General features: G+C 38.3%; 1 protein-coding gene across 1 annotated transcript; it reads right to left on the bottom strand.

The window, feature by feature from the left end:
* Positions 1-8,453: 8,453 nt before the first annotated feature.
* LOC135216359 (crooked neck-like protein 1) lies at positions 8,454-36,015 on the bottom strand. Its single transcript, XM_064251599.1, is given in 10 exon segments — positions 8,454-13,639; positions 16,143-16,412; positions 17,487-17,699; positions 19,834-20,415; positions 20,722-20,841; positions 20,957-21,044; positions 21,171-21,364; positions 21,366-21,422; positions 28,542-28,632; positions 35,778-36,015. Coding segments are annotated over 9 exon segments (2,580 nt in total). The 5' UTR covers positions 28,581-28,632; positions 35,778-36,015; the 3' UTR covers positions 8,454-12,622.
* Positions 36,016-68,978: the final 32,963 nt, after the last annotated feature.

Below are 68,978 nucleotides of genomic sequence, written 5' to 3'. Positions count from 1 at the left end.
CAACCATATATTACATACATATTTTATATATGCATATATATAATATATGTAGGTATTTGCATTTCAAGTGAGAGGAAGCAATTAATTTAAGTCAAGCAAAGAATGTAGGTATGTATATTATCTAGAATGATAGCTAAATGAAACATTTAGAAAGTAAGGTAGTACGCATAAAAATTACTATACTGCATAACAGGCAGACATCGCCCACCCGTCCTGGGACCTGCAGCGTGTCCGGCCCACCCGCCCCAGGACACGTGGCAAACATCGCCCGCCCATCCCAGGACCCGTATGTATATATGATATAATGTTCCAAAGCCTTTTCACCTTTTGGACATACTGTCTACGCACGGGAAACGCCAAAGGACAGGAATGAATCAAAAGTATACTGAAGCAGAAATACGCACACCTAAAAGGGACTCATGGCAATAACGGCAGCCCTTAGGAAAGCATAACGCGCGTGTTTATGTGTATGTGTGTGTGTGGGCGTAATATATGTGATGTTGCAACATTACCAAGAGAGAGAGAGAGAGAGAAAGAGAAATGGCTACACTTGTTAATGATGTTTTCCAGGATCACAAACCGTGACCAGGTAGTGTTTGTCGTCTTCTTCCTCTTCTTCTTCTTTCGACATTGCGTATTCAGGAACCTAACCTTTTTTCTCCTTAAAGGAAATAGTTATGGACACAGCTATGAGTAAAAATTGATCAACGTGAAATGACTGTTAACAGTGTGTTTTTTATAATTTCCTTATATTTTGCGAGTATCCGTTTATACATTCATTTATTTGCTCATTTTTTTTTCTTTTCCAATAACTGATTTCTGCTGTCTGTTTATCTGTTACTTTCTGTTATTTCTTTTTCTAATGAGCACCATAATATTCTTTGGAAGCTTGAATTTCAAATCAATGCCCCCTTTGGTGGGCTAGTTCCATATGAATAAGGTTTATAAAATCCCCTTTCCTTTCTACTTTTTCCTTATTTTTTGGGTCTGGTCAAGAACAGGACCTCTGGTTGCCCGTCCCAAATGCCCGTAACAATTCGCACGTCCGTCAACGATCATTAATGAGTAACGAGAATTATTGGCTAATAATAATTCACTAACACAATACTCGTGCGTAACGTTGGTCGCTTGTTTCTTCAGGATATGTAGACACCGGATGTCTGATACCATTAAGAAGTTTTCTGTTTCCTGATTTCGTGAACTAGTTTATCGTCCGTTCTATTTTAACCTTTTTAGCCTTTCTAGGTGCCGTTGTGGTCTCCAAGTTATATTTATTATTATTATTATTATTATTATTATTATTATTATTATTATTATTATTATTATTATATTATTATTATTATATTTGGTCTATCACAGTCCTCCAATTCGACTGGGTGGTATTTACAGTGTGGGTTCCGGGTTGCATCCTGCCTCCTTAGGAGTCCATCACTTTTCTTACTATGTGTGGCCGTTCTTTATAGGATCACCACCTTTTCTGCATGCTGAGTCCTGAAGCTACTTCTGCTCTAGTTTTTCTATAGATTCCTTTTCAAGGATCTTGGGATCGTGTCTAGTGTTCCTATGATTATGGGTACGATTTCCACTGGCATATCCATATCCTTCGTATTTCTATGTTCAGGTCTTGAAACTTATCCATTTTTTCCTCTCTTTCTACTTCAACACTCTGGTGTCCCATGGTATTGCGACATCAATGAGCGATACTTGATTTTGTCAATCAGCGTCACGTCTGGTCTATTTGCTCGTATCACCCTATCTGTTCTGATACCATAGTCCCAGAGGATCTTTGCCTGATCGTTTTCTATCACTCCTTCAGGTTGGTGACGTAGACCACGTTATTACTGCAAGGTAGCTGATGTTTCTTGCACAGGCTCCAGTGGAGGGTTTTTGCCACTGAATCATGCCTCTTTTTGTACTGGTCCTGTACAAGTGCCGGACCTTCGCTTGCTTTGTGGTTTATGGTTTCATTTTTCGTATTGCACTTCTTACGTATAGGAGAGATGTTATTTCCATCTATCGTTCTTTGAATATATCTGGTTCTTAGGGTCTGATCTTGTGCCGCTGTTATCATTCCTTCAGTTTCCTTCTTGAGCTCTCCCCTCTGTGTAGCCCATTGCCATGTGTCATTGCTGACATAGTTCTTTAGTCTGTCTCAGTATTGTCCGTGCATTGGTTTGCTGTGCCAGTCCTCTGTTTTATTTGTCATTCTCCTGTCTGTATATTTCTAGGTCTTCGTCTACTTTTATTAGTCCTTCTTCCCATGCACTCTTGAGCTACTCGTCTTCACTGGTTTTCAGATATTGCCCCAGTGCTCTGTTCTCGATGTTGACGCAGTCCTCTATACTTAGTAGTCCTCTCCCTCCTTCCTTTCGTGTTATGTATAGTCTGTCCGTATTTGCTCTTAGGTGTAGTGCTTTGTGTATTGTCATAACTGTTTCCTAGTTTTTTCTGGTACTATGGCTGTGCGGTGTTCTGCCTTCGTACATTCCACTATTCCTGCGCTGTATCTGATTACTGGCACTGCCCATGTGTTTATGGCTTTTATCATATTTCCGACGTTGAGTTTTGACTTGAGTATCGCCTTGAGTCTCTGCATATATTCTTTCCTGATCGTGTCCTTCATCACTTGGTGTTTTATATCCCCTCCTTCCATTATTCCCAAGTATTTGTATCCCGTCTCATCTATGTGTTTGATGTTGCTCCCATCTGGTAGCTTTATCCCTTCAGTCCTTGTTACTTTGCCATTTTGTATGTTGACTAAGGCACATTTTTCTATTCCAAACTACATCCTGATGTCCCCAGATACAGTCCTTACAGTCTGGATTAGGGTATCTATTTCCTTGATGCCCTTACCATACAGCTTGATGTCGACCATGAACATTAGATGATTAATTCTGTTGCCTCTTTTCTTGAGTTGGTACCCAGCATCTCTTTTCTGCAGTACTTTTGTCATGGGAATCATGGCTACTACGAAGAGTAGTGGGGACAGTGAGTTGCCCTGGAAGATCCCTCTCCTGATATTAACCTCTGCTAGTCTTATTCCAGAGCTTGTAAGTATTGTATTCCAGTTGCGCATTGTATTTTTGAGGAAGCTGATGGTGTTTTCCTCTGCCCCATATATTTTCAGGCATTCTATTAGCCATGTATGTGGTATCATGTCGAGGGCTTTCTTATAGTCTATCCGTGCCATGCTTAGGTTGGTTTTCCTTCTCCTACTGTACTTCATTACCATTTTGTCTATCAGGAGCTGGTCTTTTGTGCCCCTACACTTCCTTCTGCAGCCTTTCTGTTGGTGGGGGATGGTGTTTGTTATTATTATTATTATTATTATTATTATTATTATTATTATTATTATTATTATTATTATTATTATTATTATTATTATTATTATTATTATTATTATTATTCTAAAGATGAGCCTCATTCATTTGGAACAAGCTCCCCACCACAGGGTCCATTAACTTGAAATTCAAGCTTCCAAAAAAATATTCTGCCGTTCATTGGAAAGAAGTAATAACAGAAGGTAACGGAAAATACAGAATGAAAAGATCGCTAATCAGAGAGAGAGAGAGAGAGAGAGAGAGAGAGAGAGAGAGAGAGAGAGAGAGAGAGAGAGAGAGATTCTATTAGCGACTTGTGTTTGTGATGGTTAATTTTTCAAAATCACTTTCACAAGCAATTTACGATGGTTAACAAATGTCCCTCTACTCAAATCATTCTTCAATAGAATTCTTCAGTTCAACTGAACGTTTGCAACAAGTACTCACACAAAAATACAAACACACACGCACGCATACACACAAGTTAATCCTTATAGTACCACCATTCTATACCATCTTTCTTCGTAACTAGACAGAGTGGATGTCACTTTCACATTATCACAGGAAATAGCAACGCCGTCAGCTCATACAGAAACAACGAAATGAAATTGAAAACAAAGTTTTCATTAGGCCGACATCTTACTTACCTTCCAGATTTCTGTTCAAGGTAGATACGATGGTGACTAGACTCTGCTTGGAGGAAAATTAGACGGTTAAGCGTACGATGACTAGAACTATTACCCTAAAGGCTGAAGCACGAAAAAGGGGTCCAACAGACATATAGCCTGCTCTGCCTTATTAGGAAATTATCGTCAGCAGTAGTCGTCAGCTTTTTTTTTTCTTTTTTTCTATCGCTATTTTCTGGTTCGGTAACTACCACACACACAAAATGAATCTTGTTTAGTACTACCAGCCTCTTGGAGAGAGGCTTCGGTAGCATTCTATAGTTTTACTATCCTTTTATATATATATATATCTATACTATATATATATATAGTATAAATATATATATATATATATATAATATATATAAACAAACTTATATATGTATGCATGTGTGTGTGTAATAGGAAAAGTGTTATCTTTTATTTAGGTGAGAAGGAAATTATGTCTGGGGGATAGTAGGACCAAGAAGTTGTGTTTTCAGAAACCGTTGTGTTGCGTTGCAAGCATTTTTTTTTTTTTTTTCAGTTTTTAGTTTCAGATTTTTATAAAAAAATCTATTGAAATGGCTTTGTCTGGCCGTCCGCACTTTTTCTGTCCGTCCCAGATCTTCAAAACTACTAAGGCTAGATGGTTTTTTTTTTTTTTAACTTGTTAGCTATAATTCAAAACTTGCGTGTTAGCTGACCAATGGTTAAATTGAACATAAAGATATGTGACGTAATTAGCTGATTAACTTTGAGTCATAAGCTCATCTGTTGTTATAAATAGATATTAGGATTTTTTAGGCAGTTATGCCAAGCACACCTGGGGCAACTAAGGCCATTCAGCGTTGAAACGGAAAGAGAAATTAAAAGGTTTGAAAGGTGTAACAGGAGGAAAACCTCAAAGCAGTTGCACTATGAAACAATTGTTAGGAGATGGTGGACAGTAAGATGGAAGGAAGAGAATGTGAACGGAGGTACAGTAAAGGGAATGAAAGGGGTTGCAGCTAGGGGCCAAGGGGACCCTGCAAAGAACCTTAAAATAATGCCTACATTGCACCGAATGAGGTGCACTGAAGGCACTAACCCCCTACGGAGAATAACTTTGAGAGCTACCAAAGAACAATATTGAAAGTCGGTTTCGTCAGTTAACACTCAGAGGAACGAATATTATAACAACAATAATTACAAAAAAATTACTAATGACGTCACATATCTTCGTGTTCATTTTATCCTTTGTTCAAATGGCAAGCAAGTTTAAACCAAAAACAAAATTATAGGCCTACGCTTGCAACACGACTTTCCTGAGAACAACTTTCTTCTTCGCCCTACTATGCGTGTGGTGCAATTTCCTGCTCACATAAATGAAAGAAGAAAAAACTTTCCTCGTCACATTTTCGTAGCAATATTTCTAAACGATGATATAAGTATTTTCGTCAATTGGTCTGGTCACAGAAATGAAATAGGAAAATGGGCCTAGGTTTAGTTCTGAGTTCTAAGTAGTAAATACTTTCACTTGTGGGTATTTCCAGATCGAAGAGTGAAGGGGGCTTAATGTTACCCGCAACCATTCGACGAGAAACCAGCTAACTTTCGCTTTCAATCGTCTATTGTTTGGAGAGAGAGAGAGAGAGAGAGAGAGAGAGAGAGAGAGAGAGAGAGAGAGAGAGAGATTGGCGGCAAATCTTACGAATAGAACAGGTTATTTAGATCTGTGGTATCAGTGACCCACTGACCTTACCATAATCATAAATTTACCTTATCCTTCACTCTAATTTTAAATAGAAATATTTTCATTCCCACCCGATCATATCGGGTGAATTATTCCTCAAAATGAGTCTGGTAGATGTCTCTCATAAGCAACCCATAACTGTATGAACTGCGTCTGTAAGTTCGAGAACGATCACTTGAAACTAAATAAATTATTTCAAGGCAAGAGCGTGCAAAGGATAATTCGAGATATCAAGATGTTTAAAAAATGACGAGTTAAAACTAAAGTATCTAATTATGAAAGACTTCCGTGGCCCTACTGGCCTTTAATATTTGCCATGTCTGGGGTATTTAAACACCTTACAGAAACCAAAGTAATCTGTATTAAACTTATTAAAGTAGGTTTACACCTACGCACTTTTGTGTTGCGGGCTGTTATGGTGTGGGACCGCAAGAAACCGCCAGAAAATTGACGCGGTGGGGAGAAAAAATGACCGTTATTGGGCGGCGTTGCGCGGACCCGTGCAGTGTGTTACGGATATGTCACGGCGTGTTGTTGCGGTGTCTAGCAGAGTGTTACGGCGTTGGTGCGGTTTTATGGTTGTTGGTGCTATGCCAGGGCACGCACTCTTGCGGCTTTGTTACTCCGTGTAGCGGTGTGTTGCGGGTGGCTTGTGGTGTTGTTGCAGAGTAATAATAACATAATTCATAATAATGAGACAAATGAGAAGCAAATGATGTAGATAAAAAAATATTTATACTAAACAAACATGTAAAGCATAGAAAGTAAGAAAATGAACATGAAAACCATAGAATTAAGAAAATGAACATGAAAACCATACAAAGTAAGAAAATGAACATGAAAAGCATAGAAAGTAAGAAAATGAACATGAAAACCATACAAGTAAGAAATGAACATGAAAAACATAGAAAGTAAGAAAATGAACATGAAAAGCATAGAATGTAAGAAAATGAACATGAAAAGCATACAAAGTAAGAAAATGAACATGAAAAGTATAGAATGTAAGAAAATGAAATTGGAACTTGGTTTATCCATAACATTTTCAAGTGCAAATATCATACATTATCAACTGAGGTCAATATGTCTTTAGTCTGTTGCTAATTTTTCATTGTTCCCCTGTTAATAACTATGTCCAGTCAATGTTAATTATTGTTTCATTATCATATTTTTACGTGTTCATGTTCATTTGATCATGTTCTCAATATTATATTATTGTTCTTTACCTTCTATGTTATTATATCATTTAATGGCCATATTTATTTCATGTAACATTTCATTTTATAGTTCAAGTTATTTTCAGAGTTCTATTTATTTCATACTTCATGTGAGATTTCCTGTTATATTTCTTCATGTTATTATTCTTTATGGCCATTCTTTTTCATTTTTCAATTTCATTTCACCCAATCATATCATCATATATATTGTCATGACATATAAATTAAGCATCAATAAGGAAAATGTAAATGCAAGTCAGTATTTCAACATATTTATTACAAAAAGAAACATCATGAATGATATAAAATGTACATCATTTAATATTAAGAAAATAACTAAAAAAATCATTTATTATTAAAAAAATCAAATTCTATTTATTTATACACTGTCGACAGGCTGTCAGAGCGCGAATGATGCCCCCGTGGTCTAGAATGCGCGGCAACCTTCCATCCGATCGACCTATTTTTTTTTTTTTTTTTTCAAAATTAAGAGGTGGTTGTGGAATCGTTGATATTCAGTGTAAAGCGAAGTCAATCATGTTTAGTACATTTCTAAAATGTTTAAAAGATCGTTGTTTAGTACATTTCTAAAATGTTTAAAAGATCGTTGTTTTGGTTACCAAATTATTATTTATTATTGTAAAGTCAGAGTAACCAACCTTATAGAAAATGAACGCCAACATCAGGAATGCACTATTTTTACACCTAGTTTTTATGAAAGTATGATAAATATATTACGAAGTGCTAATAACATGACCTCTTATCCACAGATAAAAACGAAAGTGGTATATGAACATTTAATGAAAAACAGTGAATATGTTCCAAATATTGAAAAATTGTATCCACTATTCAACTAAAAACTAATTTGGGAACATGTAAATAATAAGTATATAGAAAGTAAAAGTAGAAATTTTTTTGTTTAAGTATGTTCATGAAGTTTTAAGTACAAATGATAGGCTAGCCATGATGAAAATAAAAGATGTTAAGGAATGCGGTTGTGGATGCATAGAAACTAATATGCATATGGTATATTTTTGTCCTTTGGTTAAGAATTTGTTGTCCTGGGTATTCGCATTGCTTAGAAAATTTTGTAAATTAAAAACTAATAGCAGGTTAAGGATTTTAAAACTAGATTTTGAAGCAAACTCAAAAAGGGATGAAAATACAGCAATGGTAATAATAGTTGATTTTATTTCAAGTATATGGATGGCAAGATATTTGGGAATAAGTACTGACCAGCAAATTATTAAATGTATAAAGAATAGACTGTTAAATACATTTAATGTAAGTATTATAGGATTTAAGTCTAATGTTAACAAAATTTTCACAAATCAGTATGTTTCTAATTTAAAAACAAATTTAGAAAAATAATAAATTGTAATATTTTTGTTATACATAGATCTTATAATGTATATACAAAATTGTAAAATATAATTTGGTAAAGTAATATTTCTTAGTAAAAAAAAAATATATTGAGATTCACCTGAAAAAAAAAAAAAAAAAAAAAAAAAAAAAAAATCTACCTAGGGAGACTAGTAACAGTACGCCACACGCCCCACAACATGTGTGTGCCATTTATTAATCATGTATGAAGGCGCCGTAAGGGCACCTCAGGGGCACCGCACAGCACCGTAACATAACACTCCCTCGCCGGTGGTATGACGTCGCACCACATCACACCACGTGGGGTGTGGTGCGGTGTGGCATGGCACCGTGCGGGTTCTTACCTCTTTTGTTGTGGGGCCGCACTACACCGCTTACAGCTTTGTGCGACTTCATCAACCCGCCAGACGCTGGCAGAAATTTGAAAGTATGGCCTTCCTAAGTAAGGTACACAAGGAAGGTGTTCCTTTAAGACCGATTCTACCATCTTATGACGCCCCTAATTACAAGTTGGCTAAATATTTAGTACCGCTATTAACAGAATTCTCTCATAATAATTATACCATTAAAAACGCTGAACAATTTAAAGAAAGAATATTGTCTCAAGATTCGGATCTTTTTATGGTTAGCCTTGATGTAGAGTCTTTGTTCACCAATATCCCTGTGGAAGAAACAATTCAAATTATTTTAAACAAGATTTTTACTAATAATGATGTTCTGTTTCATGGTTTTAATTATAACAATTTTAAGAAGCTTCTAATTTCTAACTTTGGCAGTGCAGGACACCGCCTTTATTTTTAATGGGAAGTCCTATGTACAAAGTGATGGTATGGCAATGGGCAGTCCTTTAGGCCACATCTTTGCAAATAATTTTATGTGTGAACTGGAGGAGCAGTTGGACAATTGCCCTCTAGCTAATCATCCTCTCTTTTACTGCCATTACGTTGATGATACATTTATTCTTTTTTGAGACAGAGACAGGGCTGATTCCTTCTTAGAATTTGCCAATTCAGCCCACCCTAATATCAAGTTTACAATTGATTATGAAAATAATAATTTTTAGAAAAAGACTTTTACTGGACTAGGGACAAATGTTTACAGCTTTTGTAGTTTTAACTTTAAAGTAAACGCTTTACATACCCTCTTCCACAGGGCATATTCTCTCTCCTCTGGCTGGTCTGAATTTCACAATGAGATTACTGTTTTACAACATTACTTCACCGATAACTGCTATCCAGCTAAGGTTTTCTTCAAATACCTAACCAAGTTTTTAAAAAATAAATTAATAGAGAAAAATAACAGACCAACTGCTCCTAGATTGCCTTTCTTTGCTAGTGTCCTGTTTATCAGTGATACAATGTTTTATACCAAAGTTAAACGTTTAGTACGTGAACACTGTCCGGCCATAAAAAAGACAACTTATCGTAAGAAACCCATTAACTATTGGGTCTTTATTTAGATATAAAGAAAAGCTGAGCCCACTTCTGACTTCCAATGCCATCTATTTATTTTCGTGTCCCAAATGTAGTTTGGGAAATTATGTCAGGGCCTCACGTAGGCTTCTTAAAGTCCGCATTGATTGCCACAGGGGGGTGAGTTATGGAACAGGTGTCCGGTTGTCTTCACCAGAATTCTCGAACATTAGAGAACATTAAAAAAAATGCAAATTCAATATAGAATACAAACACTTCAAAATAATTAAACGGGCTTCTTCTCCTCAAGAGCTTGCTGTCTTCAAATCGCTTTCCATAAAAACAATAGTTCCAAAATTAAACAATAAAACTAATGCTACCCCTCTTTACCTGGCATAACTATGTTTACTTGGAACCTTTCCTTCTTCTTCTGGTCACTCGTCTTCTTCCTTTCACTAGAGATGGTAATTTTCTTAGCATTGTAGTAGGTTTTCTATGAATTTTAAATGTATGTTAGTTATTAGGACGAGTCTTTTTATTATATCACTGTGTATTAATCCTTTTTACAGCCGTGATGGTGGGGCTATGAAATCTGAGATGTGTGTTGCTAAAAAACGTACATATCTTATGAAATAGTTGTTGGTAAGTGATGACATATAGTATAGTATTTTAGTTATCACTTACCATCTTACAAAATTCCATTAAAAGACCGAAGGTTATGAAGACTTATTCAGATTACAACCAATATCTTACTGTCATCAATATTTTCTCAGTAACAGATTGCAGCATTAATGTAAAAACCCTTGGGGGAAGAAAAAATTATAAGCATAATTCTACTTTTTTTAATTGCTTCCTTGCACAATCAGTGTCTATCGTAAATTCTTATTATATTCTTATAAAACAGTTACCACTTAATAAACTAGATGTAAAGAATCTTCCACAGAATTACAAAGAAAAGTCTACAGTTATTTACAGAACACTAGAACAGAATGAATAAACTCTCTCATCACAATGATATGCACAATCATCGAACTACATACGATATGTTAAGTATCTCTGCAATTCCCAATTCAAAATTTAACAGTGACTGCTCACTCAATTTGGAAAAAAAAACAGTTTTTTGTCAACTTCACATCATCATATTATACTGTAAATGAGTCCTTTTCTATTTTCGTGTACTGTACATATTCTTAATTTTGATAGTTTTAATTTCCTCGATAACCAGGTAATATACCAAATATAGCAAAACTACTAGCCTTCACTGTATTGTAAAACCAACAACAATTTTGGTTATGTGGCTTAAATTTGAGCTTGTAACTTTCAAATTACACAAATAGCACTCCAGTTCACTACATTGCCATTGCTCAGTATGCAGAGAGGTTGTAAGTTTCACACTGCACACAGGATATATCTATTTTTCCAATGTAATGTTGCAATGTATAAGGAATATGCAGTTAAGGTCCCTAAAAATGCACTTATGCTGCTACAATGAAATGCAACCAAACAACATTACCCTAAGCTAACAATAATTTGGAAGACCCGATGAGTTTATTGCATTTACTCCCAATGAGAAGAATCAAACTATAAGAAACAAAAAATTTCTTATAATAAAGAACATGCGCATTGTAGTAAAACTGTATAATGAAATCTGCTAAGGAATAGCCTTTCCCAAATAATAATGATAAAACAGGTTTTGAAGTAGGAAAAACCTATATACAGTACCCACTGTGAGTCTTCGGAGGAGTTACATTCTCATAGGCGACCCCCCAGGACTCCATAAGACAGCTATATAATAATAATAATAATAATAATAATAATAATAATAATAATAATAATAATAACTAGTTTGCAGTAGTAAGTGGTATGAACACCAACCTGAGGGAGTAATAGAAAACAATCGGGCAAAGATCCTCTAGGACTATGGTATCAGAACAGATAGGGTGGTACTTGCCAATAGACCAGATGTGATGCTGATTGACAAAATCAAGAAGAAAGGATTGCTTATTGATGTCGCAATACTATGGGACACAAGAGTAGATGAGAAAGAAAGAGAAAAAATTAATAAGTATCAAGACCTGAAAATAGAAATAAGAAGGATATGGGATATGCCAATTTTCCTTTTCAGGGATATGCCAATGGAAACTGTATCCATAATCATAGAGCACTAGGCACAATCCCCAGATCCCTGAAAAGGAACCTGGAAAAACTACAGGCTGAAGTAGCTCGAGGATTCAAGCAGAAGAGTGTGCTATTAGAAACAGCGTACACAGTGAGAAAAGTGATGGACTCCTAAGGAGGTAGGATGCAACCTGGAACCCCACACTATAAAAACCACAGAGTAAAATACGATGACTGAGATAAAAAAAAAATGATAATAATAATACAACCACACCTACAGTCCTAGGCAAAAGTTTAATAATAATAATATAATAATAATAATATTAATATGAGCAAATGGATACATCCCTACAGTCCTTGGTAAAGTTGATTCATAGATTTACAGTGAACATTCTGCTGAGTTTTATGACAGGATACTTATCATGCTGTATTTGTTCATGAACATCAATGATACCTCCAATGTCTAGTATATTTGCTGCACATCTATCTATACACTCAAATTCATTATGGCATTCAAAAATAAATATGCGTCAAGTGTTTCACAAAACCCTGTTTCTCTGCTTATGGGCTCTGGTACCAGTGGAAAGAGCAATGCCTATTGAAGGTATATCATTACTGACATGAGAGAGAGAGAGAGAGAGAGAGAGAGAGAGAGGAGAGAGAGAGAGAGAGAGAGAGAGAGAGAGAGAGAGAGAGAGAATTACCATTCAATATTGTACAAACATTTGTTAAAACACAGTAAAATTAAAAGTTCACCATATATCAGTGCTTTTTAAATTCTATTATGCCCCTTTTATCAACTATCACTATCACTAGATGACCTTTTCCCTTTTGAAGCTTTATCACGATTTCTACTGCTTTCCCTACTACGTGACCGTTTCTTGTGGTTACTACTTGCTCTATCGTCACTGCTACTGTCACTCTCACTACTTGACCTCTTTCTTTTTTTTCTTTCATCATCATCACTGTCACTGCTGTCACTGCTATCTGAAGATCTTCTCCCTTGCCTTTCTTTGTCACTATCGGAGGAATAACTTTTCCCTTTATCCTTTCTTCTTACGGGCTGCTTTTTCCTTTCTTTAGCAACTTTTTCATTGTCTTCGTCACTGCTACTGCTGCTAGATGTATCAGAACTTTCTCTTCTTTGTGCTCTTTGCATTCTTTCATCTCTCCCAAGATTTCCCCTTGACTTTCTTTTATGTGTTTTCTCTTTTCTTGCATCCTTCCCTTTCTCATCACTTTCACTAGAGGATTCACTGCTTGTTGTTCCAATTTCTACCTCACTGTCATCACGGTCAATATTTGGGTCAAGTGGAGCAGTTTCTTCATAACCTTCTTTGTCGCCTTTAACATCTTGAGTTTCATCATTATCTTTTTCCACCTGTTGTTTCTTAGCCCATTCTTTAGCTTTAGCTAAAAGAAGGAGAGATGGTTTGGCAGCTTCATCATCTGGGAAAATATAATCTACAAATTCCTCCCAACGGCTTTGTGACCCATCTTCTGTTGTGACCTGTCGTCTGCGGGTCACCTTCCTTGGCATCAGCTGTTTAACTTTGCTTTCACTCTCTTTATCACCAAATTCATCCTCAAAGTCTTTCCAAGCTTCTAAAAGCATCAGTCTTTGCTCTTTTTCTTGACAGGTTCGTAAAGCACGGTTGGCTCTTGTAAACACGGCCCGTGTACGCTGAATGTTATCCTCTGCAGGCATAGAATGCTCACATTTAGCATAACTAATCCAAACTTTCACATGATGTGTACGTTCAAGAAGTCGTTCATACAGACCTCTTACTCTGTCCCATTCTTCCTGTTCAACCTGAAATAACAAAAGAGTAAAAATATCTGTAATATCACAATTATGTCTGCCTGAACCTAAGAGGTATTCTTGGAATTATACTAGGGCCACTAACCAGTATCTATTCAATGTTAACTGTAAAGTAAGGCTATCGTTATATGAGTCTGAGATAATAAAAGCTTAGTGAGGAAGGGAAATAACAATATCCGGAAGGGAAATAACAATATCCTGTTCCAGTATAGTTAAAGTAGCAAAAGTATACAATCCTGGTGATAAGTTTCGCATCTTCTCTACTGTCTCTTGGTCTTCATGTTGAATAATTCTGCGTTACTCTACGATACATCATCAATGCCGTGTACTTAATGTTGCTTCCTGATACATCACCAATGCCATGTACTCAATGCTGCTTCCACAACTTCATATTCAAAGAAAATAGCATGATGCAACATCAAACGACCATGGGCTTCCAAATTACAGAGCTATGAAACTAGATTTGGGACTATGCTGAGGTTTGTAATAACAGACAGTCACAAGGTGCTTTCGCCCAAGGTAAGAGTCAAGGAGGGAAGCCTTACAGGGAAAGTCAGCTCTTCCATAGCATGCTCCTAGTCCTACATCAAGGCTGATTCCTGACAATGATGCTGACATAGTGTGGCTCCACGAGCGATAAGGCACCTCATTACTGAATTTTAAAACAATTTAACTGTCAGATATATGAAAACTGTGATATGACATGATAATTACATAATTAAACCAAAATGAGATGGTCCTGAGTGAGCGCTATAAGGTACAATCTGCAAATCTGAATTAGCCAAATTCTGAATGAATGTTACTTGCAGTGTAAGAATGAAGGAGCTCAGTGGATCCACTAAGTGATCAATATTTTCCTATATATATTCCTTGCAGAAGCGTCTAAAGCTATCCCTATGACTGCTTCATCTTGCGCAACCACCATAATCAATTGCGCTGCATATATACCTTAGTACAGCACAGGACACTTATTTTGTGTGTCCCTTGTGACCATCATGCTTTATTGACAGTTAGTATAACCCCTATATTCTTTGTTTTTACTAAAAGACAAATGAAACTGAATGTACGAGTAAAACATTGCCTGTGGTTTTCATAAAATAAGGATAACATTTCCAGTTTTGAAATACAGTACTATTCTATAAACTAACCCAAGTTTGTTAGTGTGATGGCAGAAAGAACCTACCTTGGTCTAGGCTTCAAACTTTTCTGTTAGAAGACATTTTCCATACACAGATACCACAAATCTTCAGAGGCTGTCAAGAATACTGGATGCCTATTGCTGAGGTTATGCCTATGGTTCTTAAGCCTATTTCTTACTAGAGACATGCAGGTTCTTCTTGAAGGTTTCACCTTTAGCAGTGGTAAGTTAACTTAAACACAACACAAATCTGATATCTCTACAGCTGACATACAAATTTAATCATCACAAATAATACCTGACTAGCATCTATTGTTATGTGGTGGATTCCTGCCTACTTCTGCAGTCTCTGAAGCATCATCAAAACGTATATCAATCTTTAGAGAATCCACTTTCAAAATCCAAAAAACCCATAGGATTTAGCTTGGGTCATAAATACACCTTCCAAGCACTGGTGAAGGGATCTCATGTTCTAACATTAGACCTTTTCCTCCCTTCCCTGGTCTGGAGTGATGTGAAGAAGTTTGTAGTACCTAATTCATATTTAAAGTGATTGTACAATCCACATACATGTCTGTGTGAAGTGTTTGTTCTTGCAGATACAAGTGACAGAAAATGAACTAATTGAAAACATGAGAATTAAACAGCAGTGCAATGTAAAGGGATTTAACAGAAAAGAAATTAATTACCTAAAATAATAAGACATTATAAAAGAAAAGTGCCATAAAAAGCAATTGCATTCTCCTTCACAGCTATATGATGTAATAATTCCTTATACATAATGTACTAACAACAGTGATTAAACAAAAAATATAGTTTATATAAATAATGACATAAAAAGATAAAAAGGACATCACCATTCACTCAAAGAATGGAGTTGTAAAAGGACTGGTAAGTTTGATTACACAGCATGAGAAAAGAAAATCTCCATTCCCTTTGATGGACTGCTCTTTAAAATAACATTTTACAGCTACCTTAATCCTATGTAAAGCAATGATTTACATTTTGCATGAACACATCAATAAATTATCTGTATACTATGGCTCAATCTTTCAATCAGCCTTCAGTTACTAACAATATGTTCCTTTAGGGCATCAAAACATGTGAGCGATACAGAACAATATAGGGGCAGTCCCCAGTTATCTGCGGGGGTTCCGTTCCAACGTGCTTGATGATAAGTGAAAATTGCCATTAACTGAAACTTGGTGATTTATGGCGCTGATAACCGAATTTTGGTGTGTCTGTTAGGAATGTATGGCACCGAAAATTGCTGATTTTATGCACTAAACCAGATCGTCATCAACCGAGTCCACAGATAACCAGGGACTGCCTATTATCAAATGACAAATTTCTTACTTCATAATCAATGTATGACTTCCACATGTATTCAGGCATGTCTAATCGAGGCTGTGCGATTGCTAATTCATAAATGCCACGAGCTCTTGCTTCATCGTTTAACATCGCTTCTAAGGTTGCAAACTGGATCCACATTTTGCAGTTCTCTGGATCAAATTCAGCCCACTTTTCATATAATTTTCGGCACCTGTCAAACTCTCGCAGTTTTATTTCTAGGTCAATATAACCTCGAAAGAGTTTGTGCTTAGGACACATTCCAAGAGCCTGACCCTGTAAAGAAAGAGAAAAAAGGACATAAGCAATATTAGTATGGAATCTGAGGAGACCTACAACTGTTTCAAAGTTAAACAAACTCAATCATCAAGGAGACGGTCAGGTATTTGATAGTCATATGATGATAAGGCCATCAAATAGCTGACCAGCTATGGGCTTAATTTTGCTGGAAATCCATTTTCTATGTGATTATGCTAGCAGGATATCCCAGAAGTGACTTTCTCTTGTTGAATATTTTAGAAGACTCTGGCTCAGAGCCAAGCTTCCTGGATTACAAACCACTATCTCTAGACAAAATCTCCCAAATTGTTAAACATCTTGACAAAACCTGATGGATACATCTGTCAAGTTTCAACAAATTCTATTCACCACACAGAGACAGACAGACATGAGTGACAACATATGTTCTTTAAAATCTCACTTGTATGGTTGATATGAAAGCAAGTTTAAAGAATTCTTATCTTAAACTACTAAGTTCCTCTAAGGGAAATAAATACAATGAGCCCTGTCTGCTCTTCTCTGTCCTATGCATTTTATAATTAAGATCATATTAGGTCTAGGTCCTCAGCTATCCCTTTTTCCATGATTTCTAGTCCCTCCCTACAGGTCTTTGTCCTGATACTACCATATCTACTGCTTTTCTGACCACACTGCTCCTCATCCCTTCTTATCACACATCCAAACCACCTCAAGCCTTGAGATCTGAATCTTTTTTCCAGCCTCTGGACATCACATCTCTACCAGTACCTCAATTCTAATATGCTGTTCCAAACTACTTAAACCATGAATCTAAACATTTACAGAATGTCACAGTAAAATGTTTTAAATTCTATTTACATTTGCATCCACATCAGTTCCTAAAATTTGCATTATAAAGCCTGTCTCTTACTGAATTTTATTTTCTGCATCTCCAAAACCTTCATATCACCTAACAAATAAAACAGGAATACACATAAAGCAATATTTCAACACTATTTGGTTAGTAAAAAGAAATAATAAATGATTAATCCTAATGTGTACCAGATACATAAACCTTCAAGTCTTCCAAAAGTAATATAATAGAGTACTTACCAAATATTTTCTGGCTGTGCTCAAATCTTTCTGACGAATTTCAAACTTTCCATACAGCAGCCAAATTTCAGCAAATGTAAAGATTTTGTGAGGGATAACACGGATGCACATTTGGTACACTTGTCTAGCTCTCTCCATATCTTTTGTCGTTAGCTCTTCAAAGACTGCATAATAAATCCAAAGGTAAATGTACCTCCGCCAGTAACGCTTCTCCTGCAAACCCGAAGAACACAGTTAAAACTAAATTTACTTTAGTTCTGTTACTTCAAACAATCACTATGGGCTTTTGCATAGTTTTTATGCAATCATTGCACTCAGGAAGGCCTGAATGCATTACATATACACAAAACTGCATTTGTTGAGAAACCTCTCTACAGAATTCCTACATTTCTCTTATACTATATATAACTTCTTATTCAAAATACTGCATATTTAGAAGTGCACATGGAATTTAACCCCTTTCTTCCTTAAGACATCAGTATCAGTACCAAGACAACTTTTGGTTCCCTAGCGAAACATGTAGAAGGGTATTTACCCAATTTAATTCGCCCCCCCATCCCACCCAAAAAAATAAAGATAATGGCCCATAAAGCTTTAAATTCTTTCATAAGAGACCTTATGTAACTACCCATTTTCATACCCATAACATCAATCCTAATGATTCAGTTCATCTTAATATTAAATAAAGAAAATTGCTTTCATCCCACAGTAGTGAGTGTGTGTGTGAGCAATTTCCAGGTCTAAAGCAGCTATGAGTTATTATTCAGACATCTGTAACAATGTTTACTGCTGTTATTTAGCCCCCTGGCACTTCAAAATAATCCTACTGAGCAGCAATCACAAGAGCTCTAGCTTCCAGAGCAGTCACATAACCACTGTTTTAGTTAGTGGTGCTCAGATGATATGATCCAGGACTAGAATTATGCACACCTACAGAACCAGTGCAGTGCCAATGACCTGAGTCAGGAGCCATTATCATGCCCACGGCAGGACCATAGCTCTCCTAGTGCCACATTCCCATATTAGGCCAGCACTGTCCCAATGCTATGACACCAACCAGGGCAATGCTAGCACAGAGACCCATAAATAGGCAGACCAGGGTCAGCCAATCACTGGAAACTGTTCTACTTATCAGAACTGCGAAACAACCACAACCAGAGCTATGAAGGTGAAAATGGAACAGTGGGTCCCTGAACAGAGCAGACCCACACATGGAGCTACAAAAGGTGAGCTTCAGTCTTCATACCACACCATTCCTGCTCTGATGAAGACAAGGTTCCTCCCAGTTATCTTTGGGCATATACTATTACACTTCATACAACTTCCACTGGGACTCCCCAAGGCACATCAGTGTTACAAACTTGACCCCTGCAGAAACTACATAATAAATGTAGATCCTTATCCAGTCTACATATCTGAAATTACTGCACTGCCTATGAGGGGTGTTGATGCATCTATGCTGAAACATGAAAACTAGATGTGAATATTTGGGAATATAAATAAATCTATCTGATCAATTTAAGAGGGTTTGAAAAATAAGAACTAGTCAGCTTCTTGAGAGTAGTCAGCAGACAGTAAGCTGGATACTACTTCATCTTAAAGGACAAAGCGATGTGCTTGGAGTCCCAAAACAAATATATTTGACTGTATATACAATAAAGGTACATGGTTATATGTATAGTATATCATTTGGTCATTCCAGGTAATTGCTAGTGTGACCTAATTTACTAACTATATGTGCTGTAAAGCCACTTCTCTTATATGATATGTACTTGACATAAAAGCAGGCATGATGAATTAGTAATAATTCTATGCATTAATTCCTCATAGCAGACAGCAGTCCATCACAAATTCACCACTTGGTGGTGAAGGCTAGAGCTTATAAAAGACCTAACCTATTTGTAACTGCAACCCCTTTATATGCTTTAATCATTTTCTATTTTGTCATTTTCACTTCTTTTCGAATCATTGCATATCCTGTTCTATATAACTTAGGCTCTAATAAGCTACTACCCTTACTCTTTCTCTTTTCTCCTGTAATCTACTACAGTATTATCCTCTTGTAATATTCAAGTGTACACAACCTTCTTTGATGCTTTACCATGCATTCCTGTTATGTTTGCCTTTGTCCAAGGTGTCATTTCAATTATTTTATTCCATTGAAAAGCAAAGCTGCATCATACAGTATACAAACTACAGGGTTTAAATCATCTTAAAATAGAACTTTGATTCAAAAATAAAATTGGTTTATAAATGTCTAACTGCAATCTTTGTTCAGAAGTTATGAGATAACTATAAAGCAAACACTTGAAAATGAGAAAATTACTACTAAAATAAAATTACTTACTTTCAGAGGAGGTACACATGAAATGGCTCTTTCATATATTTCACGAACGAGGTCCACATTACCATCAGCTTCCAGCATTCGTACATAATCAAACCAGGTGTCGTAATCATTTGGATTTTCTTTCACTGCCTCTTCATACTGGAACTTCCGCTTGCTTGTTATCACATCATCAATAGACGACTTATCACCATATTTCTTTTCGTGTCTTGTGTATTCATTGTACAGTGTAAGACATTTCTCTTTTGGCATGTGATCCAGAGCGTATCGATATATAGCCCTTGCACGGTCATGCTCCTTCTGTCCTTCTTCAAACTTGGCAAAAGCGATGAAGAGATTTTCATCAAAATGGTCATCGCCATAGAATTCAATGGCACGTTCATACACCCGTCGAGCACTTTGAATGTAACCGTGGTTTTCCTCAAACCGAGCATATTTTATCCAGTACTTTGGTTCTGGATGCACATAAACAAATCTTTCATAGATTTGTCTGGCTCTGTCAAGTTCCTTGTATCGAAGTTCAAACTTGATGTAAGTTAGCCAAGCTTGCTCATCTGGTTCCCATTCCATCCAACGCTCAAAGACCTGTACCATAACAAAGAACTTTAATACAAGTAGGTAACCACAGTTCAATTACACCTACTGAGATTTTTACAGTCACTGGAATATCTGCATCATGACCAATCATGTGGGTTTAGAATAAAAATCCGCTATTTACGGAAAGCAGATTTGGCAACATTGCTTCTTTGCAAAGCTAATTGAAGTTTTTACACTGTCAATTCATGGAAAGAATACCCAAATTTTGTGAGCTAGTATTAAAATGTAGTTTTAGTGGGTTGCTACTTTCAGGAAAACAAAAGTAAAAACAACGAATGAATGTACTATACATACCATTCTACATCCTGGGATGTTCTTCAACATTTCTTCCATATATGTGTACTTATACCAGAATTGGTTGGCCCGAGGTAATATGGTAACAGCTCGATCCCATACGTTACGTGAATGGTTAACCTGAAATCATATTTAAGATAAACACTATGTACTCTCTATGAAAGTTTTTAAAAGTACAGGACTTATTCATGTGGATTATCAATTTAGGGCATTGAATGAAATGCATTCAATTTACCTGTCGACAACGCATTTCCATTTCAGCATATTTCAACCATAATGTTATATTTCGATGATCAACATCTAAGGCTCTCTCATACACAGACCTGCAATAGAAATAATTTAGATAAGGAATAAAAGAACACTAAAATAAAACTTTCTTAATTAACTTTCATATTTCATTTCTACAAACCTATGACTTTATGGCAAGTCCCAAATCAATAATTACGTACCTGGCTCTGCGAATTTCCCTTTGTTCCTCTTCCCACTTAGCATATTTAATCCAATTTGAAATGTTCCCTCTATTCTTTCTAATATTGTCCTCAAATGCTCTTCTTTTCTTCAAACGATATTCCTGGAGTTCTTCTGGGTCAGAGATCTTCTGTCTTGGGGGAGGTGGGACAATCTCAAGCTCTCTTTCTTTGGCCATCTCTAAGCAGCTGTTCAGCTGTGATTTGGAGCTCTGCTGGAGACTTGTCTTTTACCTAGAGTAGGGTTAAAATAAGCAGGTTATACAGTATTGAAATCAATACAGAAATATGACTATGAAAGACAAAACTATTCAATGTCTCTACAACTTCACCATTTCATCAATCAATGTTGCAAATTATTTCATGTGCTGAGCACCTGGGTAAAAAAATTAAACTCTTGCAATCTTGTACTAACAAAGGAAACAGTATAACCTGACAAATATTCATTTCACCGTTAAATGGTTAAAAATTTCGTATATTTCTTTTTTTCAAAGCAAGAAAACAATTATACTACATAAAAATGTTATTGTTATGATACAATAAAGTTTGTTCATACTTACCTGGCAGATATATATATGCTGTATCTCCGACGTCCGACAGAATTTCAAAACTCCCGGCACACCGCAGTGGCGGCCAGGTGGTTAGTACCCATTCCCGCCGCTGGGAGGCGGATATCAGGAATCATTCCCATTTCTATTCAGATTTTCATACCACTGTCCCCTGAGGGGAGGTGGGTGGGTACTTTAATTATATATATCTGCCAGGTAAGTATGAAACAAACTTTATTGTATCATAACAATAACATTTTGTTCATGAAACTTACCTGTCAGATATATATATAGCTGAATCCCACCATTGGAGGTGGGAAGGGACAGAATAGAAGGATTTAGGAAACACCTCAAGTGCAGATGATTGACATCTTGATTCCTTACCTGTTTAGCATAGCTGACTTCTTGATTACTGTCACCGAAGTCTGCTTTTGCTTTACTAGAGTTGCCAACAAGGTAGTGACCTGTGTAGTTGGTGCGCTCTAGATGATCTGTCAACGGCGGGGGCGTGACCACAATGTGACTAGACCATATTGACCATACTGTGAGGGCAACGAAGCTAAAAAACCACCACCTGACCTAACCTATTGAAGTTAGTCCCATAACTTCTAGGCTAAAGAAAGGGAAGGCGCCTCAAGCAACCAACCCTTCAACCATAAACCAACACCAAAATTAAAAAGCACACCTACCCCTTTTCTATAGGTAGTATTTGTGCTGCTCCCTGCCCCCAACACCATTTCATGCGGATATGTATGGTCCAAGCGACTCGCAGTTCTCATATGCCGTCTTCACATCCCGCAGGTAATGTGAAGCAAACACAGAGTTGCTTCGCCAAAAAGTAGCGTTAATGGATATCATTAAGTGCCATATTCTTTCGAAATGCCATTGAAGTGGCGCAACCGCTCTCACTTCATGGGCTTTTATTTTCAAAAAGCTTCATAGCACCATCCGAGCAGGACGCCATGGGCCTCCGTGATGGTGCTTCGCAAAAAGAATGCCAGTGCATTCTTCGACATAGGAAAGCCGGGTCTCTTAACCGAACACCATAAGTTCTCAGAAGGACCCCGACAATCTTTGGTCTTTTGCATGTAAAATTTGAGAGCCCTGACAGGGCACAGGACTCTCTCTGGCTCTTGTCCGATGAACTCTGTTAACCCCTTGATTTCAAGGTTTTGGCCAGGGGTAGATGGGTTCTCATTCTTCGCTAAGAAATTAGGATCCAAGGAGCACACTGCACTGTGTCCTCTGAAACCCACATCTTTACTAATTGCCTGAATTTCACTAACTCTCTTCGCCGTGGCAAGAGCAGTTAGAAAAATCGCCTTTCTAGTAGTGTCTCTCAATGAGGCAGCATGCATAGGTTCAAAGGGAGCCGACATCAAGAATCTTAGAACTACATCAAGGTTCCATGATGGAACCTTTGATTGTAGTACTTTGGTTGTCTCAAACGATCTCAATAGATCGTGAAGATCTTTATCATTTGTCAGATCTAATCCTCTGTGGCGGAAGACAGCTGACAGCATGCTCTTATATCCTTTTATTGTGGGCACTGCTAATTTGTCCACATTTCTCAAATGCAGGAGAAACTCAGCGATTTGGTTCACAGAGGTCGTGGAGGAGGAAATACCTTTCTTCCTACACATCTCCTGAAGACAGTCCACTTCGACTGATAAACTGCTCGAGAGGAAGCTCTTCTCGCATTGGCAATAGCCTCTGCACCTGATCTTGAAAAACCTCTCGCTCTGGCCAACTTCTTGATAGTCTGAACGCAGTCAGACTCAGCGCGGAGAGGTTTCGTGGTACCTCTCGAAGTGGGGCTGTTTGAGAAGATCGACTCTCTCTGGCAGGGTTCTCGGGAAGTCTACCAGAAGAGACATGACCTCCGTGAACCAATCGCTTGAGGGCCAAAAGGGGGCGATCAGAGTCATTCTCGCTCCTGGCGACGCCGCAAACTTCCTTGTTACCTCTCCTAAGAGTTTGAACGGGGGAAAGGCGTACACATCCATCCCCGTCCAGTCCCATAGGATGGCATCTACCGCTATTGCTTCCGGGTCGAGAACTGGAGAGCAATAAATCGGAAGCCTCTTCTTGTTTTCGAGGTTGCGAAGAGGTCGACTAGCGGCCGTCCCACAACTTCCATAGCTCTTGACAAACTTCTAGATGTAGGGTCCATTCTGTGGGAAGCATCTGATGTCGACGGCTTAAAAGATCCGCTCGAAACATTTTGAATTCCTGAAATGAACCTTGTCAGGATCACTATGTTTCGAGCTTTCGCCCATAGAAGGATATCTCTCGCTATCACGAACAGTGATCGAGAGTGTGTCCCCCCCTGCTTTTTTATGTAAGCGAGAGCCGTTAGTGTTGTCCGAGTTGATCCTGGACAACTCGGCTCACCAATCGTTCTTCGAAGAACTGAAGAGCCAACCAGAATAGCCTCCAATTCTTTTAATTGTTTATGTGCCAGGACCTCTGTTCCCTCTCCAGAGGCCTGACACTTCCTCCTTTCCTAGTGTTGTCCCCAGCCCACCATGGAGGCGTCTGAGAACAACACTAGGTCGGGGCTCAAAAGCTTGAGGGACATCCCTTCCGAGAGTTTGTCGGAGGATCTTGCCACCACTTCAGATGATCCTTGACCGTTTTTGAGATAATCAAAGTCGAGTCTAGATTCTTGTCTTTCCAGTTTTCTGTCATAAAAAACTGGAGTGGCCTGAGGTGCAACCTCCCCAGGGAAACAAACTTCTCCAGCGAAGAAATGGTTCCCAGCAGACTCATCCATTCCTTCGCCGAGCATGTTTCTTTCCCTAAGAAGGCTAACACTTTCTCTAAGCATCTCTGCTGACGTTCCTTTGATGGAAAAGCTTGAAAAAGCCGCTGAATCCATCTGAATCCCCAGATACACGATGGACTGCGTGGGGATCAGATGGGACTTTTTGTAATTTACTATAAGGCCAGGGCCTTCGTCAGCTGTAATGTCGTCTGCTGAAGGTCCTCCAGGCACCTTGACTTCGAAGGCGACTTGATTAGCCAGTCGTCCAGGTAGAGCGAGACTCTATTTTCGATAGGTGAAGCCATTCGCCACATTCCGCATGAGAGGAAAGTTAAAAAACCATCGGCGCCGTACTCAGACCGAAGCACAGAGCCCTGAACTGGAAGACCTGTCCTTTTAAGACGAACCTCAGGAACTTCCTTGATTGGGGATGGATCGGGACGTGGAAATAAGCGTCTTGAAGGTCCAATGACACCATCCAATCCCCTGGTCTCAAGGCTCTAGCACAGACTGAGAAGTTTCCATCCTGAATTTTTCTTTCTTTACAAAAATGTTCAGTCTGCTGACGTCTAGGACAGGTCTCCATCCCCCAGACTGCTCGGAACCAGGAATAACAAACCTGTTGTAGAAGCCTGGGGGAATCCAGCATCAGAACTTCCTCTACGGCCTTCTTTTCCAAACATTTGATCTAGAAGGTCGAGTAAGAATCTGTTGCTTCTCTGACTGGTATGCGGGCGACAGGTCTATCGCTTCGTGCTCAAAGGAGGCGTAGAGAGGAAAGGGATCTTGTATCCTCTCTCGATACAATCTAGGGTCCAGGTGTCCGCCCCTATCGTCCTCCATGCCTGAGCAAATAAGGTGAGTCTCGCACCTACAGGTGCCTGAAGGGCAGAAACGTCAATTTTTTCCCTTCTTGGTAGAAGAGATCTTACCTCTGAAGGACCCCCTTCCTCTCGAGGAACCTCTAGAGGAAGGTGCTCATGAAAGGGCTTAAATTAAATTCTGGGTGCTGGAGCTGTTGAAGTAGAACAAGCCTGAGGAGTAGGTCGTCTTGAAGATTGAGTCAAGAGGTCCCTTGTTGCTTTTCTTGCAAATTTACCGACAGATCCTTAATCATGGACTGCGGAAATAAATGCGTAGAGAAGGGGGGCGAATAATAAACTCCGCTTTCTGAGCGGAGAGAACTGCTTTCGCCGTTAAAGCTACAATAGAGAGCTCTCTTTTTAAGCAGACCTGTAGCAAAAATGAGATGCTAACTCATCAGAGCCATCCCTTACTGCTCTATCCATACAAGCTAGTACACTCGAAGCTCTTCTAGCGAAATTGAGTCTTGACTCCTCGATTGTACATCCAGCGCCCCGAGGCACCAATCTAAAAAGTTAAACACCTCTAGCGTCTTATATAACCCCTTGAGGTGATGATCGTCTCGTCATTGTCCAGGAAACCTTAGCCGATGACAAATAAGACCTCTTGGAGCGTCCACCAAATTGGCGAAAATCTCCTTGAGAAGAGGACGGTGCCTTCAATCCTGCTTCTTCTCTGTTTCGTACCAGATCCCGGCTCTCCCTTTCAGTCTAGATGGAGGAAGCGCCAAACAAAAGAAGTCTTCCTTTAACCTTCCTTGAATCCATCCAATCCTGGACTCTCTTAAACGCTCTCTTCGCGGAGAGCGAAGTGGCCATCTTAACGAAGCCGGGGGAGGGGCCTTCCTGGCTTCGATGAAGCAAATTGTGAAGGTGGAGAGAAGGAATTGGCGCTTGAAAATTATCTGGGAATAATTTCTTAAGTAAGTAAAATCCGTCAAAGTCTTATAGTCTGACGACGCTGACGCATTTGGTTCGTCATCATCAGTAGGGCAGCGATCACTAGACGAATCCCTTCTCTCGGTCATCAGTGCCTTTCAAAGATCGCGATGGACTTCGACCCTTCAACCTGAGAAACATCCTTACGTTTCGGACTCAACTGTTGATTGTCCTGGAAAGCGTCCCGATATGCAAGGCGCCGTGCTTTCTGAGAAGCGTCCTGCAGATCGTCCTGATGTGAAGGACGCCGTGCGTCCTGAAGAGCGTCTTGCTGAGCGTCATGATGTGAAGGACGCCGTGCGCCTCGAACAGCGTCAGCTTGAGCGTCTTGCTGAGCTGTCATGATGTGTAGGACGCCGTGCGTCCTGAACAGAGTCAGTTGGAGCGTTTTGGCGAGCGATCCGCGCGTCTTGAAAAGCTTCTTCTCGTTGTTTAAGACGCGAGCGTGATCATCAACATGCAAAGCTTGACGTTCCGATCTTGATTCTTGAGCGTTCTCGGCCTTTTGACAAAGACGCGTGGCCGCTTGTGCGACAACTCACGTCTCTGTCAAATTCGTCTCTCCTAGACGCCCTTTCATGAGGAACGTAATCACGTTCTCTAATGCGTCGCGGCTACTAGGAGTAGACTCAAAGGCCGAAAAAAACGCGGAGTAGGAGCCGGGGACTGCCTAGTTCTCTTAACAGGCAGCCACCATATTCTTCCTTCTATGACTAGTTTCTGCCTCCTCTCTCAAAAAAAGGAGGCTAACTGTCTCTGCATTTCCCAAAGCACTTTTCCTTGAAGGGGAAAGTTCTTCGATCAGGAGAAGGACTCATCCTGTGCGAGGAAGATGGGCGAGGGGATGCCCTTTCCTTCAACTCAGGAACAAGCTTAGAGCGACTTGACGCTCGAAAAGAGTCCTCCCCTGATGAAGCCTTGTTCCTTTTCTGTGGCGGAAAAGCTTCAAAATCTTCAGGTGACGAATCTACATAACGATTCAGAAGGACGTGAAGCGTCCTCTTCTCTGAAACCTCTCTTAAGAGGGCGACAAGGCGACGGCCGCCTGTGCGACAACTAGCGCCCCTGCCGCTCTCCCTTTGAGAGGTCTTCCGAGCGTCAACCTCGGCAGGAGAGGAAGTCTCGGAAGAAGAGAAGCACTCTTTAAGTATTCGTGCCCGTGCACGAACACCGGCAGCCTGAGATTCGTCCTCAGTTTCTGCCGAAGGGACGTCAGACCGGTCATTAGATCCCGTAACCCTCCTTCGGCTTTCGGCTTGCCCTCTCCCTAAGGCCTGGGAGTCCGGCAGGGGCCTAGGCCTAGAGGCATTATGGGACCGATCTGACACCCCTTCCATTACACTAGATGCACTAACACTTTTATCACAATTCACATTTGACTGTAGAGCAATCACTTTAGATTCCAAGGCGCGAATCGACTCCATGATCGTAACTAATACGCTTCCTTCTGCAGACACTTCCTGATTGTTCGGAGGCAATACAACAGGATCTGGTTGAATTACATCTACAGGAGGATTTAATGGAGATACAATTCTACCTTGACTTCTACTCACAGAAGCACTCCTAGAGGAAGACCTGATTCTATCACGCTCAAGCTTTTTCACGTAAGAATCATATGCCTTCCATTCAATTTCAGTCAATTGCTCACACTCGATGCATCTATCATTCAACATACATACATGACCACGACATTTCGAGCACACTGACGAATGAGGGTCTACCGAAGCTTTCGGCAACCTCACCTTACATTCATGCACCTTACACCCTGAAGCTAGCAGCGCTAGATCCAGACATCGTAATCAAAGAAAAGTCAACAAGCCAAATCCAAATCAAATCCACTATCACGTATGCCAAACAACCAAGCCAAAGCCAAATCAAAACCAAAAGTCAATCAGAATACTCAAGTTAGCACAAGAAGTTTCAAAATCCTAGGCGGAGGTCTGTAAACAGTTGTTACCGACGGCGACAGAGAAAAAATCTGAATAGAAAAAATGGGAATGATTCTGATATCCGCCCTCCAGCGGCGGGAGGGAATTGGGGTGAACAGGGGTACTAACCACCTGGCCGCCCACGCATGTGCGGGATTTTGAATTCTTTGTCGGACGTCGGAGAATCAGCTATATATATATCTGACAGGTAAGTTTCATGAACAAATATAGAATTACTATTCATATAAAACTTGGAAATTACATTATTGCTATTGTACTTGTAAATAAACATCTGAAACTTAACATACCTTTGCCACTTTGGGCATTTTCTGTGGTTTACTTGCCATGATGCCTATGTACTTCTTATGATATATAACAAAATATTTGCACTTCTAAACCCTGAAAATAAGAAAAAACAGATATTAGAGCATATACATATCCAAATAATAATGAAATGAGAAAATGAGAGAGTTAAAGGCACTTACATAAAGAAAAAAGTACTAGAAGTCAAATATGTATACCTGATGGTCTAGAATATTTTTCTAAACAAAATTGAACATATTTGGAGTTCTCATTTAGGATTGCAACAATAAAAGACCTTTCTAACAATGCATGCACTATTAAACATAAAGACAATGCCCACTTTTTTGCTTCAAATAACACCTTTATCAACGAGGAAACTTCTTGGAAAATCTCTTAAGAAGTTTCTCAAAATCTTCAGTAAACTTTCAGAAAAATATAAAGTATATTCCTTGAGTGTTAAGGCAGCTATGAATGGTGCATGATTTCATCATATCCGTAGAGCATCTACTTGAAAAATATACTCAAAAATCATTTACTACTTTATCAATATGTTATATCCTTCCATCAGCATAAAATGATGAAAACTCAATAACAAAGAACATTCTACCACTCCACATGAAAAGTAGACAGCTTATAGTTCCTTTCCTACATTCAAGGCTCAAAAAGATATAAAATACAGAACCCAATATAATCTCTTGTCTAAGGTGCTAGAAGACCTATAGTTCCTTTTGTCTCTTGGATAAATAAGGAGGTGTATTGAAGGAAAGCCTTATTCTTAGGGAATGAGTGTTCCTGGCGGGTGCAGAACTCACTATTGGCTCCTGAGTGCTGAGTCTCTCTTCTTTAGAAAATGGTCGGTGAGCAAATATACACAAATCTTTAAATTTAAATATGGATGATTGCCATACAGAAGCTATAAATTTCCTACTTTTCAACTATTGTAATATTTGGGACCTCTGCAAGATCACAAAGGATGTCCAGGAAACACCCCTGCGAGTTTGAGATTATTCACGCTTCTATCAAAAACTTTTCAAAGTTATCTGCCTGAGCAAGACCACATGGCTGAAGGTGGCTTGGTTAGCTAACTTACAGAAGAGCCTTGAGCAAGCTTCAAGTAGGGGAAACAATGGGAAGTCATTATTAGTTTGTCCCCTCTTCCTTCCGTATTTGAGGCTACCTCATTACAGATGGCCTCAAAGGCCACAGCCATAGAGAATCCAACCCCTTTTGAGAAAAACATAACTTGAAGAGGACCTAGGTCAGCTTAGGTGGGGGGAGGAGCTAAGGGGAAAGGGTCAAGTCCCTTTAAGCCAAATAAAGTCTACGAACCTAAGAAGGTAAGGTTTAGTTTGATTCCTGGGTAAAACTGAAGACTAGGACTGTACCCCTCTGGTCTGGTAACTACCAGTTCATGTTCAAAATAGGCACTGTATTTAGTACCAGCTCCTTGGGGACAAGGGTAAAAACACAAACATAAGCTGGTAAATATCATAAACAGACATATAAATAATTGAAAGCATAAATAAAAGGTGATAAATATTTCCATGTAAATGGTGGAACAAGGCCTCAGTAGTTGTCTTGAGTTTTACCAATAACTGTGGGCTCATTGGCCAAGTGATATATTTGATTTTACAATGTATTTTGTGATTGGTACTTACTGGCTGAGATAGAAAGAGGAAAAATAAGCAGTATACACTATTTTAACAAGCAGTTTGGACTATTTTAACAGTCATAAATATAAACCATGGTGATAAAAAAGCCATAAAGATGTAGATTTCGAGTATTAGCCTGCCCATAACTGGGTAAAACTGAAGACTACAATCCCTGCCTGTTTCCTGCCAGTGATAAATGTAAAGTAGATGGTCACATGAAGATATAAACTATTATAATTCTCTGACTGAGGAATACAGAAAATGGTGTATATATATAATGTAGTACAGGAAGCGTGATTGTGGGTCAGGGTGTATGGCTATAAATCATATTGATCAGACACATCCTGATTCGTTAGATGCATTTAATCCATGACCTTAAGGTGGGTCAACTGGCATATGATCAGATGGAGTTAAAATTCCCATGATCAGGTTGGGGCGATGTACGACGGCAGCCTTGGGAACTACAGGATGAGAGGAGTGCAGCACTACGGCCATCATAAGAACTGGTGAGGGCAGTGCCTCATCAACTGGGTACTTAGAAATAGTTATGTTCCTCAGAAAAAAAGTATCGATCAGCAAATTCATGCAAAATGGTATGGTAAGTTGCCTTTTGGGTATATTTCGGCATGCTGAACAACTTTTATTCTATGCAAAATGTCATTTGGAGTTATTGTTCATGAGCTGTAGGCACGTCCTCTGGATATATAAACACCCAGAGAAATAAACAGATGATGGAAATTTAACTCTTTTGTTTATATTAGGCTATTGCTTTTAGTATCCCTGAGGGGATGCATACAGAAAAGTAGACCAAAGACTACAAATTTCTCATTATCTCTGTAAATTTCTCAAATCCTCTCGCCTTTACAGTATAATATACCCCAATTTGTTGAAAAAAATATATTAAGGGGGAAACACCGCCTTGGATCCATTGTCATCGGGTGGATCAGCCTTATTCACTCGATATTTAATTGGTGAAACAATAATACCATTACATCTTTAAGCATACCATTCAAAAAATTTAAGTTTCGTCAACATAATGTGATATATGAAACTGCCATACGAACTAAAATAAGCTTGTGAGGTCTTTGTAAAATATGTTATCAAGGCAGTTTTTAAATCCAATATGGCGTCGACCGACTGAGGTGCCTTTTGTAACCAGCATAGATCTCACGTCCTTCCCAGCCTTCCCAGCACTCATTTGAATAATATTAGCATGTATATGTAACATTTATTGATCTTACTCAAGATTGCAGTTGCAATCAGCACAATAAAACAACATTTTGTTGCCCATATTAGTGAAAGTATGAAACTTCTTATTCGCAGAATCATGGTTCGAACTGAAATTCATTTTTACTTTATAAACGGTGGTTTTATCTTTACTGCCATCACAACTGAAATTCCACAGTGCTTATTTGATTGTCATTATACACATTTTGGTCTTAATTCACTCCAAATTGCACTTGAACTATGTTGCTGTTCCTGGTTATTAAGCGCTCACTCCACAAACACAGTTGCAGGCAGCACATGACTACACTGCTCATGAAGTGCAAAGCTATTTCCTTAATTGTTTATTTTACTCATTATTTAGTTTAACTTTACTTTATGTTACTTCATGTTTATTTAATTCATGTCTATTATCCTTCTTTGCAACCAAATTAACCCCAAAAAATTACAGATATTTCAACTAGGTTTAAGACTTACACAAAACCGGGGAAATAAGTGAAATTACCGTATCTATTTGTAGTATATATACATATTACAGCAATTTTATCATTATTGCATTACTATGACAACTAGAATTCATGGAAACAATTTGTAAATGCATCAGCGTATGTGTGAAGCTCCACTAAATTGGCAACGATGAAATTTTGCTTTCGTCTACTCGCATCACTTTAGAAATATCTGTAATTTTTCAGGGTTAATTTGGTTGCAAAAAAAGGATAATAGACATGAATTAAAATAAACATTTTGAAGTAACATAAAGTAAAGTTAAACTATATAATGAGTAAAATAAACAATTAAGGGATTAGCTTTGCATCTCATAAACAGTGTAGTTGTGTGCTGCCTGCAACTGTGTTAGTGGAGTAAGCGCTTAGGAACCAAGAACAGCAACTTAGTTGTGGTGCAATTTGGAGTGAATTAAGACCTATATGTGTAAAATTACAATCAAATAAGCACTGTGGAATTCCATTTGTGATGGCAGTAAGGATAATACCACCAATTACAAGGTAAAAATGCATTTCAGTTCAAAACATGATTGCGGGAATAAGACGTTTCATACTTTCACCTATATAGGCAACAAAATGTTGTTTATTGTGCTGATTACAACTGCAATATTGAGTAAAAGCAATAAACGTTACATAGATACACAAATAAATGTTCAAATGAGCGCTGGGAAGTCTGGGAACGACGTGTCCGCCAGCGTATGCCTGATGCCCACGAGACAATACCATGCCATATTAGATTAAAAAACTGCCCTGAAAACATATTTTACAAAGACCTCACATGCTTATTTTAGTTCGTATGGTGCTTTCATATATCACATTATGTTGACAAAACTTCAATCTTTTCAATGGTATACTTAAAGATGCAATTGTATTCTTGTTTCATCAATTAAATATCGAGTGAATAAGGGTATCTATCTGAGCATGATGGATTCATAGTAGACCAGACTAAATTTCTCATTATATTTCTGTAAATTTTTCAAATTTTCTTGCCTCTACTGTATAATATATGGCGCACCTATAGTTTCCCAGGCCCACCCTACTGCCTACCACAATCAGCGGAAGAACACCCAACCAAAATGGCAGCGATACCAAAACAACAACAAACAATGTAGAGCCGAAAGTTTAACCGAAACAGTAAAGGGGGAGGGAAACCGGGGTTTTTGGTTGGGGGAGGCAGATACGAGTGGCGATGACTGCCGAAAATTTTATAGAAACGGTAATGGGGAACCCTGTTGGGAACCGGGGTTTTTGGGTGGGGGGAAGCAGATACAGTGTGTGTGGGAGCAAAGTAACAAACAATTTAGCAGTAGGTTGACCCCTTAGTCTGCAATCGTGATGCGGGCTACACTAGCCTACTACTTAACCAAAGTTGGGACTTCTTACCTATTTTAAATATGTTGACCCCTTACTCTACAATCATGATGCGGGCTATGCTAGCCTACTACTTACCCAAATTTGAGACTTCTTACTTATTTTACTCTACAAACGGGAAACGGTTCCAGGTAGCCTACTACGTACCTACATTTGGTACTACTAGGTACATTTAACATGTTAGCCTACAAACGAACACACCAAACCCGAGTTAGGGCACATACTCTAACCTGACCCCCCAGTCTGGTAAATGTTGTGACCTAACCAATAGAACCTACCTAACCTGACTTAGGGAGCATGGCCTTGCCTAGCCGGGGGGCTTCACCCCCTGGACCCCCCAGTATGGTAACAAAAGTTGTGACCTAACCAATAGAACCAACCTAACCTGACTTTGGGAGAGTGGCCTTACCTAGCCGGGGGGCTGAACCCCCCAGTGTGGTAACGAAGGTTGTGACGTAACCAAAGCAACCAACCTAACTGCAAGTAGGACATAGTTATATTACTTAAATAAAATATTGCACTTACCTTAGACTTGAAAATCTTCCATATCAGAGTCGGACAATTCTGGTAGGGCAATTCTGGGCCTTTTGGCTTGGACGTCTAGCATCGACATTTCGGTTTGAACACCGCAGTCACGGGTTTGTTGAAGTTGTTGAGTACTGCGGGATAAAGGACGGATTTTCCTTGGCGTTGACTCTGCTTTCTTTCATGGATATGTGTGTTTAATGAGGTCGAGGAAGGTTTTGAACGGGCACCGCTGTTATTAAAGACGTTTTTTTTATGCAATACATAGAAAAATACGAAGGGTACAGGGTTTTTATCGTACCACTCCATGGCAAAATGTTACGTTTTAAAACCCGCCATGTAGATTCGACTGTGTTGGTGTGTATTTTTTTGTCAGTTGGATCGACGAAGTGTAAAGAGTGATTGATATTTAAGTGTTTTTAAAATGCTTGCTTAGTGTTGTGTATGATTTCCAACAGTCTGAAATAACGATGGAATCTGGGTGAATGTTGTCAATGAGGATGGGAAGCAGAGTTTTGGCCGATCGGTCCTGAACGATTTGGAAAAACGTGTCCTTTGTTTCATGGTCGATTCCACCTAAAACACAACAACCATCAACACGTCGACCTTTGTTAAATTTACATTTGCCAAACTTTGACTCGTCAATTTCAACAATGTGGCCAGGTCCACCGATTTTACGGTTGTCCTGAACCAAAATGTTGATAAAGATGTCCCTGCAGAAATTATACCAGTCCACCATGGTGTTAGGTGAACCGATCTTAAGAGTCATCTGCATAAAGGCCTGTGGCAGCTCGTGGATCCAGCCATAAATTAACTGGAGGATTGTGCCGAAATCAAGGTGTGAGCAGGAGAAGAAGGAGCCGTTCCGTATAGCGATTCTTCTACGGCACGTGCGTACGGAGCACCGCCACACAAAAATATCTTTCTCTTTGACGAGGCTGACCGTTCCCACTCTACACTGTTCACAAGCACCACTAAAATCGCCCAAAAGTCTGCTCTTGAATAGATAGGAATGCAGTACATCGACGTCTTCACATAATTTATACGGATCACCAAACATAACCGGACTTGCAGCCGAAAAATCAACGAGGGACAGGTGAGATGTGCCTAGAAACGCCATGTTGACTGCTTTGAATACTCGGGCGGTTAAGGTCAAGGTAGGCGGAAGGGCAACCTGGGTCGAAGAGTCTATTTACCTGCGCGGATGGATTTGGGTGTTGTGCGGCCTGGGAAATTGGAAATTGAACCCCAAAACTGTAGGTAAATAAGAACGGAATACGTCTACATCGTCACCCATGTTAATAAAGTGCGATATCGTAACGGGATTTGCAGAAGCAAAAGCAATGCGGGCTGGGTGAGTTGTTACAGGAGACTGTTTTGAATGTTCGTGGCGCGGAGGGGACGCCATGTTGACTTTTGAATGTTCGCTGGGTGTAGGTCATGGTAGGTGAACGGCCACCCGAGGTCATAAGGACTAGGTACTTACCTTGGCGGATGGATTTGGGTGTCGTGGGGCCTGGGAAACTGGTCCAGGAAATTGTAAACTACCCTTAATAGGCTATACACCAATTTGTTCATATAATTATAGTGACAACTAAACGATATCTTCGTGTGGCAGCTCCCTTTGCATTTGTTAGTGTGTTTGTTACCTAGGCTAGTTTACAGGTTATGTTTACGTTTATGATACTCAAGTCCCTGGTTTATGGATCTAGCCTCCATTAACCCCAAAATTCTAATTGACGCTTTGCCCTACCATACGCCTTTATATACTATGAATTTCGGGAGGGCCACAGTATAGGGGAGGGCCTTTCAATGCATGTTTGGGTGACCGGCCTAACCTACCCTAGTATTGCCTGGCTTATCGCACAGCTATTGGTAGACTACTATAAGGTACCTACCTAATATATAAAACGACATAGGATAAATACAGTCTAACCTTATTCACAAAAATCCTGATACAATTTACCTGTGAAATTATTAAGAGACGTCAAAATACGTTTTGTTTACATCACGCCGTCAGTTGTGCTCTTCTTCTTCCTCTTCTTCTTGGTTCCTGGTTCCTCCAACTAAACGTTCACTCCACAGAAAAACACAGTTTCGCGCAAACTACACACTGCTATGCCATATAGCTCTATGCCAGCACCTGTTCCTTGGTTACTAGTAAACAGTAAAGCTAGTTACAGAGATGACTCCTAGATTACTTGTAAATGGTTGAGCTTGGTGTTGAGACTGCTCCTGGCTTTCAGTTTCGTAAAGGTGAACACAGATAACTGCCTCTTCATTTCCATACGTAGTTTTTCGGTGTGTGTATATATATATATATATATATATATATATATATATATATATATATATATATATATATATAATATATATATATATATATATATATATACCAAAAAATACGTATGGAAATGAAGAGGCAGTTATCTGTGTTCACCTTTACGAAACAGAAACGACTTGAGAGTTTAAGGATAACACAACAGTTATTTTTTTCACGTAAGAATTATTTCTAGTTGTTTTAGATCAAAGAAAAGTTAAGTTATCTTAGAATATGCACAAATATTCACAATAGAAGTCATACAAACGATGGACAATATCAAGTAACGTTAAATATATGTATGTATGTATGTATGTATGTATGTATGTATGTATGTATGTATGTATGTATGTATGTATTGGTTGTATGTTCTGGTATGTACTAATATACATACAATACATACATACAACATACATACATACATACATACTACATACATCATACATACATACATACTACATACAATAACATACATATATTTAACGTTACTTGATATTGTCCATCGTCTATATGACTTATTTTGTGAATATTTGTGCATATTCTAAGATAACTTAACTTTTCTTTGGTCTAAAACAACTTGAAATAATTCTTACGTGAAAAAAATAACTGTTGTGTTATCTTAAACTCTCAAGTTGTCCAACCACCTGGAAATGATAATGTTACTACCCTAATTAATATTTTTACTGAGAATTTCATTGTTAGAGCTCTGTTTCATTTTTTTTCATCCTTTTTTTCAAGGTGTCTCCCAATCTCATTACTCCCCTCATTTGTTTGATTTTACCCCTTATATTCTTTAGTTTTTCTATTAGGTTTGTACTTTTTAGGATAACTGCTAAACGTCTGTATGATATTTTTAGAAGATTGTCAGCTGTAAGGTTTTCTACTTTGACCATCATAGGCAGTGACCAGGAAACTTATTGTTAATGTGGCTTGTTTAAATAATAGTTTTAATATCTACTTAATATGGTGAGTTTTGAAGGCAATACAAATGGATATGATTTAGGAATATTTACAATTCATATTGTGAGAAATTCCTCTCACAACGATTTTATTTTCTAATGTTTTGTGTATTCACTTGTTTCCATGCTATTTGTCTTTTATTATAGTTATAAGGGTCTGTCTCATAAGAAATTATTGATTGATTTTCACTGCATATTGCCATCTGTCAGTTAATCGACAGACAGGAACTATGTTACTGTATTTGTATTCATGTGAAAACCAAATGGATTCGCATGCCCATATATTTTGTAAAGATATGTACGTCTATATTGCATGACAAAAGGGTGAAGGAACCTCATCTACTCGAAAATGACACTTTATTTTATCTGATTTTGCTATGTTCTAGTACGTAGTATCTGTGGTGCGGTTAGCGCCGAAAAGATGGTTTTACACAAAGACGAAGTTTTTTTTTTTATATAAACGTCAGTAGACGTGTTAGTATCGCAGTATAATTACTGTTTTAGTTATGATAATTCATTTGTCCTTATATATATGAAATTGCTCCAGGTGAGTGTATTGCGCATATCAAGTATGATAAGAGTTGAAGGTGTTATTCGGTCTTGTTTGTGCCTCTCGCCAGAGAAGCCATTAGGAGAGGTCAAGAGATCGGGAGGGGAAAAGAAGGAATAGTTCGCCCCTCTGATCGCTCCTTTGCGTGCCCCTCTAGGGGTGTGTATGCGTATGTGCGTAGTACACTGTATGGGCGTGATATCGCCCAAAATTGTATTGACACACACCACCAATTGATTAACTACATTTAATAAATATGTTGAAGTTGCACACTATTATATTTGAAGTTTATTTTTGACAAAGAACTTGATAATTATTGTAAAGTTTTTTATGTTCATGAAAACCTTGTAAGTCAGTTCTACATGTCTCTTTTCCCCAACAAAACCCGAATGCAGGAGCAGGACGGAACGAACAGCTTCTTGGCTCAACTTTTGAAGTGACCTGTTATCTAGTGTTGTGCAGTGATGTGTGTAGATTTAGAAAGGGTGATTGCCCTGATTCTTTTAATTTTGTCGTAATTTGTTTCATTTGAGTGCCATTGATTTACAATTCCAATTGAGTGATTAATTTCATTTGTCACCTATGTTATTACTCTTTGATATGTTTAACTTTTAGTTATTAAATTAATTTTAACTGTAAATTCATCAAATGCGTTTCAATATCCCTCGATTTTATTTCATTTTTCCTATGTTTCAGTTTTGTGGAAGGTGAATATAAATTGTTCTGATAAGCCTTTATTGTGTTCATACTTTAAGGTTATATGCAAATAACTTTTAGAAACGAGATAACACAGCGGTCCTCTAAGGTCTGAAAATCAACCCGTGAGGACTCGCAACATTTTGAAAGAGAGAAGAGAGAGAGAGAGAGAGAGAGAGATTTTGAGACGAGAGAGAGGAGAGAAGAGAGAGAGAGAGAGAGGGGGGGGGGGGGGGGGCTACCTCTCGTCGTATCTCGTATAGCGATTTCTGATCTGAGTTCATGTCTACAAGGACTGCTCAGAAGTGAGTCTTAATTGTGGTACTATTCATTAATGATTTGGTGTGTTATCCTCGTTAATAATGAACTGGGTTGAGAGATATCTCCCCGTAATTTAGAAACCGCAAAGGGAGTTTTGTGGAGTTGTTACGTAATAGCGGTTTTTGACCAAGTAACAACGTTAAGCATAATACAGTCCACTATAAGTCCATCTTTTTCGCCACACGTATCTTCAGGAATGACTAGCTGAACTACTCAATAGCTGTAATTATTCCTCTTGCAAAACACTAAAAAATGTTACTGAGATATTATCTTTGAATTTACTTTAGAATGTTAGCTTTATGTACTTTCTATAATGCTTACTGATACAGCTATGTGAAAATCTAAATGATTTATTCATTTTCACTAAAATAAGGGGTCTATGAATACCAGTTCTTCAGATCTCTTGAAATTATTGATTATGAATGACAAAACTCATTGAATCTTGTAGTTTTCAAAGGGTATTTACAGTTTTCTTATCTGGCATTATCCATTACTACAAGACCATTTACTGCACACATTTTTTCATATGAAATTCCAAGAAGAAAGTGTGATAATGTGCACTGACAAGGCCTGACAAAGAAGGCTGGCTATTTGCAAGCGAAAGTAAGTAACAATTCCTTGTTTATGAAACCAGTTACCGAAGCTTTGAATAGTACATAACCACTGTTTTTTTTCTAGACTGTGTACATAACAATCGTCTAGATTTTCCTAACGGAGCAAAACTGGTATATGAATTTCAGGGAATCAAACATCACGGTGGAAACACAAGCCCATTCGCCATAAGATTTGTGGGAGTGTCAGTGTGCAGTATGAAGGACTTATAAAGGAATATCTTGGGATTGAATACAACATAGCACAATTAAACGTCACATCAAGCTAGATCAACATGATTTTGCGAGGCAGTTAACTCCAGGTAGTTTATGTGCGTGACTACTGCGATGTTGATCAAAATTAAAGCAATCATTGATATAGGACAACTTCAAAACTAAAGCTTGATTAGCTTCCGTGCTATAGTACAGATGTGAACGTAAGAGAGGATAAAACTTATTTAAAGTTTACAAATTAAACACACCATTACATTCAACCATGGCTAAAATTAAATATAGTATATAAAAATGATCAAGTTCCCTGTGGCATTTGGTGTTTAAAAGCCCTTCTAAAGGTAATGTTTTTTACAACTTTTCCGCTGTAATTCCATACATTTTTCATTCAACGATGAATGATAACCCCTTTCATATGTTTGAAATGGATTTGTAGTCTCAATGGCAACAAAATCGCGTAAATTACCTCTCAGCTCGAGGACTTGCCATTACTGTCATGGCTGTACCACCATTCATTTTGCTCGTTAGGTATAATCTTTTTAAAATTTCATCTCTCAGTTTTCTAATTTAGCATTTCCCTTTACTGCATAGCGATAGCCTTTGTATCAACCTATTTATTACGTATTAATTACATAATTACTTTTAAAGATCCTGTACTACTGTACGTGACAATGAGCCTTTTAGAGTAAACTTGTGAAAAGCTCGTGTAAGGACAACACTTTTTCCCTATTTTCATTGTAACCAATCATCAAGTCGCGTTGTCCTTACTTCCATCCGATAGAGCGTTCCGCGGCCTTTTCGCTGATGTATAACACTTGCAATTCCATTATATGTACGCTTTATTATATCTAAATGAATGTCTGTAAGAAAACACAAATTTACCGTCTCGGAGTCATTTCTGTTTGCGGTGCGAGACTGCACTACATATCCGTCCGCACCTGTCTATGTCAACCCAGTTTGTCTGTAAATAAATTATCAGTACCCAGCTACCTGTCTTAATCTCTGGTCCTCACACTCGTTTATAGTCACTTAAGCTTTCAAACACAACTAATTACCAGTCAAAGAATGAGGGATTCAGCCAATAACAAAAGCCGATAGAAAAAAGGCTTTCAAATCCGGCTTGGTAGAAGTCTCTGATTGGCCATAAGAAAAATTGGTTAAGAGCTCTTGAACTTCTTGGTCATTTCTTATTTAGAATGTCGTGTTGGTGTGAAGAACCATAGATATAAAAGCCTAGATGCCGCATCGGCCGGCCGGACATACGTCAACAAGTCCGCCATCTTGGCGCGGTAATTCAAACAATGCAGCAGGCTGCAGTATATGACGTTTTTCCGCCACTATTCGCTTAATATTGCGCGGATTTTCTTGTCTGATGGCTCGTTACAAAGCTTACATAATTCCCTACGAGGATCTAATAAAATAAAGTTGTTCCTTATTGTTTGAAAGTTAACTTGCAATGACTTTGTTTTAGCAGGTAGGGGGAAGGAGGGGGCTAGTTGTACACAAATGTTAATATTTACCAATAACTATTGCTGTAAACAATACGTAATTTGAAATGCTGTGATAAGACAGATGACTAAAGTAGGCCTACAGCTATGGATCTGTGCAACTTAAGTAAAACTCCTTTTGTCTCTCGAAGTGCTCTGTTTTAAAAAATCCCCCAATATATTTTTTGGCACAGGCCTACAAGGTTTAAGTCATAAACTGTAGGGTTGAGCCTAAAATAAACTACAGTAGGCCCTAGAATAACTAGGATTTCTGTGTTATCTAGCCTTTGCATCTCTGCCTGCTCCTTTGAGCCTGGGTGGGGTGGGGGTTCTTCCATTTTTTTGGAACGGGATGCTCCTCAGTGAATTCTGACCTCTAGACCTGGCTTTGGAAAATTTAGTGGGTATCAATAGACCTCGTCTAGTGGCAAAAGTGACCTATCTCTAGACCTAATTTTATATGGTGAAATAATTATATAGAACTTAAATTTTTCAACAAAACTACCTTTAATTTTTGCTCAGACTAAGATATATCATTATTGGCAAGCATTAACAGTTCAATATAGCCTTCATCTCTAAGAACCTGTGTGTCAAGGACCCAAATTATTATACCTATTTTTGGGATAAGGGCCTGGGCCATCTCTATACTTCTATAGACCAAAATTGCCAAAATGAGCCAATCTGACGAGCAACCCTGTATACCCGGTCATAGTAACCGTCCCCCCCCCCCACCCACCCCCACCGAGCCTTTCAGCCTAGACCACAATCATAAGGCCAGTCTAATTTTTTTTCAGCTAACTGTTCATTGGTTTGGTCACACATGTATAAATTTAAAGCTGTGGGTGGCCTTATGGGTCATTAAGGCTATACTTTGAAGTAACAACTCTCAAATGTATGCACAATGATTTATTTTCATGATATTTGTTCTTACATTGAATGTATATATAACATTTATTGTACATCTGTGCATTTATTTATAAATATTCCCAGCAATTTAAGCAAGTTTTTTTTCATTGCTGTTTCCAACAGTTTAATGATACTACATTGTAATGATAATCTATATGCATTGATATGAAATCAGCAGGCTATATCAAAACATCAACAAAAACTCATTATGTGCCTTGCTTGGCCATTTAGAACATCAAATTAGTGTCCAACATTTTACCCTATTGACCTAATGGCCCTTAAACAATATTGTTTTAACCATTTTTTTCGTAGGCTGTCTTATCACAGCATTTCAAATTATTGTTTACAGCAATAGTTATGGGTAAATATTAATATTTGTGTACAACAAGCCCCCTTCCCCCTACCTGCTAAAACAAAGTCATTGTAAGTTAACTTTCAAACAATAAGGAACAACTTTATTTTATTAGATCCTTGTAGGGAATTATGTAAGCTTTGTAACGAGCCATCAGACAAGAAAATCCGTGCAATATTAAGCGAATAGTGGCGAAAAAAACGTCATATACTGCAGCCTGCTGTATTGTTTGAATTACCGCCCCAAGATGGCGGGCCTGATGACGTGCGCCAGCCTATTCAGCTAGCGCCCGATGCGGCATCTAGGCTTTTATATCTATGTGAAGAACTCCTCATCTTCAGCTTTCGATTCGAAAGCTTGCGACATTTTTGCAAGTAAATTAAAGTTTTTGGTGTCGATTTCATAGCTTTAATATCCAATAGTGTATATATAGTTTGATTGGATTAGGCAATGTTCTCCGTACTCCTAAACTAAAATTCAAGTGGCTGTCCGGTAATTTTGCCGTATTTTAGGACTCTCGTGGCACAAGCAGGTAAATTATAAGGCGAACATTTAATAAAAAAAAAATCTTTTCCAGAACATTGTTTCAATTACGGCAGGAAATTGCAAAATTTGTATAGTTTAAGGTTGAGTTTTTGGTTTGTGGAATTTGAAACTTGCCTATTTTAAGTAACCAAATGTAGGCCCAGATTGCCCTTATTCATTAATTCGCTTGTACTCTTTCCATTTTCCATTACTTCAGACTTTATTTAATGACTATTTGCCACGATAAAGTAAACAGCTCGAAGCCGGTTAGTCTAAGAGTTAGGTAGTAGGCATTTCAACTTTTTCTGTATGGCGAGGTAATAAATAAATTACTTATTTGAAGGGGCTCGATGATCGCCGTATTTTGTCTTAAATAAACATTCTGAAGCGATAATGCTAAAAAAAAATTAGATTGGCTCATGGAAAATTAGTACCTTCGACCTGGAAGACCTACCAGAGCCGCAAGGCTACTCATCCCGTCTGTCGCACGTTCCTATTGCCGCTGCTAACCCGGTTACGTTTTCGGACTTGATCAAGTTCTGTGACGATATTGACGCGTTACGTTCGTTCCTTTTTTAAAAGTGGCCTATTAGGCGATCTTAGTGGTCAATATGAACACTGCAAAGAGGGAACAATGAGCCTCGTGAAAGAGTTTACAGTTTTGTGCTCAGAGTCAGGTTAGTGTGGTTCGTTTGGTAAGGTCACAACCTTTGTTACCATAGGTGGGGGTTGGGGGGGGCGGTGTCCAGGGAGCGCGAAGCCCCCGACCAGGTTAGGGCACGCGTCGTAAGTCAGGTTAGGGTTGGCTAGATCTCAATCATTGCTACTAAACTGGGGGGTCCAGGAGGCGAAGCTCCCCCATCCCCGGCCAGGTTAGGGCACGTGCTCTAAGTCAGGTTAGGTTGGTTCGTTTGGTTTAGGCTTTTCTATAATGTAGTACTGCAAGTTTTCAAAAATCGCGCCAAAACATACGCGCGCCATCTTTTGTATTCGTCTGCCAATTATCTAGCAGTATTTTCTCAATTATTGAAAAACAAATTAACTTTAGGTCGAATTTATAAATTTCCCCAAGAGAGAATTTTCATTAGTTGTAAATTAAGTGGCAAAAATTTGAAGCAAATCCAAAATCCATTCGTCATAAGGTAGAAAGCCATTTACTTTATAATGGGGCCTTGTGGTGTCTGCGCGGTAATTCTAGGCAATAACTCCTCACGAAACGCAAGGAACGCTCCCGCAAATACGACAGCCACTAAGGATCAGGGCGTCAAATGCATTTCTCCGTGTTGAGTATAAGCCCTTGGGGATTAATTACAGTCGACCCCGCTAAAATTACTGTAAATTCGTAAGCACCCTAAATATGAGAAACTTGATTTCCAAGAAAATACCCGACGCGGAGTCTTTACCTACCTGGTATAATGCTGCTAGTGGTACTTGATTTTTTTTTTTTATAGTAAGCAACGATCGTGTTGGTGTTCTTATGTATTTTTAATTTTCATAAATGTGATCTGTAATTTCTGGATGAGCAAAAATTTTAAATTTTAAGATGGCTTGCGGTATGTCAGTTTTCTGTATTTCATATTTGGTCATCTGTTTTCTGATGCAATTCAGACCCCAAATAGACCAGGACAATTCTCAAAGGGTGTTGGATTAGTTTTGGTTAGACCGACCTTAAAACATAAGGGTATAGTTTACATTTTGTGAAGGTATTATTGATAATATAGGTAATATACTCCTTTGAGTGGCCTTTTTTTTAATGCTAAATTTATTGTATTGCTTTAATGCAATCTGCCATCAGCCGTCGCTTAACGTGAGAAGCGGGGGTCCATTTCAAATATCCTTTATTGTGGATAGTTTCATAACTCTTCCTAGGATTAAGTTTCTTTTTTAGTCTAGTTTAGTTTCCCTTGCAATATCCATGTTTTTGCACCTTTAATTTCCAGGGTACCACTGACATGACCAAAATAATTTAGCTTGTAAAGGCGGCCATACACGTACGCAACTGGCATGGGGGTTTGTCCAGTCGGGATTAGGAGTTTAGGACGCGCTCCAGTCCGCTTGGGTATTGCCCTTAATGTACACACAGAGGACTTGCTCTACGCATATTTTGAGAGGGCAGAGTTAATATGCAATGGCCGTGTTCCTTTCAGTCCTGTAGTGTCCTGATATAGTGAGTGTTTTTAAATTATGACACCAAGTAAAAGGAAGATAAGTGCAATAATGATAATAGCACTCCTGCAAGACGAATATGAGCATGAAATATGCAAGAAAAATCGTAAATTATGGGCGAAACCATGGCTAATAGAGAGGTTTTACCATTTGACTTAAATGAAAGAATTAAAGGAAAATAACCATGAAGATTATATTAATTATTTAAGAATGACAGATGATGACTGAGGTGTCCCTAATTTTGATTGCTGCTTCAGGTACAGTAATCGGGTAATGAAATCCATTCATATAGGTTAGGAGGACCTCTGAATTTACAATATGCTTTTCAGCTTTTTCATTTTATTTAACCTACCCAAAGGTTTACCTGCATTTCAGAATGTTTCTCTCACTCTCTCAAGGAGAGATATGGAATGTATCTTTCTTAAACGTACTTCGTATAACAGGAATCTATGTTGACTCTGGAGATGAATGAATCTGAATATCGATAAAAGGTGTGAAATGGATCACTATGGACATATTTCCTCTCAAATGTTTTACTAGTGAAATTCTCAGTCGTTTAAGAATGTTAATGTTTTTATCACCACGTGTATCCTTTAAAATGTAAGGATATAAATAGTAAAACCAATTTATATTAGTCAAGATACCATGAAAGGCTGGATATTTTGGCTTTCATAAAAGCTGTTTGCATCTTCATTTTTACAAAATGAATAATCCGGACTTAGGTATTTTCCACAAGCACGTAAGTTCTCTGTACAGGTCCAAAAAATCACGAATGAAATCGTGAGATAAATACTTAAATGAATGCCACATCCAACCACAGCAGCACTACTGCCCAACCCCCAGGCGATCGAGTCGGACTACTCGCTCATAACAGGTATTGTACATGTTGAAATTTTGCCTCAGACCTTCCCAACACCGCAACGACGACGGAGCAGGACTGGCATCAATAGCCCCCACACACGATAAAGACTGACCGGTTCGTGCTCTCTCTCTCTCTCTCTCTTAGTGCCGTCAATGTACCGCGGTGCAATGTAGGTATTAAGGTTCTTTGCTGCGTCCCTTGGGTCCCTAACTGCTGCTACTTTCATTCCTTTTACTGTACCTCTTTCATATCTTTCTTCCATCTTGCTTTCCAGCCTTTCATAGCATTTGATTTTTAGTGCAACTGCGAGGCTTTCCTCCTGTTACACCTTTCAAACCTTTTCACTGTCAATTTCCGTTTCAGCGCTAAATGGCCTTAGTTGCCCAGTGCTTGGCATAATGCCTAAAACCTATAAATCAATCTCTCATCTACTAAATTTGTTCTTGTTATCGATTCTTATAACCAGTGTATTTACAGTAGTTTACATCAAGTCGATATTGGGTTTTTATTGTGTTCTCCATTTTCATTATACTTATACGAAAATCGTATGCGAGTAAATCTCAGATTTTCCGTTGAGATATTTTCATCAATTTTAACATTCACTTCTGGTGCTAAACACGACGCTCACGGGAGTGGCTGTGGTATTTAAGTAAAAATGTATCATGTAGGCCTAAACTTTATCCTCAGAAAAGGTTAGATCTAGGGTACTATTCAGCGGCTGCCTAGACTATGGCTGTTGCGTTTTTTCTATGCAGTATTACCTCCTTGTGATGGTAATTGCTTCCTAGCAAAGAAAGAAAAAGGAAAGGAGAACGCATTTTCGAGAAGTTCGACAGCAAGGAGGCGTTAGCGCATCGTGTTGGAGGCGCCTGTTCTGGAATCGTCGGGCGTGTTGTGGAGCGCATCACGCGCCAATGTGTCAGGAGAAACGCCGCGATTTCTGATGCAATACCTCGTCTAGATTCATTTAGGAAGTTCTGGAAATCTCGCGAGTCTGTGACGCTCGCCGTAGGCTCCGCCCTCCAGAGTGCCATATAAATACGACGGTCGTAGCAGCAGCAGCAGAGATCGTAAAAGAGAGACACTAGTTAGTCACAGAGAGATATCCTCATTAAGAGCCACAGATCAGATTGTCAGTGAGAGAGCAGCAGCAGCAGAGATCATCCGAGAGAGATAAGAGAAAAAAGGACCGACGAAGAATCGGGAAAAAAGTTGCTCGGGAGTTGGTTGGATACAGGTCTAGTCGTCTTCAGGAGTGGACGTCCATGTTATCTCGACGTCGAGTAGACTTCAGAGAAGAAAAGGTTCTGCTAGAGGTTTTGGAGAGTTCCTGCCTTACAAGTAGACTAGTTTTTGCAATACGGAGTCAAGAGGACGTCTGCAACCACCGCTTCCCTTTTGAGAAGCCATCGCTTCGAATTGCCAAATTGATAGTAAGAATTTGAATTGCCTCACTGTTCTCCCAGTACTGCAGTGTAAGATTCTATCTTTTTATGTAAATAGGAGATACCATTCTGCATTTACCTATGTTAGTAAGCTTGTAAATAAACCTTTGTTGTGTTAGTGTTTCTTTCTATATTCGTATCCCCAGTTTCAACTGTTGGTGTTGAATTTTTTTTATTATTATTATTTCATAGCGGACCTCTCACAGAGGCTGTAACACTCCTGAACAAGAATTTTAAGTAATATTTATTCGGATGACTGTAATAACTCCCGGGGGCCAGTACTAAACACGGCGAAATACATTGGACGCCCCAATCTCTAGTGGATGTCGTATTCGCGGTTACGTTCCTTGCAGTCCTCTAGTGTAGAAATACCGCAAATTTCACTGGCACTTTTATTACTTCCATTTTTATTTTAGAAAGAGTTATACGAAGTTTGTCACACTAGAGTAGTTCCTGAGCTGGGCTGTTCGGTAATTTAAAGAGTACCATCAATAAATAGGGCTTTACAGCTGATAAAAACTACAGTAGGTAATGTCATCTGATGGCTGATTCGAACCATGTACGGGCTCATTCGGACCTTTATCCAGGCTTATTCGGATCTTCATATGATTGGCCGATTTTTCTATGCAGTTTTACCTCCTGAACAAGAATTTTAAGTAATCATTATTCGGACGACTGTAATTATCCCCCAGGGGCTCGTACTAAACACGGCGAAATACATTTGACGCCCCAATTCCTGGTGGCTTTCGTATTCGCGGGGACGAGCGATGCGGAATGCTTATATAGAAATACCCATCGCTATAATGGGAACAGGCTTATTCGGACCTTGGCTGATTCGGACCTTCATACGATTGGCCGATTCGGACCTACTATGCAGTGGCGGCTCCTGGCTATCATTCATAGGGGTGCTGTTACATAAAAATTTTTTCAATTCCTTGATATTAACTGCATTAACCCTCACATTATATAGTACACACACACACACACACACATATATATATATATATATATATATATATATAAACTGAATTACGAAAGTTTGGAACGTGATAAATCCATAAATAAAGGTATAAGCCACGAAGGAAAAATAAACAGCGGAGTTTTTCTGCAAGGTCTTTCGTTGAGTCGAAAGATCTTGCAGAAACTCCGTTGTTTATTTTTCCTTCGTGGCTTATACCTTTATATAATATATATATATATATATATATATAATATAATATATATATATATATATATATTGTGACGAAGTGGCGTAGAGTATCTGGGTCTGGATACCATTAATACTTGGTGCATGAAATAGTCAAAGATCTGTGTCTGGACACCATTAATATTTGTTAACCCCAAATTGCCAAGTATCTGGCTACTACACTTACCATTTGTACTTGCTAATACAAGAGACCCTTTTATTCCTGGGTCTGGGACACCCTTTGTACTTAGGGCACAGTTCATTCAAGTACCTGGTTGTTACTTACCTCACTACAGACAGACATCTGACCCTTCATCATAAATACTAAACGACTGAATACTCTAGAGGTAAGAGTGATCCCTTTTTTCTAACTGAACAGTCAAGAAAACAATCAGTCTAAGTTCATTAAAATATGTGTGAGGTAATCTTAATTAAAGGGCATCACTCGTGCAAATTAAAATTTAAGTATTTCCCTGATTCTGTTTTATTTGTGGGAAACGTCACAATTATCACTCTATATTTCTACCTAGACAAACAAAATATAGCTTAATAGTTATGTACTGGTGGAATAAAATGCTCACATAGATTTTAAATACAAAAATTTATTTATAAATTCAAAATTTATAACTGAAATTCACAATCTCAGGGAAATTGTTATTACTTGAAATCAAAAGTTTAATTAATTCTTGAGTTAATTATTAAGCAAAATTAAATCAAAGTTTATCAAGAAAATTAATTAAATTAATTCATAAAGCAATAATTAAATTTGAAATTTAATTTAATTAAATGCAAGTTAATTCACAAATGTAAGATTCAAAATTTACACAATAGAATATTATTCAAACTAATTAAACAAAATAAAGACAATGCAGAAAAACATAATGCATAATATGAAAACAATTAAAGCATTGACAGTACACACACTAAACATATAAAAATGGAATAAGTCAAAAGAACAAAGCAAAAGATAAATAAATTTAGAAATGATAAAAACCAAGAAGTGCACTTCACAGCATTTGTAAAAATACCTTATACAACAGCTGCAGCTCAATCAAAAGGCCTGTTACAATTTTACACTTTTTTCACTATTTTCGTGGCACCTTCACAAAAAACCAATAAATGCAATACTATGTTCAGATCAGACAACACATATATTACTAAGAATTATATAAAAATGAGTGACCAGCTCGTTACGTTAAGTTACTGAACAGCCTCGCGACCGAGCGAGAGAGAGAGAGATTTTCAGAGAGAGAGAGAGAGAGAGTATAACGCACGCCGCTCGTCTCAAAGCGAAAGAATGAATGTCCCTCTCACCCATAAGCGTATCGCTATTAGTCTATAGTCGAAGGCAAAAACATATTACCTCATCTCTATAGGAATAGCTATGAAAATGGCTCCCTTGTTCCATTCACAGGCTCGACTGCGATGATAAAAACTAGCTTAGCTCATCTATTTTTTTAAGGGGCCGGATAACATTGCGGCTTGGGGGGTATTACGCTTGTTTTGCGCCGATAAAGAAATCACCTAGCTAAGACTTTCTCAAAGTGCGAATACGACTCCCTTCAAAAGGCGCTTATGAGCTTTCACTCCCTCTGTGTCTTACGTAATTCAAAATGAAAAATGGATCACTTAAGGCATGTTATCTTTAAATTTGGGAAATCTGAACACAGAAATAAACATTTCATACAATGATACACAAGTTCTGATGTGAATTAATCATATTACCACAATTATAATTGGATTCCAAACTTACATTATAAAGAATTATTATATATATATATCTATATATATATATATATATATATATATATATATATATATATATGGCACCATAAACAATGCCGAAAACTTAATTTCTTCAAGTTCTGTTTTTCTTGGGCTATGGCTGATTACTAATGGATGATTATCCTAATCAAATTTGAAACTGTAAACAAAACTGAAAAAGTATTAAAATACTAAAATTCAAAGCAGTAACTTTCGGCAGCGGAGAGACTGGCGGAAAATTGAGAATATGATGTTACACAAAAATATTAAATTTTTAAACTAAGCGTAGCAAAATAAAAATCATTAAACCATTAAAAAGAAGAAAAACTCGAAAACAAAAACATTAAGATGGTACAAAACTGAGTATGACAGTAAAATAAAATAACATAGGCCTATATAAAACAAAAGGACTAAAGAACACCCACCTATAAAACAGACGCATGCATACACATACACACTCTCTCTCTCTCTCTCTCTCTCTCTCTCTCTCTCTCTCTCTCACTGAGGAAGGCAGCAGAATCGCTACCCAAAGCTATTTTGAATTTTAGTATCATTGACATTATTGTGGTTATCATTTTTTCCCATTTATTGCAACTCACCACTGAGTTTATTATTCTGTATTACATTACATATCATTAGTATCATCACTAATTTGATCACTATCACTAATACTACATATTGATTAGGCTATTGACGAATTTCAAATCACACCTTCTCCCTCCAACAGCTAGGCTAACACTGCTATAGAGGGCAGTGCTCCGATGACCCTTACGTGGAAACTGGCTACATTATCACCCTACTAGCAAAATAAGAACTGCTGAGCACCAGCAGTTCCACATATAGTTTCATTTTTTTTTTTTTTTTTTTTTTTTTTTTTTTTTTTTTTTTTTTTTTTTTTACAAAAGGGTAATCATTTTTAAAGGATTATTGATAATCTATACTTAATATCTCATATTCTTGTATATATTCATAATTTTGTGCATATATATTGTGAAATCTATAGGGGGTGCTGCAGCTCCACAGTACCAGCTGACGAGCTGCCACTGCTAATATGTATTTACATATGTGACATTGTTTTATAATATTGTTGTAATGTTTGTCATTCATAATCATTCCAAAGTCTATTGTGAAAATATATTGAGGAAGAAATGGAAAACCACTCCTCTCACGTTTCTAGGACCATTTCGTACAGTTACATACTGCTAAAATTTTAAAAATAGTTCATGTAAAAAAAAAAGCTAAAAATAAAGCCCAAATTCACCCGATAAAGCATCTTTATTTACACTGGCGCATAGTATATATGTGCACATTTCTAAAGTAGCTGACCAGCTGTTATTTTCCTATCATTATAGTCCGCCCACAGTTTCATGACACGCCCTTTTAGTATTTGACCTGCTTTCTCTGATGTCTCTTCAATAAGCTCGCTTTAATTAACAAGCTTTATACACCTGATTAGGTATTTCCTTTGCCTTTAAGTATATTAAAGATAAAAGTGAATTAGATGCGAGGTTACTTTTTGGCTTTTTCGTTCAGCTTATGATCCAACCCCTTCCACATGGTTGTTTGACCTAATACTGCGCCCAAACACTGACCAGTTCTCCATTTTCCACACCTGATTCTGCAACCACGTTAGGTCAACATAATCCATAAACTCTCTAACTGGCCCAATGACACACACCTTGCCTGAAATTTCACCAAAGGTTTCCCTAATATCATTGCTATAATATAAAATTATTAGTATGGGTCTAAATCACCCAAAACAAAGGTCCGAAATAGCCAACCAAATGGTCCGAATTGGCTTAAACAATTGTCCGAATCAGCCTAGCAAATGGTCCGAATCAGCCAAGACTAAGGTCCGAATCAGCCAAGGTCCGAATAAGCCTGCATCCGCTATAATATAACATTATTAGTATGGGTCCGAATCAGCCTGGCAAATGGTCCGAATCAGCCACGATCCAAATCTGATAATCTTAACAAAACGCTTATTTTTATTAGCCGTTTAGAAAGAAAAAAGGGAAATAAATAAAAAAAAAAACGCACAAAAGGTGTACTTCTAATCTCTTGGTATTCCCTTATAACACCTTGGATTCTTAACCCTACACTGTATAGACGACTGGGAATTTCTGGAACTGGGATACACAATTCCAATATGGTCTTGCATTTTGATTGCTCTTAAGACAATCGTAGGGTGAACTACCTAATGATCTCGCCTGTACGGTCGACAGTAATCACATTTGTTTAACCTTATGCTCGGCCACAAGAAGGTAGTGGTTTTGGTACAGTAAGTTCCAAAACTGAAGCGACAAATTTCAGAGAATTTCGTTCGAAATTCACTAACTGGCAACTACAACTCGTAGCTGAAAAAAATATTTTTTTTTCTACTGTGAAAGCTCTATCAAGCAAAATAAAGCTAACATATGATGCACAAATATCAAATCTATGATATTTATAACAATCATAAGAAAAAATTACGGTAATAGTAATTATTTTAAAGTATAGCAATTACTTCAAACTATAGAAACGAAACATTTTGAATTTCTCGTTCAACACAGGATGACCAACATTACCAATGTATATTTCGAGCAATATGGAAACAAATATTTAATATTATAGTGTATTATCAATTATTTTAGCGAAGATGCATAAAACCATGCAAATATCAATAGAATGTGAAGGGAAAATCTCCGCGATATTAAACATAATCAACCATGAATGCACCTAGATTCAATGGAGAAGTTGGGGGTGGTTGGTAGTTCTGATTCTAGCTTCTAGGACCGAGCATAAAACACCATCTTCTAGAAAGGCTCTAACCTCTGCTGCTACCTTCAGGTGACTAGACCTATACTCTGTTTTTTTTCATCTGTCCATCCGCCTGTGGTATATTTGTATGGTAACACTGCGTCCCTGGCTTTAGATAGTTACGCTAATTGTAAGTTTTAGGTAAATAAAAGGATATCTGGGTGTACATTTGTAACTGAAAAGTGTTTTAATAATTTACTGTATGCGAATTACACCGGTAATATTCGAAATAGGATATTATTATAATCGTTGAATGTAAGCTGAATGCAACTATCTAAAGCCCGGGACGCAGTGTTACCATACAAAAACACCACAGGCAGATGGACAGATGAAAAAAAAACCGGAGTATAGTTCCGGGCATTGCAAGGCTTACAATGCAGGGCCACTGTCTGTTATTTAGGCAAAGATAGAACCTTCAGGACCGACACCAGGACCTGTCCTTGCACCTGGGAAACAGACTCGCTATATAAAAAATAAGAAAGTCGGTCGCAAGCAACCAGAACACCCGTAAAATCACCATCTGGTTAAGTAGGGAGACGACAGACCCCAACCACCCCTTCCCCCCTCTACCTCTACCTCTACCCACAATACTAACTCCACCTTTTTCACTTCAACCTATTACCTCAAATCTTCGAATCATATCCCAACCGTGAAATTTAAGACTGAATTTGCGTAAGTGGGCGTATCATAAGGGTTTTGATATCACCCAAATTCTTATTTCCACTGACAACCAGTAATCAGTTCGATCCAGTCAAGTATTATTGCATAACAGAAATTTATGAGTTTTTTGGGGATATTTATATATATTATATATTTATATATATATATATATATATCTATATATATATATATATATATATATATATATATATATATATATATATATAAAGAAGCACCCGAGCATGACCAATAGACCTAGTGCTCGATTCTTAAAACAGACCTCTGGTTACTCCTGATAGATAAAAACGTCCTGAGAGAGAGAGAGAGAGAGCATAACAGGGGATACTCGAATTAAAATAATGCTCGCCAAGCATATTCACACTCCGGATCGTATGGACAAGAATAGTCTCACTTATGCACTGAAAAAAAAAAGGTGGAAACCTACGAAAATACTTGTTTGGTGCGACCCTGAACGCAATTCCGCATGCAAAAATTTGCACAATCGAGAAATTCCATGAAATTATTAACTAACAAGCTGGAAAATTATATTTCCTTGATTCTTGAAATAGGCCTAACCTTGTAACCAACGCTAAACGCGCACATAACTTGGATTTCGTTTTTTATTTTTTTTTACACCAACTTGTCTTATTTATATTTCATTTAATCAGATGCTAAACTTCTCTGTGCTCTATCAAAAGAAATCATAATAACTTTCGATATACGCTATAAAAGTAGAAAGTTAAATTACAAATATTAGGCCAATGCTTAAGCACACGGTTCCTGCTGCCACTCTATGGTGAACACTTCATATCACACTTTGGAAGTCGCAGATGTTTCTTTGGGGAAATTCTTTTTTTCTATTAATAAACAATCACTGAACTAACATTGATCATTCACCGGGGAAATACTTTGTGCGCTTATACAGTTAATCACTGATACATATTATCAGATAAATAGGATGACAATAATTGGGATAAAATATACTAACTTGCAACCCCATGAGTTTCTATAGAAGTACGATCAATTCTGAGATTTGTCGCTTCACTTTTGGAACTTACTGTACGTACATCTATATAACCTGGACGTTGAGGGAATAAATGTGCGAAAATACCGAGAACTCTGAGAGATGATGAATGCTTTCATAAAGAGACAAAAGACCACGAATTTGTGACGGATACTGCAGGGTGATATTAAACCAGAAAAATTATTTACAAAAGGAAGAATGAAAATGTTAAACATTTCTTTTTCAAATTAGCACTGATGATGGCCACTGTCTCTTAACTTGCGCATTGCAACACTGCAAGTGAAGAGTCGTGAAGGAAAAAACAAGAAATATATATATAGATTTTGTAGGATATAAATAATGGTAAGGAAGGCCAAGCGCTGGGACTAATGAAGTCATTCAGTGCTGGCAGGGAAATTGAAAATGGAAAGGTTTGAAAAATGCAACAGGAGGAAAGGCTCGCAGACGCACGACGAAATAATTGTTAGGAGGTGGATAGCAAGACAGAAGAAAGAGAATATGAATGGAGCTACAGTAAAAGGAATTCAAGGGGTTGAAGCTGGGGACCGAATGGACGCTACAAAGAACCTTAAGTAGTGCCTACAGTGTACACCCTGAGGTGCACTACCACTCCCTCCGCCCCCCATCCCCCCCCCCCCCATCCCCCCCCCCCCCCCATAGGGGAAATGTAAATGATGACTGTAATCATTTAAGAGGAAGAATTATCAAAATACGATTACTGAAATCCCTGGATATGTTAGTCTGTATGATCGAAAATCGGATTGAAATTCGAGAAAAATCTTGACACAAACAGAGGAATGAAGAATTCTACAGTATCGGACTTTCTGACAAGCACTTTTGTTAGTTTCTGAAGCACCACTGTAACCAAATGCAGCTAATATCAGACTCTAAAGGTCTGATGCAACTTTCAATTCCTAATTTTTGCTCCTTTTGGTTAGTTTTGGGGTCATCATAATGTTCTGTAACTTATATAGGAAAAAACTTGATTTATAAGACGAGGTTGCTAGGTTACACCAACGTTCATACTCTACTGATGGCCAGGAAAAAGTGCCTAGCATTAGTCAGCTTATTCTAATACTCGATTCATCTGAAAATCTAATTTTATCATCCATGAAGCCTCTTCTCATTCTGGTACCTTTTGTGCGGAAGCTAAAATCCTTTAAGGGTCCTTATTGTCTCCATAAAACTGCTGGAAGTGGTGGTTTCCTTCTTTCAAACAATGGTGGTCAATAGGATTGGCATATGAAGTTTAGGCCAAAGACCAAACACTGGTACCTATGAGGTCATTCAGCGATGGAAAGGGAGTTCAGAGTAAAAATGTTTGAAAGGTGTAACATTAGGAAAACTTCGTTGTTGCATTATGAAACAATTGTTAGCAGAGGGTAGAAAGTGAGATGGAAGAAAGATAATATGAACGGAAGTACAGTAAAAGAAATGAAGGGGAATGCAGCTAGGGGACAAAAGGACGTTGCAAAGAGCCTTACGAGTTACGCTACGGGGGTGTAACTCGTTTTGTCCATCATCAACATTCTGTTGAGACGCCAGGGTGCCACAAGTAGTCTCAGATTATTTTATTTTATTTTTTTTTTTTTTTTTACCTTTCCCTTTACAATAAAATATGGAAACATCCTCCCGGCAGTGTTTTGAATGTTGATAATCTCAAGTTTTCATAAGGCTTCAATAATATTTTAAAAGATTTGTAATACTACTTTATAAAGACTGCAGGAATACTTCAAAGCAACGCCCCATCGCCTTAACTTTTTTTTTCAGTTATCCATCCATATCTATCGGTATATTTATTGGTTTATTTCCATTTACTTTGGTGGCCTTTTTTTATACACCACTTTAGAACTATTTTCCGCGCAGTCGTGAATACTATGAAAAAAAAGCACAGTAAAGAGCAGTAAATAACAAACAAATAGCAAAACCAAATTACATATAATGTAGAAAACAACCGAGTCTTTAGTAACACTGCAGTCAAATTTAGAACGATAAATTCCAATGATTTTCATGACAAACAATGCAATCAACGCGGGTTTGTAGCAATATAGCGTTTAACAGCGGGATAGTTTTCTCAAGGTATATGATTATAACAAACACCTGTATCAAAAGAAAAAAAAAAACTGTCAACGTGCAATAGCCAATGGGATGGTCAACCCAAAGAGGCCCTTACCTATCCCTGTCCCATCACCCACCACACACACAATTAGGGAGGAGGAGTGTGGATTTAATACCAAAAGCTTGATAACCTAAAAACCTACTCAAAAGATTAAATGTAATCATGAGTCAGAGAATACGTAAATGGGAGTAAAACTATATAAAAAAAGTACAAAAAGGAATAAATAAATGAAAACCCACAAGGAAGTCGGTTGAAACTCAAGGATGACGAATAATGAATCGTCCGACGGCGTCTGGCTTTCCTTGTGGTCACCAGTCCAAGTACTATCCAGACCTGACGTTGTTTTGAAATTTTACTATTCGAACGAACGTGGTATATAAAGTAATCACGTTACTTTCATCAACATATAGTTTTACACTGGGACGGGTGGTTTTCGAGCTCGGCTGCCAATCCGGTGGTCCGAAGTTCGATTCCCAGATCTGCCAAAGCGGAATCAGAGGAATTTATTTCTGGTGATAAAAATTCACTTCTCGGATCCCACAATAAATTGTAGTTCCGTTGCTAGGTAACCAATTGGTTCCTAGCCACGTAAAAATATTTAATCCTTCGGGCCAGCCCTGGAGAGCTGTTAATCAGCTCAGTGGTCTGGTTAAACTAAGATATACTGAACTTTTTTAACTTCAATCAGCTTCCACCCAGCCACCCTTTCTTCTTCTGACTCCTACTCCTCCCATTTCTCCTCCACCTCTTCCTTCTCCTCCTCCTCCTCCTCCTATTTCTCCTCCACCTCTTCCTATTTCCAAAAAAGCCTCATCCTCTTTCGATTTTGCCTTTCTCGGTAATTTTGGAAGTCTGTTTTTACCATCAAGAATTCTTCGAATATCTGCTTTAATTTTGATCCATATGCCCATGCCCTCGCTCTCAGATCATACGCTGTTGCATCCCGTCTCACGTCTGTTTTTGCTCAATGCCCACCGTCATCCCACGCGATTTTTTTTTTTTTTTTTTTTTTTTTTTGCTCATGCCCAATTTGGGAGCTTTCTCTGCCGCTGCAATGTTCGTCAATTCCCCTGAAACGCGTGTGTTCTCCGGATCCAACCCCAATTCCCAGTCTCTTATTCCTGCCATTCCTAAAGTAATGTTACCCTTGGCCCCACAGTGAAAAACCAACCAGAAACTGATAAAAAAAAAATATATATTATTAAAAAGAGGTCTTGGCACAGCGAATTGAAATGTCAAGATTTGGTTTGTTACAGCGACATACTAAGCTTTTATTTAATAAATACATAAATCATAATTTCAAGCTTGGGTTTAATTACCTGACATATTAAACCGAAATATAAGCTTGGGTTCAGTAAACAACTATCAAGACCGGTTTTAATTAGCAGAAGTATCAAGCTGAAGTTCTGTAAAGGGATATTTCAAGCTTGGGTTAAGTGTACCAATATATCTTGTCCGGGTTTAGTAAAACGAAATACCAAAGTGAAACCGTTAGGTTTAAGTAGAGATATCAACCTAGGGTTCAGTCAACTCAAGCTAAGATTCAGTCAACCGGAATAAAGCTTGGGATTAGTAAAGCGAAACATGCTGAGGCTCACTAAACTGAAATTACAAGCTTGGGTTCAGTACACTTGTATCTACATTTACACTTGAAGTTAATAAACCGTAATGTCGAACTTTGTCCTGCAAACAAATATCATGACTGGGATGAACGATTGGGTTTATAAAATCCAACTATTGCGATGAGGTTTAGAAACTCAGCTCAGTAAGTCAAGCTTTTAAGTTTGGAACATAAAAAAATAAAGTTTGCATTTTTCAAAGGGAAACAACAATAGAAGGTCAATCAAATCTAAATCATGAGCTGAGTTTTATTAAACCGGATTGCCAACTGTGGACTCAACGTAACCAAAATAATAAGTAAAAAGACTGGTTTCATCAAAATACAAACAATGAATTTCATCAAGAGAAATATCAAGCATGGTTTTATTGCAACCAAACCGCCAAAATTTATGTTTTAATGCTACACAGGCCATCTCTCTCTCTCTCTCTCTCTCTCTCTCTCTCTCTCTTAGCATTGCCTTGGTTTTAAAAAGTAAAACTTCAAGCTTTAGTTCAATGAATTTACGCATTAGGCTGTTTTAAATACCCAACATAGAAAATCTTAGTTATAAATAAACAAAAACTAAATAACAAACGTGAATTCCACAAAGTTAGATGCATTTTGGTAACCTACGATATTTCAAAAATAAAAATAAAAAAAATAAAAGTTCAACACTTCAATTCCATACCAGTAAAGTATTAAACATGAATTTATTAAATTGAAATAGCAAAACCGACTTTTCATAACTCTAATAATAATAATAATAATAATAATAATATGGAAAACTATACATTACTCATAACACTTGAATAAAATAAAAACTACTAAGGACAAAAGGCTGCAATTTGGTATGTTTGTTGACTGGCGGGTGGATGATCAACACGTAAATTTGCAGCCCTCTAGACTCAATAGTTTCTAAGATCTGAGGGCGGAGAGAAAAAATACGGATGGACAGACAAATACCCATCTCAATAATATTCTTTTACAGAAAACTACAACCTCTGGCATGAGAAAAAGAGTTTAAGGAATGATATACAATGAAGATAGAATTACACTCATCGGCAGCCAGTATATGCCAAATACAGAAGCATGATGTTCTGCATAGCCTCATTATTATGTAAGAACAACTAAATATATATATATATAATTATATATATATATATATTATATATATAATTATATATATATATATATATATAGATTACTCTAATACAGTAGTACAATATGAAGATAGAAGGCCCATAAACACTATTTATACGTTGCAACAATGCAATTCAGACGCTTCACTGGTAAAATATTTTACCAGTGAAAAGGAGCACAGACGAAAGCGTCTGAAATGTATAGTTGGAACGACGTGAAATGGTGCTTTATGGGCCTTTTATCATATATATATATATATATATATATAATATATATATATATATATATATATATTTTATATATATGAATATATACTTGTGTGTATTTATATATATATACGTATCTGTATATGGACATACATGTATACATATATGTACGTGTGTGTGTGTGTGTGTGAGAGAGAGAGAGAGAGCGGAAGGCCAAAGAATTTTACGCTTCTCTCATTAAAAAAACCTTAACAACAAAATTTTTTTCAATTCTCAATCATCTGTGACTAAAATGTTAAAATTTCCAGCTCTCTTTTTAGTTACTTTCTCGAGGAAGACATTATTTACTGGTTCATTTTTAAAGTCGTCTCCATTTGCATGGTTTCTGAAGCCGTCGCAGTCTTCAGGAGCCTTCAGTTAATCCAAGCCCTTCCGAAGGCTCCGTGTGGAATCTCCCGAAGCAAGAAAATTGGCCTCGGAGCCAAAATGAAGATCTGGGGAATTCCTGGAGCTCTAGTGGCATTTTCCAATTCGAAATATTTGATCAGGTGGAAAGAAAGGTAACCATGTTTGCCCTTGGTAAATTTAACTTTGTTGTGAAAAACCTATTGGCTCTGATCCCAACCGGATCAGTGGTACCTTTCATAAATGGAAATTGGATCCGAAACCTCGGATTATTTATTAGTAAACAAGCAGTAGCTATTGTTCTGGGAGCACTTTTTGGCCGAGCACATCAGTGCATTGAAGACCAGAAGGCTCTCCAGATTGGTCAAGATGCTACTGCTCAGAAAAACGACGACGACCTTTACTACGCAACGGAAATGATCTCTCTTTTGAAAGAAGATTGGAAGGATGCAACGTCGGAGAACTTTCTCCTCCTAGATGAACTCGAAGATATGAATTTCAACGAGGCTGCTCTGATGAGAACGAATCAAGATTTACTTGACGAGTTCATGGATGAAAAGCATAACGCTGAAGAGGAAAATAAACTCCTGAAGAAGAAAATAAAACAGTTGGAAGACGCATTTTTCCAGAAGGCCAAGGATGTTGAAAATATAAACGAACAACTAGCACGGAAGGAGAAAGAATGTGAGAACCATCGAGAAAAACTGGAAGAACTCCAGAACCAAGCTGTGGACAATGACTTCTACTGTGGGTACCTTGAAGAGAAGGTCAAGGCCCATGAGGCTGAAAGAAAGAGGCTGTTCCAGGCGACGGCACAACTCGAGGAGAGATTGCAAGCCTCACAGAGAGAAGTATCATCTGTTCTCGCACGAAAGGATCTAGGCGATCAGAAGAAAGTACATATCCAGGAAACCGCAGTTCAGTCGCTTCCACAGGAGAATAAAAAAATTAATGAGGAATTAGAGGAACGAGAACCACCAGTTACCGTGGTATACAATTCTATGGCAAATGAAAAGAATAAGAATGATGCTCTGATTGAAGAAAACAAAGTCAAAGGAAACATGTTCTGTAAGCTAGGACGACTGGAAGAAGCAAGTGAATGTTTCCTCAGAGTCTTGGATATGGACGACGATCAAGTGGACTGCAGGCGAAGACTGGGATTATGTCTCTTGTTGCTTGGCAGACACAGCCAAGCTATGACGCAGCTTGAGAAATTAGATGATCAAGAAGATTTGGTTGCAGCCGCCAGAACCTTGCAAAGAATGCAACGTCATGGCTGCCCATACTACATCCTAGGTATTGCAGAGGATATTTAATTTGAAGGAGATAAAGTGGGCTACAGAAAGCGGACACTCAAGTTTAACCCTGATAACTGCCAAGGGTCTAAAGACGAGCGACAACGCAGAATGGATATCATGCAAAAGGTCAACTATGCTAATGATCTCCTATGTGATACTGATGAAAGAAGAAAATACAAGGCAGTCAGGGAATTCATCAAGGACCTGGCAGATAGTGTGTTTGAAGATCCTCAGAAGACAATGAAAGCAAAGAAGAAGAAACCTGGAAGGACAACGAAGAGGAAGAAAACTAAAGGAAACTAGAAAGAAACAAACAGAAGGAACAGCCTGTGATTAACCAAAAATGTGAATGATTTTTGTCTTGTCACCAGCTGATGCTGCTGCGTCGTGCTCTAGAGGCCCTGCGATCTTCTTGGTCCATTCGATGAGCTTGACTGCAAGATGGTGTTCTGCTGCCTCCCCGGCAGCAAACAACAATGGAGGTCCCCCCACCTCCTACACACCAATCCTGCAATCAAAACCATCGAGGGCCAAGAAAATCGCAATGCCTCTGGAACTGACGCAGCATCATCAACTGATGACCATGTCAAAATTCTTCACATGGGTTGTTTCTTTGTAGCGGTAAAGGCAAGTCTTGTGAACATGGCTTTTTCATCAGGCATCCTTGGCGATTCTCTCATCTCCCTGATGTAGGCAGGAGGCCCAACTGTCAGGATGAGAGCCAACAGTTATTCAGAGGAAGGAGGACCAGCTCTCAGGATGAGAGCTAACAGCTGTTCGGAGCTGGAGGACAAGCTCTCACGATGAGAGCTAACAGCTGTTTGGAGGCTGGAGGACAAGCTCTCAAGATGAGAGCCAACAGCTATTTGGAGGATGGAGGACAAGCTCTCAGGATGAGAGCCAACAGCTGTTCAGAGGGTCAAAGGGCACCCCCTCTCCTGCCACTGATACCCTCTGGGAATGGGTATCCGATACCAAATCACCTATTGGATTATGGCACTGCATGTTAAATCACATTTTTTGCATATTACTGCAGTGGCAACCTCTGGCGTGGCGTAAAAACCCTAAGTCAATGCCATTATAGATGCAAATAAGGGTATGCATTATGCGATAATAGGTTGAATACTTGCATATACTACTGTGGCAACCTCTGGCGCGGCGTAAAAACCCGTAAGTTCAATGCCTTTTATATATGCAAAGTATGGCTTATGCAAAGCATAATAGATTGAATACTTGCATATACTACTGTGGCAACCTCTGGCCCGGCGTAAAAACCCGTAAGTTCAATGCCTTTTTATAATATGCAAAGTATGGCTTATGCAATGCATAATGGGTTGAATACTTGCATATACTACTGTGGCAACCTCTGGCGTCGGCGTAAAAACCCGTAAGTTCAATGCCTTTTTTATATATGCAAAGTATGGCTTATGCAATGCTTAATGGGTTGAATACTTGCATATACTTACTGTGGCAACCTCTGGGCGTGCGTAAAAACCCGTAAGTTCAATGCCTATTATATATGCAAAATAAGGGTTATGCAATGCATAATAGGTTGAATACTTGCATATACTACTGTGGCAACCTCTGGCGCGGCGTAAAAACCCGTAAGTTCAATGCCTATTTATATATGCAAAGTATGGCTTATGCAATGCCCATAATGGGTTGAATACTTGCATATACTACTGTGGCAACCTCTGGCGTGGCGTAAAAAAACCCGTAAGTTCAATGCCTTCTATATATGCAAAGTATGGCTTATGCAATGCATATGGGTTGAATACTTGCATATACTACTGTGGCAAACCTCTGGCGCGGCGTAAAAAAACCCGTAAGTTCAATGCCTTTTATATATGCAAAGTATGGCTTATGCAATGCATAATGGGTTTAATACTTGCATATTACTACTGTGGCAACCTCTGGCGTGGCGTAAAAAACCCGTTAAGTTCAATGCCTTTTATATAGCAAAGTATGGCTTATGCAATGCATAATGGGTTAGTTAATACTTGCATATACTACTGTGGCAACCTCTGGCGCGGCGTAAAAACCCGTAAGTTCAATGCCTTTAATATATGCACAAAATAAGGGTTATGCAATGCATAATGGGTTGAATACTTGCATATAACTGTGGCAACCTCTGGCGCGGCGTAAAAACCCGTAAGTTTCAATGCCTTTTATATATGCAAAATTAAGGCTATGCAATGCATAATGGGTTGAATACTTGCATATACTACTGTGTTCAACCTCTGGCGCGGCGTAAAAACCCATAAGTTCAATGCCTTTTATTTTTATATGCAAAGGTATGGCTTATGCAATGCATAATGGGCTGAATACTTGCATATACTACTGTGGCAACCTCTGGCGCAGCGCAAACACCCGTAAGTTCAATGCCTTTTATATATGCAAAGTATGGCTTATGCAATGCATAATGGGTTGAATACTTGCATATACTACTGAGGCAACCTCTGGCGTGGCGTAAAAACCCGTAAGTTCAATGCCTTTTATATATGCAAAATAAGGGTTATGCAATACATAATGGGTTTAATACTTGCATATACTACTGTGGCAACCTCTGGCGCGGCGTAAAAACCCGTAAGTTCAATGCCTTTTATATATGCAAAGTATGGCTTATGCAATGCATAATGGGTTGAATACTTGCATATACTACTGTGGCAACCTCTGTCGCGGCGTAAAAACCCGTAAGTTCAATGCCTTTTATATATGCAAAGTATGGCTTATGCAATGCATAATGGGTTGAATACTTGCATATAATACTGTGGCAACCTCTGGCGCGGCGTAAAAACCCGTAAGTTCAATGCCTTTTATATATGCAAAGTATGGCTTATGCAATGCATAGTGGGTTGAATACTTGCATATACTAGTGTGACAACCTCTGGCGTGGTGTAAAAACCCGTAAGTTCAATGCCTATTATATATGCAAAGTATGGCTTATGCAATGCATAATGGGTTGAATACTTGCATATACTACTGTGGCAACCTCTGGCGCGCGGTCGAAAAACCTGTAAGTTCAATGCCTATTATATATGCAAAGTATGGCTTATGCAATGCATTGTGGGTTTAATACTTGCATATACTACTGTGGCACCTCTGGCGCGGCGTAAAAACCCGTAAGTTCAATGCCTATTATATATGCAAAGTATGGCTTATGCAATGCATAGTGGGTTGAATACTTGCATATACTACTGTGGCAACCTCTGGCGCGGCTTAAAAACCCGTAAGTTCAATGCCTATTATATATGCAAAGTATGGCTTATGCAATGCATAATGGGTTGAATACTTGCATATACTTCTGTGGCACCTCTGGCGCGGCGTAAAAACCCGTAAGTTCAATGCCTATTATATATGCAAAGTATGGCTTATGCAATGCATAGTGGGTTGAATACTTGCATATACTACTGTGGCAACCTCTGGCGCGGCTTAAAAACCCGTAAGTTCAATGCCTTCTATATATGCAAAGTATGGCTTATGCAATGCATAATGGGTTGAATACTTGCATATACTACTGTGGCAACCTCTGGCGTGGCGTAAAAACCCGTAAGTTCAATGCCTTTTATATATGCAAAATAAGGGTTATGCAATGCATAATAGGTTGAATACTTGCATATACTACTGTGGCAACCTCTGGCGCGGCGTAAAAACCCGTAAGTTCAATGCCTATTATATATGCAAAGTATGGCTTATGCAATGCATAATGGGTTGAATACTTGCATATACTACTGTGGCAACCTCTGTCGTGGCGTAAAAACCCGTAAGTTCAATGACTTTTATATATGCAAAGTATGGCTTATGCAATGCATAATGGGTTGAATACTTGCATATACTACTGTGGCAACCTCTGGCGTGGCGTAAAAACCCGTAAGTTCAATCTCTATTATATATGCAAAGTATGGCTTATGCAATGCATAATGGGTTGAATACTTGCATATACTACTGTGGCAACCTCTGGCGTGGCGTAAAAACCCGTAAGTTCAGTGCCTATAATATATGCATGTATGGTTTATGCAATGCATAGTGGGTTGAATACTTGCATATACTACTGTGGCAACCTCTGGCGCGGCGTAAAAACCCGTAAGTTCAATGCCTTCTATATATGCAAAGTATGGCTTATGCAATGCATAATGGGTTGAATACTTGCATATACTACTGTGGCAACCTCTGGCGCGGCGTAAAAACCCGTAAGTTCAATGCCTATTATATATGCAAAGTATGGCTTATGCAATGCATAATGGGTTGAATACTTGCATATACTACTGTGGCAACCTCTGGCGCAGCGTAAAAACCCGTAAGTTCAATGCCTATTATATATGCAAATTATGGCTTATGCAATGCATAATGGGTTGAATACTTGCATATACTACTGTGGCAACCTCTGGCGTGGCATAAAAACCCGTAAGTTCAATGCCTATTTTATATGCAAAGTATGGCTTATGCAATGCATAATGGGTTGAATACTTGCATATACTACTGTGGCAACCTCTGGCGCGGCGTAAAAACCGGTAAGTTCAATGCCTTTTATATATGCAAAGTATGGCTTATGCAATGCATAATGGGTTGAATACTTGCATATACTACTATAACAACCTCTGGCGCGGCGTAAAAACCTGTAAGTTCAATGTCTTTTATATATGCAAAGTATGGCTTATGCAATGCATAATGGGTTGAATACTTGCATATACTACTGTGGCAACCTCTGGCGTGGCGTAAAAACCCGTAAGTTCAATGCCTTTTGTATATGCAAAGTATGGCTTATGCAATGCATAATAGGTTGAATACTTGCATATACTACCGTGGCAACCTCTGGCGCGGCGTAAAAACCCGTAAGTTCAATGCCTTTTATATATGCAAAGTATGGCTTATGCAATGCATAATGGGTTGAATACTTGCATATACTACAGTGGCAACCTCTGGCGTGGCGTAAAAACCCGTAAGTTCAATGCCTTTTGTATATGCAAAGTATGGCTTATGCAATGCATAATAGGTTGAATACTTGCATATACTACCGTGGCAACCTCTGGTGCGGCGTAAAAACCCCTAAGTTCAATGCCTTTTATATATGCAAAGTATGGCTAATGCAATGCATAATGGGTTGAATACTTGCATATACTAATAAGGCAACCTCTGGCACGGCGTAAAAACCCGTAAGTTCAATGCCTTTTATGTATGCAAAGTATGGCTTATGCAATGCATAATGGGTTGAATACTTGCATATACTATCGAGGCAACCTCTGGCGCGGCGTAAAAACCTGTAAGTTTAATGCCTTTTATATATGCAAAGTATGGCTTATGCAATGCATAATGGGTTGAATACTTGCATATAATACAGTGGCAACCTCTGGCGTGGCGTAAAAACCCGTAAGTTCAATGCCTTTTGTATATGCAAAGTATGGCTTATGCAATGCATAATGGGTTAAATACTTGCATATACTACTGTGGCAACCTCTGGCGCGGCGTAAAAAACCTGTAAGTTCAATGCCTTTTATATATGCAAAGTATGGCTTATGCAATGCATAATGGGTTGAATACTTGGATATACTACTGTGGCAACCTCTGGTGCGGCATAAAAACCCGTAAGTTCAAAGCCTTTTATATATGCAAAATAAGGCTTATGCAATGCATAATGGGTTGAATACTTGCATATACTACTGTGGCAACCTCTGGTGCGGCGTAAAAACCTGTAAGTTCAATGCCTTTTATATATGCAAAATAAGGTTTATGCAATGCATAATGGGTTGAATACTTGCATATACTACTGTGGCAACCTCTGGCGTGGCGTAAAAACCTGTAAGTTCAATGCCTTTTATATATGCAAAGTATGGCTTATGCAATGCATAATGGGTTGAACACTTGCATATACTACTGTGGCAACCTCTGGCGTGGCGTAAAAGCCAGTAAGTTCAATGCCTATTATATATGCAAGTATGGCTTTATGCAATGCTAATGGTTTAATACTTTGCATATACTACTGTGGGCAACCTCTTGGCGTGGCGTAAAACCGTAAGTTCAATGCCTATTATATATGCAAAGTATGGCTTATGCAATGCATAGTGGGTTGAACACTTGCATATACTACTGTGGCAACCTCTTGCGCGGCATAAAAACCCGTAAGTTCAATGCCTTCTATATATGCTAAGTATGGCTTACGCAATGCATAATGGGTTGAATACTTGCATATACTACTGTGGCAACCTCTGGCGCGGCGTAAAAACCTGTAAGTTCAATGCCTATTATATATGCAAAGTATGGCTTATGGAATGCATAGTGGGTTGAATACTTGCATATTGCATATACTACTGTGGCAACCTCTGGCGCGGCGTAAAAACCCCTAAGTTCAATGCTTTCTATATATGCAAAGTATGGCTTATGCAATGCACAATGGGTTGAATACTTGCATATACTACTGTGGCAACCTCTGGCACGGCATAAAAACCCGTAAGTTCAATGCCTATTATATATGCAAAGTATGGCTTATGCAATGCATAATGGGTTGAATACTTGCATATACTAATAAGGCAACCTCTGGCGTGGCGTAAAAACCCGTAAGTTCAATGCCTATTATATATGCAAAGTATGTCTTATGCAATGCACAATGGGTTGAATACTTGCATATACTACTGTGCCAACCTCTGGCGCGGCGTAAAAACTTGTAAGTTCAGTGTCTTTTATATATGCAAAGTATGGCTTGTGCAATGCACAATGAGTTTAATACTTGCATATACTACCGTGGCGTAAAAACCCGTAAGTTCAATGCCTTTTATATATGCAAAGTATGGCTTACGCAATGATTAATAGGTGTAAAAACCCGTAAGTTCAATGCCTTTTATATATGCAAAGTATGGCTTACGCAATGATTAATAGGTTGAATACTTGCATATACTACCATGGCAACCTCTGGCGTGGCGTAAAAACCCGTAAGTTCAATGCCTTTTATATATGCAAAATAAGGGTTATGCAATGCATAATGGGTTGAAACTTTGCATATATTACAGTGGCAACCTCTGGCGCGGAGTTAAAAAAACCCGAATGTTCAATGCCTTTTATGTATGCAAAGTATGGCTTATGCAAGCATAATAGGTTGAATACTTGCATTAACACCATGGAAACCTCTTGGCGCGGCGTAAAAACCCGGTAAGTCAATGCTTTTAATATGCAAAGTTTATGGCTTATGCAATGCATAATGGGTTTAATACTTGCATATACTACCATGGCAACCTCTGGCGCGGCGTAAAAACCCGTAAGTTCAATGCCTTTTATATATGCAAAGTATGGCTTATGCAATGCATAATGGGTTGAATACTTGCATATACTACCATGGCAACCTCTGGCGCGGCGTAAAAACCTGTAAGTTCAATGCCTTTTATGTATGCAAAGTATGGCTTATGCAATGCATAATGGGTTGAATACTTGCATATACTAGTGTGGCAACCTCTGGCGCGGCGTAAAAACCCGTAAGTTCGTGGCAACCTTTGGTGTGGCGTAAAAAACCTTGTAAGTTCCCAATGCCTCATACAGTACGTGCAAAACATTTGATCCATGGTGTGGCA

The sequence above is a fragment of the Macrobrachium nipponense genome, chromosome 6, assembly GCF_015104395.2.
Source record: "Macrobrachium nipponense isolate FS-2020 chromosome 6, ASM1510439v2, whole genome shotgun sequence".
Taxonomy (NCBI): Eukaryota; Metazoa; Arthropoda; class Malacostraca; order Decapoda; family Palaemonidae; genus Macrobrachium; species Macrobrachium nipponense.
Note: the sequence above shows the minus strand (reverse complement) of the source record. Positions and strands in the feature narration are given on the sequence as shown.